Source organism: Ipomoea nil, unplaced genomic scaffold, assembly GCF_001879475.1.
Source record: "Ipomoea nil cultivar Tokyo-kokei standard unplaced genomic scaffold, Asagao_1.1 scaffold1612, whole genome shotgun sequence".
NCBI classification, from domain to species: domain Eukaryota; kingdom Viridiplantae; phylum Streptophyta; class Magnoliopsida; order Solanales; family Convolvulaceae; genus Ipomoea; species Ipomoea nil.
The window spans coordinates 74179-146267 of record NW_017618040.1 but is presented as its reverse complement, the minus strand read 5'-3'; the positions used below and the strand labels follow the sequence as shown (position 1 = coordinate 146267).

Sequence of the window (72089 nt, the reverse complement as noted above, 5' to 3'; positions counted from 1 at the left end):
ACCAAAAAAAAAAAAAAAAAAAACATGTACTGAAGATGAAAACAATAACAATGCTACCTAAATGAGAAATAGAAAAATTTTAACCAAAATAGTATTTATTTAGACTATCGCTTTTAGACTTAGTACTTAGATTAACGTTATTACAAAGTTGCAAACATTTATTTTTGTGACAGTTATATATAATCAATCTCTCATATATTATCTTGCATTTATATACTTTAAATTACCGATTTAAATAAACAAATTCAACATTTATTTACCTATGCATGAACATCTTCTATATAATATTGCATTGATATACTTTGAAATACTTATTTAAAAATAAGTATTGGGCATTATCCTATTCGCGCAAAGCGCGTATAAAAACTAGTATACGTAATATATGTAGTGATTAACGTAATATATATTTTTTATTTTAGGAGATTATGGTAATAAAAAAAATAATGTAACAGATGTTGTTACCAAAAATAATCTCTCAAAATAATCTCTCAAAAGAGGTGGTAGGAACCATTATAAAAGGGTGGTATTGCCCACACTCAATTGTCTATCTATTTTCCATATACCATAAGGATGCAATCTACTGGTGCTTCTTGGTGACCCTCGGCAAGGAAGGAGTAATGTGTTAAAGATTAACTAGTATTTTCACCCGTGTCTTTCTCTGTCTATTTAACGGTCCAAGTCCACCCGATTTACTTCGAGAGGCACAGAAGCTGGTCCAAAGGGGATCGTCACTTGTGGGAATCAAACTCGGGTTACCCCGGAGTTCTCCCCCACAAAAAGAGCTCATTTGCCACTTGAGCTACCCTGTTGGGTTGCACGGAATGGAATTGTTGTAATATATTAAGAATATTTAAATCGATATATAATTATTATTTAAGAGTTAATTTCACCAGGGGTTGCATATCTTTCCTGACAATTCCAAATTTAATCCTAGACTATAGTTATTAATTATTACAATTTATGCTATGTTATAATTCTTACGTTAATATTCTTACTATTATTATTAACACTTAATTATTTTAAGATATTATTTTTACCACTTATATTATTATTATTATTATTATTATTATTATTATTATTATTATTATTATTATTAGTTTCTTTTCAAGTTTTGTTAGTATATAATGGCCGTGAGGCAAACAACAACAATATAACCATAATTAAATATTCTAGTATTGTATTTCGTGAGTCACAATAATTAAATATTCTTCAATTCTATATTCTTCTATGATTTCTATTACCATCATTAATTATTCCCTAATTTACCAAAATTAAATAATTTGACCAATTATAAAGAGAGATTATTAAATAACGCACGGGGCCATTTTTTAATTAAAAAATTTAAAAATTCATTAAAAAACATAAGGTTCTCATGGTTTTTTCTTAGAAAATATTTAATAAAGCATTTTTTTTTTTGAAATTGGTGGGCCAAACCGCCTACGGCAGTTTGCAGTGGATAGATCTTGAAAAAATACGCGATTTCAAAAAAATATTTGTCCAAAAACGGACAATCGAGTCAAAAGTTATGCCTTTCCGAACTTTTGACACTTCACAACTTTAACCCAGAATTATTGTACGAATGGGAAAGTAAAAATCAATATATTTTATTGGGAAGAGAGATTTTTTAAGAATTGGGCGGGAAGTTAAAATTTCATGATTTTGTTATTATATATAGTATAGATGTACAAAGGGAATTGTATGACATTATTTTATAATTTTTGAATAGAATTTTAATCCAGAATTATTGTACGAATGGGAAAGTAGAAATCAATATATTTTATTGGGAAGAGAGATTTTTTTAGGAAAATATATTGGGAAGAGAGATTTTTTTAGGAATTGGGCGGGCAGTTAAAATTTTAGGATTTTGTTATTATATATAGTATAGATAGATGTACAAAGGAAATTGTATGACATTATTTTATAATTTTAGAATAGAATTTTAATCCAGAATTATTGTACGTATGAGAAAGTAGAAATCAATATATTTTATTGGGAATAGAGATTTTTTAGGAATTGGTGGGAAGTTAAAATTTCAGGATTTTGTTATTATATATAGTATAGATGTACAAAGGGAATTGTATGACATTATTTTATAATTTTAGAATAGGATTTTAATCCAAAATTATTGTACGAATGGGAAAGTAGAAATCAATATATTTTATTGGGAAGAGAGATTTCTTAGGAATTGGGCGGGAAGTTAAAATTTCAGGATTTTGTTATTATATATAGAATAAATGTACAAAGGGGATTGTATGACATTATTTTATAATTTTAGAATAGAATTTTAACCCAGAATTATTGTATGAATGGGAAAGTAGAAATCAATATATTTTATTGGGAAGAGAGATTTTTTAGAAATAGGGCGGGAAGTTAAAATTTCAGGATTTTGTTATTATATATAGTATAGATGTACAAAGGGAATTGTATGACATTATTTTATAATTTTAGAATAGGATTTTAATCCAGAATTATTGTACGAATGAGAAAGTAGAAATCAATATATTTTATTGGGAAAAGAGATTTTTTAAGAATTGGGCGGGAAGTTAAAATTTCAGGATTTTGTTATTATATATAGTATAGATTTGGGCACAGGAAGCTCGTAGTAATCTCCGATGAAAATAATTATATATATATATATACTCAGATCAATGAATGTTAACAAGGTGAAAGTAGGTGCACCTATAGTTATAAGTAGTTGCACCTATAGTTATAAATAGTTGCACATATAGTTATAAGCACACCCAGGTGCATGAATGGTTGCGGAAAGTGAATGCCAACAAGGCAAAATTACATGCAGTTATAGGTGAAAATAGGTGCACTTATAAGAGATTTTACTTGCACTTCGATGTTCGATTATTTACGAAAATACCACCGCGTTTTTTTTAAGTTATTAGATCTGGACACGTGTCGCACGCTGATTCGTGCGCATTTCCTATATATATATATATATATATATATATATATATATATATATATATATATATAGGGACGCACTCAGGTGCGAATAAGTGTCCAGGAAGGAAATGCGAACGAATCAGCGCGTGACACGTGTCCAGATCTAATAACTTAAAAAAAACGCGGTGGCATTTTCGTAAATAATTGAACATCGAAGTGCAAGTAAAATCTCTTATAAGTGCACCTATTTTCACCTATAAGTGCATGTAATTTTGCCTTGTTGGCATTCACTTTCCGCAACCATTCATGCACCTGGGTGTGCTTATAACTATATGTGCAACTATTTATAACTATAGGTGCAACTACTTATAACTATATGTGCACCTTCTTTCACCTATAAGTGCATGTAATTTTGTCTTGTTAACATTCATTGATCTGAATTCAGCGGGTAGTAATACTCCTGAAAACCACTCGCAAACATTCATACACCTAGATGCAACTACTTATACCTATGTGTGCAACTACTTAGAACTATAGGTGCAACTACTTAGAACTATAAGTGCAACTAAGTATTGATGCTCAGTGTAAATTTTTACTTGCACCTATAATACATTTTACATGCACTTGTAATACATTTTACTTGCACTTCGATGTTCAACTATTTACAAAAATACCACCGCGTTTTTTTAAAAAATCAGTGTTTCTCATCCATTAGATCTGGACACGTGGACGAACAAAATCCATTCTTATTTCGCGCCTGGGCAAGCCATTCGCACCCGAGTGCAACTCTATATATATATATATATATATATATATATATATATATATATATATATATAATTCAAAATCATAAAGAAGGATGTTCTCATTTTTCCATCTAAGAATACACGAAGCTCGTAGTAATCATACATAGACAGCGTAATCTATACCTAGCCTATCTGTTCTATACTTTCTCAAACAATTTTAACCCAAAAAATCTAAGCCCCAACACCACCAGGGTTCTAATCTATAACCACTCATTTAAAATAGTAACCAAGATGCTATCACACTACATGATAGTTGACTTTATAAACCCCACCTTACTTTAGCTTAGAATGATTATAATTTTTTAAACATAAAATAATTAAAAAAAAAAAAACTTAACTCATGAAGTTTTTTTTTTTATTTTTAGTTAATACTCAATTTGGTTCCTCAACTATTAGAGTGTCACAATTTTAGTCATCGACTTCCAAATATGCTCACCTTCATTCCTAATTATATGATATATTATTTTTTTTAACCTAAAATAGTCCTTTGTGCAAACCAAAATAGTCTTGGTTAAGACCAAAAAGTTGTTATGAACATCAGCATGTTGTTCGGCAACTAAGTCCACCATAAAAATTAACAATTAATAATACTTCCTAGCAGTTAATTGACTCACTACTCACCAACCACACAAGACAATTAGTAAAAATAAAATAAAGAAATATTTTTATTGGTTATACTATCATTTAGTGAAAATTGATTATATTTTCTTTAAGTATAATACACTCTATTTTTGTGACATCTAATATTTATTATTATTTTTGTAATGCATTAATTTATTTATGATTTATAAAAAAATATATTATATATTATAAACGTTTTTTAAGAAAATTATAAATAATATATTAATAGAAGTTATGGAATGTTTGTAAGGGTTATTCAATTTAGAGTTTTAATTACTTTTGTAGATTTTTTAATATGAAAAGGCTTTTAAAAGTCTATAAATGTTTGTCCTACGATTTTTTATAAACTCGTACAAAGTTGATAAAAATTTAAAAGATGCTATGAAAGTCTAGAAAGATTCTACATACAAAAGTCATTTAAAATCCTTCATTTTAAAAGTTTTTGAAAGTTTATAAAAGTCTTAATTGAATACACCCCCTAATATTCTTGATTACCAAACAGTTCAGGATACAATACAAATATATATCTATAGATATGCATTAAAGCTTAGTGATTTTTGCCCATGACATTTTCAGACGACTTTTTTTTGTACTTTGAGCATTGAGAGTTGTTCCTTGAAATTTCTTTGCCTATTTGCCCTTTCCGATTGCCGCCGGTGAAACTCTAGCTATATAAAATACAAGAGTGACACTATTTAGGTGGGCCCATCTTATATGTTGCATCCTGTGCTGCACACTTCCCTTTGTACTTGTTCTAATTTTTTTTATCATTTCATATCCATCATTTTGAGGATTTATCAAAGAAGTATGGATTCATTCAACTACTTTGCTTTTCTATTTTTAGTGTCGTGTTCGTAGGAACACTGCCTTAAAAGTTATTCCCGACTTCTCGCGGGTGCTTTCGACCGGTAGCACAGGCACGCTAGCTTGCGCTTGGCAAAGCTGCTAACAGAGCTCAAACGGACGTAAATGGCAACAAAGGAAGATTTTGGCCAGTGATTATTAATGCATATGGACAGAGTTTATATATTGTAGAAGTGCAACAAACTTCCATATGCAATTGGCATTAATGGTGGGCAAAGTGGCGCAAACCCAGGATCATAACTGTGAAAGCTAGAGGAACAGTCTACGAACAAGAAAGTGGGGTTTGACCACAAAAATAGGAATAAAGAAAAATCCATGTATAAAAATGACTTTTCTATTAATGTTTGCCAACAATCCCCTACACATTTATAGAAAAAGCTAACACAACTCCGTCCGAGCAACACACAAAGTTGATCTTAATGTCAGTGATTTAAAATCTTGAAATGACACGTAGTGACACTGAGTAATTTTCCTCCCGAAAGTGAAACAAGTCTTGAACTCTTCGTTTGGACAAATTTTGAACTCAAATGCACTCACCAACTTTATTTTAACACATGTGGGTCAACGCTTTGACCACTGAACCTTACTCTGTCAGGTCTACCTCAACATATACCACTCTTCTATAGAGCTACAGAGTTATTAGGACTAATATCATTTCACTTACGTGAGTCTTTCCACGACCTTGTCATGAATTCCTCACCTCACCAAACTCAAGCCCATTTCCCTTGACGTCTCAAGGATGGCTTTTCGGTTTAATCCTTTTGTAAGAGGATCTGCAATATTTCTCTCAGACTTCACATATTCCATCGTAATTACTCCGATCGTAATTATCTGTCGTACAGACTCATGTCTGACTCTTATATACCTTCTTTTCCCATTATAGGCACTATTTTTTCGCAACACAAATAGCCATTTGTGAATCACAATGTAACGGCATAGAAAGTGTTGGACACCCCCACAATGGTATGTCTACCAAGAAGTTCCGTAGTCATTCTACTTCTTGGCTTGCTAGATCAAGAGCTATGAATTCAGCTTTCATAGTTGATCTAGCTATGCACGACTGTTTAGTTGATTTCCATGATACCGCTGCTCTACAGATAGTGAACACGTATCCGCTAGTGGAGCTAGCATCGTCACCTTCATTTACCCAGTTCGCATCACAGAATCCTTCCATCACTGTTGGGAATCCTACATAATCAAGACACAAGTCCAGAGAGCCTTTGAGGTACCGCAGTACCTTATTGAGTGCATCCCAATGTGCACTACCTAGGTTATGAGTATAACGACTGAGTCTATTAACTGCAAAGGCAATATCAGGCCTAGTATAATTCATTAGGAACATTAAACTTCCAATAATTTTGGCATATTTTCCTTGAGATATACTTTCCTCCTTGTTTTTAAATAGTTTGATACTTGAATCATAAGGGGTTTTAGCCGGGTCACATCAAAACTATTAAACTTCTTTAATAGTTTTTCAGTATAATGGCTTTGAGCCAAATGATAACCCTTAGTGGTTTTCGTAACTTTTACCCCAAGAATCACGTCGGCTTTCCCTAGATCCTTCATATCAAACTTGGTACTCAAGATCCTTTTAGTTTCATTAATTGCATCAATATTTGAACTAAATATCAACATATCATCTACATAGAAGCATATAATCACAATTGTAGACTCAATCTCTTTTGAATATAAACAAGCATCTGACCGTTTAGCAAAGTAACCTAGGTCTAATAAGGTATTGTGGAACTTTTCGTACCACTGTTTAGGGGCTTGCTTCAAGCCATATAAAGACTTTTTGAGTCTACATACCTTTTCTTCTTGACCAGGTTCGGCACACCCAGGAGGTTGCTCCATGTAGATTTTTTCTTCCAAGTCACCATTAAGGAACACAGTTTTTACGTCCATCTGGTGGAGTAACAAACTGTGCATTGAGGCTAACGTAAACAAAACACGAATGGGTTGCTATTTTTGTTACTGGTGAATAGGTATCAAAGTAATCTTCACCAAACCTCTGAGTATAGCCTTTGGCTACAAGTCTGGCTTTAAATATTTCAATAGACCCATCTAGTCTTAATTTTCTTTTAAAGATCCACTTGCAACCCATTGGTTTACACCCTTTTGGGAGATCTACTAACTCCCAACTGAGATTTGACTTAACTGAGTCTAACTCACTTTTGATAGCTTCTTTCCACAATGCGCAATCAACAGACCGCATGGCCTCGTCAACAGTTTTCGGTTCTTCTTCTAAAACTAACTAACAAATGAAATGATCATATATTTATATCTTGCAACTCAGTCATGTAAGTAATGAAATCTGAACCAAAACTTTTCTCAGTTCTTGACCTTTTACTTCTGCTAGGTTCACAAGAATCATCTAAACAACTAGTAAAAGGAAGACATGCAGGTTCACCAAATTGATGGCTATTATCACTTAGGTTGTGAGCATTTTTCAACGGAAATATGTTTTCGAAGAACACAACATCTCGTGACTCACATATAGAACGATCCTTTAAGCACATAAATATGTAGGCTGCGTTGTTTTCAGCATAGCCCACAAGTATGGCATCTAAAATTTTAGACCCTATGTTGGGTCTTTTGAATGATGCAAATCCCACATTGGTTAGGCACCCCCACACTTTCATTCAACTACTTTGCTTTTCTATTTTTAGTGTCGTGTTCGTAGGAACACTGCCTTAAAAGCTATTCCCGACTTCTCGCGGGTGCTTTCAACCGGTAACATAGGCACGCTAGATTGCGCTTGGCAAAGCTGCTAACAGAGCTCAGACGGACATAAATGGTAGCAAAGGAAGATTTTGGCCAGTGATTATTAATGCATATGGATAGAGTGTATATATTGTAGAAGTGCAACAAACTTCCATCTGCAATTGGCGTTAATGGTAGGCAAAGTGGCGCAAACCCAGGATCATGATCGTGAAAACTAGAGAAACATTCTACAGACAAGAAATTGGGGTTTGACCACAAAAATAGGAATAAGGAAAAAGCCATGTATAAAAAAATGGCTTTTCTATTAATGTTTTCCAACACAGAGGTGGCTGCTAAGAAATCTCATGCAGGCGACATGAGGACAGCACCCATCGACACCCTCCCCGAGCTGGCATCCCAAGTTGCATCAAAATAACATTGCAGCAAATCAGCATGGTCTGGCTGTTGCGGCTGAGGTTGTGCCATAATGGAAGAACCGTTGCCGGTAGGCCTGCTTGGGACCAACCAACTCGCAACCGCCTAGAAGGCTTATCATCAAAATAACATTGCGTACTTCTTGATTGGTAAAAAAAAAAAAGAAAGTTAAAGAAGAAAAAAAATTTCCTTCCATATTATTTTGTTTTTTTTTCCCTTATGGTTTCTCTTTCATTTTATATGTAGCCTTCCATAATTCCTTATGTTTATGGTTTACAAGTTCCTCTATTATCATAATCTTAGTTGAATAAATCAAAGGGGAAAAAGACAAGCGGCTAGATCAGTTAGGAAGGAAAAGATTAGAGCGAAAGCAAATCTATTGCATTGTGAACACGCAACATTCGAAAGGAACAAACCGAAACGCAAGCAAATCTACCGCATTATGAACATACACCGTTTACAAGTTCCTTTATTATCATAATCTCAGTCGAATAAGTCAAGGGAAAAAAGACAAGCGGCTAGATCAGTTAGTGTTGGGAAAAATCCCACTACCTGTGACCAAATAAAATCACAGGACCGACAAGAGCACAAATACGAGATGGTGCAAAATAGCCAAAATAAATAACAGATACAAGGGACACAAGATTTACGTGGAAAAGCCCAAATCAGGGAAAAACCACGGGACCACCACCAACAAAGTATTCCACTATAATAAATCTTGGGTACAAAGCTTCTGGCTACCACATGAGCTAAACATCCAAAATCATCAAATACACCAACACTAAGCCAAATACATATATTCTAATTCACAGGCTAAAATGAATAATATCTCGTACTAAAATATTCAACCACCACGAGCAAGGTGAACAGAATACAAATATTACGAGATTACCCAAAAGATGCCTGAAATAAATACAAGCTGACCTCAAAATATTTGATGAAGATAATACCCAAGAGATCGGCAAACCCACGACAAAGAAACGCCACAGATGAAGAAGAAATTGATAGTGCTCCTTCTGTTGTTGATGTGTACGCCGTGAAGTAAGAAGATGATGAAAATTGAATTTTCTTTTCTTTCTTGATGCTTCTGCCGAAATGAAGAAAGAAGAAGACAAAATTTATTTTTCTTCTTTCTTGATTACTGCCTAAGAAGTGTGTAGAATAATGTGGTTGTTTCTCTCACTTCAGAAAACAATAAGCCCATCCCCTTTTATAGATGCTATTGTCGACATGGGAAAAGAGGAGGGGAAATTAGTTTCAACTTCATCCCATCAACTTTCCCTTCAACTTCAGCCCAATAATCTTTGCTCCAACTTCCACCCACTTCACATTCTCCCATGACAATTAAATAATTGTCAGACAAAACTTTCTCAGGAAGATAACAAATATTATAGTGAATATAAATTAGCTTGGTCCAAAATGAGTTATTTACCACATAGGAGGGAAGCTCAATCCCAACAAATCTCCCCCTCCCGACTATGTCGAGGATATCGCCATCCCGGCGATAGAACAACACACTTCAAACTTTCCTCTTGGCAACGATTTGGTCATCATGTCCAACCCATTATCATCTGTATGAATCTTTTCAAGTTCAAGCATCTTGCACTCCAAGATATCTCTAATCCAATGATATCTTGTGTCAATATGTTTTGACCTGTAATGGAACTCCCTGTAATGGAACGTGGAGTTCTTTGCAAGATGAATTGCACTCTGACTATCACAATAGAGCACATACTTGTCTTGAACAAACCCGAGCTCCTGAACAAACTTCTTCATCCATTGCATTTCTTTACTGGCCTCAACAGATGCTATGAACTCAGCTTCAGTGGTATACAAAGCAACGCACTTTTGCAATCTTGATTGCCACGAAACTGCACCCCCTGCATAGGTAATCAGATAGCCTGAAGTAGATTTCCTTGTATCAATGTCTCTAGCCATATCTGGATCAGTGTACCTAGTAAGAATAGGTTTCCCTGTACCAAAACACAAACTCATACTTGAAGTACCCCGAAGATATCTCAGAATCCACTTAACAGTATCCCAATGTTCTTTCCCTGGATTTGAAAGAAATATGCTAACAACACCCACTGCATGAGCAATATCTGGTCTCGTGCATACCATCGCATACATCAAACTACCAACAGCTGAAGAATAAGGAACTCTTTGCATTTCTTCCTTCTCTTTCTCACTAGAAGCACATTGCTTCTTGCTCAACTTGAAATGCATACCAAGAGGTGTATTCACTGGCTTAGCTTCATCCATATTGAATCTCTCAGGTACTTTCTCTATATACTTCTCTTGAGATAACCACAACTTCTTATTCCACCTGTCACGGATGATCTTCATCCCAAGAATCTGCTTTGCTGATCCCATGTCCTTCATAAAAAAGGACTTACTCAACTCTTGTTTCAACTGTTGAATTCTTGAAACATTGCGACCAACAATCAACATATCATCAACATAAAGCAACAATATAACAAAGTCATCATTAGAGAATCTGTTAACAAAAACACAGTGGTCTGAAGAAGTCTTCTTGTACCCATGCTTACTCATAATGGAAGTAAACTTTTTATGCCACTGCCTCGGAGCTTGCTTTAAACCATACAAACTCTTCTTCAACCTGCAAACATAATCCTCTTTCCCTTTGACTTTGAAACCCTCAGGCTGCTCCATATATATCTCCTCATCCAAAACATCATGGAGAAAAGCTGTCTTCACATCCATCTGCTCAATTTCTAAATCCAAACGGGCTGCTAGACCCAACACAACTCTAATGGATGAAAATTTCACAACAGGAGAGAAAATTTCATCAAAATCAATACCTTTCTTTTGGCTAAAACCTTTCACTATCAGTCGAGCTTTGAATCGTGGAACTGAAGTGCCCTCTTCATGTTTCAATCTGTAGACCCACCTGTTCTTCAAAGCTTTCCTGTTCTTTAGTGCCCTTACCAACTCAAAGGTATCACTTGCATATAAGAAGTTCATCTCATCCTGCATAGCCTCAAGCCATTGTCTCTTTTGCTCACTCTCCATAGCTTCTTCATAGAACTCAGGTTCTCCCCCATCAGTCAAGAGCACATACTGACTGGAAGAGTAACGAGTAGATGGTTTCCGTTCCCTGTTAGACCTTCTAGGAAGATCAACTGGAACCTACGAAGGAACTTCTTGTTCCTGGTGCACAACATCATCAACATGACGATCCACATCAGCTGTATCACCCTGATTGTCTGGTACAGGATCACCATTCTGGCCATTCTCTTGAACCTCATCAATATCATGTGTATCTCTGCTGGAAACTGGCTCATAGTCAACCAAACTTTCACTTTCTTGAGATTCTGGCTTTCTCACTTTGTCAACATCTTCAATGGTTTGATCTTCAAAGAACACTACATCACGGCTTCTCACAAGCTTCTTCTCAAGTGGATCATACAGCTTGTAGCCAAATTCATCAAGACCATAACCAATGAAAATGCATTGTCTAGTCTTCGAGTCCAACTTAGATCTCTCATCTCTTGGGACATTCACAAATGCCTTACAACCGAAGACTCTGAGGTGATCATAAGAAACTTCCTTTCTACACCAAACCTTATCAGGAACTTCATTATTTAAAGCAATAACGAGAGATAAGTTGATAACATGAACAGCTGTGGAAACTGCCTCTGCCCAAAAAGAACTAGGCAACTTTGCGTCATCAAGCATGCATCTAACTCTCTCCATAATTGTCTGGTTCATCCTCTCTGCTAAGCCATTTAACTGAGGAGTTTTCTGATGCCTAATACCGTGCAATCTGCAATACTCATCAAATGGGCCACGGTATTCACCGCCATTATCAGTACGGATGCACTTCAATTTCTTCCATGTCTGTCTCTCAACAAGGGCATGAAACTCTTTAAACACACCAAGCACATCACTTTTGTGCTTCAAAGTGTAAACCCAGAGTTTCCTAGAATAATCATCAATGAAGGTCACAAAGTAAGATGCACCTCCAAGTGATCTAACCTTCATTGGTCCACACACATCAGAATGTATCAACTCAAGTGGCTCCGGCTTCTTCGAAGGAGAATTGCTCATAAAAGAAACTCTTTTCTGTTTCCCCGCCAGGCAATGAACACATTTGTCCAATCTAGCTTCCTTTACCCCTGAAAGCTTATTCTTCTTGGCAAGGTAATCAATCCCCTTCACGCTCATGTGGCCAAGTCGTTTATGCCACAATTCTGTTGCACATTCTTTTGCTGCCACATTCACTGAATCACCAGAAATAGAACTTTGCAAAGAGTACAAGTTAGAAGACTTGTTACCTCGTGCAATAACCAGCGAGCCTTTAGTGATTTTCCAATGTCCATCACCAAAGAAACAACAGAAACCATCGTCATCGAGTTTTCCTGTAGAAATGAGATTCAGTCTGATACCCGGTGCATGCTATACATTTTTAAGTTCCAGCTTTGTGCCATTGCTGGTCTCAAGACAAACTATACCGGTACCAATCACCTTCACCTGACCATCATCACCCATTCTTAGCTCTCCAAAGTCGCCTGGAGTATATGAAGTAAAGAATTTGTAATTTTGCAATCTCTCAAATGAATGATATTAATTAAAAGACTGACGGATTCGGCGATGATATCAGTCAAATAGCTGAAACACTAATTAACTTGCGGAAAGATAAAACTAAGGAAGACAGCGAAAGGAACAATACACAAGATGTTTACCTAGTTCGATACAGTGTGTATCTACATCTGGGGGAAGATCACATAGGCGTCCAATCCACTAACAGTTCATCAAATGTACAAAGGTAGAGAATAGTAATCTCACCCAAGTGCCCCACACAAGGTAAGTACCCAGTCTACACTGACTTAGTGGATTGTTGAAGGTGGAGAGCCGTGCATACAGAAGTCCAATGAAATCCCTTCACTTGGAGAGCTAACTCCGATGCAGTCCACTTCACTGACGCAGTCCGACGTTGTTCCCACAACTGTGTGATCTTAGCGTCCTTTTCGTTTAAGCAACGATATTTCTTCTCAAGTTCTTCATCATAATCAACAAGAACAAATTGTCTTGAGAAGAGTCATGATAATCACATATGTAATCTCTTAGTATATGTCTGAGTGTTTCTTTCTTCTCAAAAGCGTAACCCTAATTCTCGATCGAATAAGAGTACTTATAGTTCCAATATAAGAACACTCTCCATAAATATCTCTGATTATAGATGGTAGGACGATATAAGAAGAATGTAATCTTAAAGATCCGGTCCATACCTTTCCAAAGCAGATACGCTGATCTTCTTTCCAAAACAGACTTTTAAAACCGCGTTCTGCAATGACGAAACATCTTCGTAAAACAGATCTTCAGTGTCAGTCCTTCTGTTGTTGAATCTGATCAATCAGTCTTCTGTAGAACAAACAGACCCAAGCTAACCCTATCTTAGTTTGCCATAATAATATTGCCAATTATATGTTGGGGTTTTTTGAGCAATTAAAACACTAACAAACTCCCCCTTTGGCTATTAAGTGGCAAAACAACTCGACTACTTATAAAAAACACAAACTAGATAAGTCATGCTGGAACAAAGATCTGATTACAAAACCTAATTAAAAAACATAGCATACAAGTCATGCTGGAACAAAACAACATTCTTCGTAGTGGTGCCATCACAATCAGTCCCCCAGACAGGGCCAGAAGGTACAAAAACTTCAAAAGCAAATACTCCCCCTGAGTTCCACATTCACTCCCCCTTTTTGCCAATGATAGTCAAAGCACGGTCAAGCATCGGAATGGTTCTCACTGTCAGACTTAGCAGCATCAGCAGCAGTAGATTCAGTCAAGCTTAAGCGGAGAAGAACGGTAGCCAACTCAGTACGGGCTCCTGTTAGCTGCTTGGAAATGATTCCATGAACAGTCTCAAGTTCAGATACACGGGCCTTTAGACAAAGAGAGAGTTGGACATCTTTCGCATGTGGTGAATCATCAGCCAGTATATCAGCATCAGTCGTGGAGGGAGCAATCACCGGCGTAACATCTCGGATGTGACCTTCAGTCAGAAGACGAGGATCAACAGTATATAGGAGAGTCGGACTGATCACCTCACTAGGCATTGGCTCAAGGCCCTCTGTTGTTAGAACTCCAAATATCATATTAGGGAAGGGAAACCTTACCTTCTGCTCTCGAGGATGGATCAAGGTGAGAATATGATAATAAATCCAGGCCCCCAAATCAATAGCCATCTTTGTTCCAATCCGAAACAAGAGACCTGCCAATTGCTTGCCGACCATATGAAAATGAGCCGATGGAAGCCAGTTGTGAAGAGCAAGACGATGCAAGATGACATATTTGGAGATGAGCTGTGAGCTAGGTAAATAATCTTTTTCACCAGTAGGCCATGTATCAGTTTGTCCACCTGTGAGGGTCTTTGCCACCAAATCCCAGTCCGTGATTGCTTCTTCGTGCACTGCTTTCAAACCATAATATTTATTTATCATGTCAGGGCCGAAGACGTACCATTTACCTCGAATAAAGATTTGCATTGGCCGTGGCCCAGTCAGGATGTCAATCTCCTCATTAAGATTGCAGTAGAATTCATAAGTCAGGAGCTTTGAATAAGGGCAAATGGAGGTAACAGTCTTCAACAGGCCCACTTCACTGAGCAATGGCAAGATGTCGCAAACAGAATTCATCTGGTGTTCATCAACAGATCTCTGAACAATAAGATCTCTCTGGATCATCGTGGACCATTTTCCTTGAGCAGCATAGGAGACAAACTGAGGTCTATAGATGGATGTATCAGGATTTGCATCAGTAGGTTGAACCTCAGGTGTAACACTTCGTCCTCTGGAGCGAGTAATCGGTTTCCCCTTCCGGGTAGCAGATGTAGGAACCACAGCAGGAGCTTTTTGCTTGACAGATGATCGCAGGGTCTTGAAGACTTGTTGGACAGGAGGATTAGATTCAGTATGGACAGACTCATCAGACTTTCTCTTCCTCTCAGGTTGAACCACATCAAGATTGTCATCACCAGATTCCACAACCACTCTCACAGGGATACTCTTCCGTTTGGATTTTCTTGTCTCTTTGGATGGGGAAAGAGCAGAAGGGCTTGGAGACACAGAGTGGCTGGAATCAGAAACATGAGCAGAGGAACTTCTGAGCAGATTTGTAATTTCACGAATCTTGAAGGTGGTTGAATCAGGGTGTGCAGTAGCTTCAATAGTTGGGGGCTTAGACACATGAGCTTGCGAGCCATAGACTTCAGCAAGGATTTTATCGTCTTCACTAGACGACTCAGAAGGATGAATCACACGATATGGTTCTTTTTGAACAACACCCTCAACTTGTGACCTTGAGGGATCAGCAGCCTCAATTTCTGTGGGTAAACCGGTGGGATTTTCAGATGGACAGAGTTCTTTTGGAGATGCAGCAATTTTAGAAGGGGGCAGAGCAATTTGATCAGCAGAGTAAACCACCAAACTCAGATTGTTGGACTGCTCAGACGGTTTATCTTTCTCATCAGACACTACATCAACAACTTCCTTCAAAGGTTCAGGCTTCGTAGAGGGGATGCATGGGGGATCATCAGACACAGAGGATTTCATAGATATTAACGAATTCACATTATCATAAACAGTAGGCACAGCAGACGGAATAGCAGCAGAGACTAAATCATCAGGCTTATCAGGAGAGATTTCAATAGGGGAATCAGAAGTATTTGACCTGTTACGGAGAATCTCAAGCCGGTGTCTGGTTTCATCCTCGGCAGCTTGTAGGTATAGTGGTTGTGCAGCTGCTCGATGACGGGAGATCTCTTCTGACTCAAGGGCCCTTTGTGCAAAGTAGTGAAGGGACGCCCCAGTACGATTCCCATTTGAGGGCTCTGGAATAGATGCTAGACTAACCTCATCACTCGCTTCGGAGGCCAGCAACAAGAGCTCACTAGTGTCATCATCGGACCAGTCAGCGTAGAACTCTGGATAATCGGATAGCACGGTGACCATGATTTCATCGCGTAGAAGGGGATCAAGCTTCAACTTCTTCTTCATAGCTAACTGGAGCAGTGTTTTAACATGTTTGGTGGCTGTTTCTGGTGAATGGATCTTTCTCCCAAGCTTGATGATGATGTTACGAACAGCATCCGCCATTGGTATGAACTGTGAGAGAGCGGAGGAAGAAACCCTAGGTAGAAGAGTAGAAAGAACCTAATCGGTGAGCAGAGATATTTTGAACTTCTTCTTCCTTACAAGCCTGACCCGATAACCAAATATAGACCCAAGGGCGAAGTACCCTAATAAATGCAGCTTGTCAGAGTACATGCAGAGCCGATGTGATTGATGCAACGGTATACCTCCTTTTTAGGCAAGAAACGGATGCGAGGAGGATTTGAATTTTGAAAAAAGGATAATTACTTTATGGTAATTTATGTTAAGATATTCTCTTAACAAAACAGAAGAGAGTTTTAAAAGGAAGTCAAAGCTGGAAATTGACCCGTAAACTTAATACCATATACTCTCCTTCTGTATAGCTTACTGCCTTATTAATCAATCCTGCAGATTCCCAGAGCAGGCCTGAGAATCTCAAACCGATTTGCATCTAGGGGCTTAGTCAGAATGTCAGCCAACTGCTTATCTGTTTGAATGTATTCCAACTCAATCTCCTTAGACTCTACCAAGTCTCTGATGTAGTGATGCCTTATATCAATATGCTTCGTTCTGGAATGTTGAACTGGATTCTTCGAGATATTGATTGCATTGACATTATCATAGTAGAGTGTCATAATTCCTTGAGTAAGACCATAGTTTAAAAGCATCTTTTTCATCCATACTAATTGAGTACAGCATCCACCAGCGGCTATGTATTCTGCCTCCGCAGTACTTAAGGAAATTGAATTCTGTTTTTTACTCAACCATGATACCAAGTTCTTACCAACAAAGAAGCATCCTCCAGAAGTACTCTTTCGGTCATCAATATTTCCTGCCCAGTCAGCATCACAGTATGCAATCAGACTCAGTTCACTGTCCTTGGAGTACCAAAGACCGTATTGAATTGTTCCTTTTATATATTTCAAAATCCGTTTAGCATCTATCAGGTGTGATTCTTTTGGATCAGATTGATACCTTGCACATATTCCAACACTGAACATTATGTCTGGCCGGCTAGCAGTTAGATACAGCAGACTCCCTATCAGACTCCGGTAGACTGTGTTATCCACTGATACACCAGTATCATCTTTTGATACTTTCGTGGAGGTAGAAATAAGTGTCCTGGATGGTTTACATGAATCCAGATCAAACTTCTTGACCAAATTCTTAACATATTTTTCCTGTGAGATAAAGTACCCTTCTGAGCTTTGTTTGACTTGCAGCCCTAGGAAATAAGTCAGCTGGCCAACCATGGACATTTCAAATTCTTCCTTCATCACCTTTACAAGATCATAAGTATACTTCTGTAAAGTAGAGCCAAAGACAATGTCATCCACATAGATCTGAGCAATGGTAACATGACTCCCAGTGGTTTTTACGAACAGAGTTTTGTCAACATTTCCTCGCTTATACCCATGATGTAGCAGATACTGTGTCAGACGTTCATACCATGCCCTTGGTGTTTGCTTGAGACCATAGAGGGCTTTTCTAAGCTTGTAGACATGAGATGGATGATCTGGATCTTCAAATCCTTTCGGTTGAGCTACATAGATATCCTCATGCAGATACCCATTCAAAAACGTTGTCTTAACATCCATCTGAAACAGTGTGAATCCCAGAATACATGCCACCGCCAACAAAATTCTTATTGACTCTAGCCTTGCCACAGGAGCAAACGTCTCATCATAGTCAATTCCCTCAATCTGAGTATATCCTTGAGAAACTAATTGAGCTTTGTTCCTTGCAATATTTCCAGCTTCATAAGTTTTATTTTTGAAGATCCACTTTGTTCCGATGACATTGACACGATCAGGTCTTGGAACCAGATCCCAGACATGATTCCGGTCAAACTGGTGCAGTTCCTCCTGCATAGCCTTGATCCACAGATCATCCTGTAACGCTTCTTTTACATTCTTTGGTTCTATTTTTGAGGTATAGCAGGCTGATCCGGATATTTCAATCAGATTGTTTCTCATTCGGCTTTTGGTATTCATCCATCCGTTGGATCGCCAATAATGTTATCGGAAGGGTGATTTTTCTGAGTTCTGGTGGGCTTGTTCTTCCCCACATTATCGACAATAGATGTCTCTTGTCCTGAACCGTGTTGATCTTCATCATCTGAATCTTGAGTTTTAGATCTGGTGTCATCTGCTGTGTCTAACTCACTCAGAGGAAATTCTGTCTCTGGTTCAGTCACTGATGCTTCTACATATTCGTCTGGGTAGTAATCTATAACAACATTTACTGATTCCATTACAGATTGAGTTCTCTTGTTATAGACTCGATAGGCTCGACTGTTTAGAGAGTACCCTAGGAAGATGCACTCATCACTCTTAGGTTCAAACTTCCCCCATTGTTCCCTATCGATCAGCACGTAACACTTTGTCCCAAACACATGAAAATACTTCAAGTTCGGCTTCTTCTCCTTCCAGATCTCATATGGCGTTTTGGACGTACCTGGTCTCAGATAGACTATATTCATTGTATGACATGCAGTGTGTACTGCCTCAGCCTAGAAACGCTGTGGTAGATGGGATGCATGTAACATAACTCTAGCCATTCCTGCAAGGTTCGATTCTTTCTTATCACCACACCATTCTGTTGAGCTGTTCTGGGGGCTGAGAATTCATGGGCTATACCATTCTCAGAGCATAATCTGAATATAAAGAGTTTTCAAACTCTTTACCATGATCACTTCTTAGTCTCTGAATTTTTATTATAAGCTCGTTCTTTTCTCTTTGAACCCTTATGTGGCACCCCAAAATCCAAATTCAATTAATGTATTAATTGAGTAATTAATCCTATTTCAATTGAGGATTTAATTCCTAAAATCCTGAAATTCAATACTTGAGGACTAGTATTTGACTAGTCAACTCCAAAGTCAAGTTGTACCTTGAGCTTTGAAGGGAGTTCCCTTGTTCCTTACATTTCCTAATGTTAGTAAGGGCATTCTTGACCTTACACATGGTGTTAGTATTGTAACCTAACCTAGTAGACATCTTCATTCTATACCTTACACTTACTAAAAATCTAGCTCTACCTTCTCTCTAAAAAGGTGAGTAGCTTTTCTTCCAAGCCAAGTTGAGACCTTGCCAAGACTTCAAGAGTTGCTTCCAAGATTCAACCTTTCACCTATTTGGGCATCTAGGAGGCTAAGATCTAAGTCCATCTTGTGTTTTTGGTTTCATCTTAGGTGTCTTTTCTTAAAGGTAGGATCTTTATGATCTTTTGGTTTGTTCTTGAAGTGGGTTTGGAAGGTGAGCCTTGAGAAGAGCTTGTTAAGGTGTAAAGTGAAGTCTTTTAGTCTACAAGAGGTAACCCATGCTCTACAAAATCTATTTTGCTTACCTATATGTGATTTCTTGGATTCTACATCTGTTTTGCTAAGAAATGTGAATGTTGATGCATGATCTTGTGAAAATGCATATCTAGAGCTTGTGTTTAGGGTTCTTTTGTGCCATTGCTTGGAATTTTCTTTGATTCAAGTCATTTTGTTGTATTTGGTGAGATTTGGCATGTTTTGGACTTGAATTTGAGTTTGGAGATGAAAATCCGCGAAGTGTGTTGTTGTGGTACAGGATTGTACCCGCGGGCGGAACGGCGGGCGGGGCACCACCCGTCGCCCCACCCTCGGGTACGGGCCTTGTGGGAATGTGTTCCCGCGGGCGGAACCACGGGTGGGGCACTACCCGTGGGTCTACCCGCGGGTACACAAGTGGAGTTGTTTGGGGGATTTGTTCCCCGTGATTCATTTGACTCGGTATTTGGTCTTTGGACTTCACGGTGTTCTTTTGTGGAACTATTTGAGTGTCTTCTTGATGTTTCGTATGTCTAGAACTATGTGGTAGGTATCCATGTAGGACTTTGGTGTCTTGAATCATGCTAAGTGTTCAACATTGTGTTTCGTTGAACCGTGATTTGTCTTGTGTGTTCCTCGGAACTACCTTTGGTTTATCCGTTTGATAAGCATGCTAGTTCGGTGTCTAAATGCTAGCTTGTGTGTTGTTTGTACCTTCCGATGGGTTGATGATAACTTGTGTTATTCATCGTTGTTGTTGCTGGGCCGTGACCCATTCCTTGACTGAGTATGTTTCATACCTTCGTTGTAATCCGTTGATTGATTCCTATTGAGGTGTGATGTGTGCGTGGCTTTACCTGGATTGCACGATTAGTGGTATGGGACACTAGTCACCAAGGTATTGCAGCGGTCCTCGTGGTGGTTGTGACGTGATTATGGAGTTGTGGCCCGAGTGATGGGTCCACGTGATTCTCGGGTGGCATGTGTTGCCGTGTGTGTGTATAGTACCTTTTGTACTATGAAATTGGTGGTCTCGTTGGTGGTCGTTGGTGGGGGACGATGGTCCAGGAGGGAAAAAGTTGGACTAAGAAGTACAGGGGTGCTGGAGGTAATGGTTGGAAAGAAGAAACAAGGTTGGGGGTAGCCATAAGGTTGGAACCGGGCATAAGGCAGGCATATCAACTCGTGATGGGTGATGTCACGAGGGCTATTGTAGCCATTGTGGTGAGTTCTTCTCTTGTGACGTGTGTAGTCACAAAGGCATGTGTTGCCTTGGCATGTGTTGCCGGTTGTGTGAGTCTTATTCCTTTGCGTTGTGCTTGTCGGGTTTTGATCTATTGAGTGATGATAGATCATGCCTTGACTCTTTTGTGAGTCGTGTTGTTCTTGTGGTCTTGGGATGTGTTCCCGAGTGTCGTTGTTGAGAGTGTTGAGTCGTGTGTTGACTATTGCTCTTGGTTTTGTACTTATATACTTATGTATTCCGTTCCAAAAATGGTTTTATAGCTTATATCTATCTATATATGGTATTTCACATGTATTGGTGGGTTACCAGCATTATTCACTGACCGGGCGTCGTCCCATGTTTATTTGTGTTCTTTCAAGTGATGTCTAGGCGTTAGCATAGCTTTCCCCGTTGGTTTTATGGCCTGTGTGCCGATCTAGTATAGACTTGTGGAACTTTGGGATAGTGTAACAATGCAGATATTTGCCATAGCGTTCATCTTTGTTGGTGAACGTGGCATAACACCCCAAGACTTGGATTTATATTTATCCAGTTATCTTTTAGTCTTCCGCTGTGCTAGTTGTTTGTTATGTTATCTGCATGTGTTAAGGCTTTTTATATAGCTTGTTTTTAAGGGGTGTTACAGTTGGTATCAGAGCCTAGGTTTGAACCTAGAAAGAGTTAAGTCTAGACTTTTTAAGTGGCTAAGTGTGGTTTGGGACCCTTAAGCGACCTTAAGAAGCTAAGTGTTAGGCTTAGGATTCTAGGTTGCGCGGTGAGCTGTGTGTTGCTTTCTGTTCTTTGCTTGTTTGCTATCTTTTGGTAACCGTGTTGTTGTAGTAGAAGTTTGCGATGCCTCCCCGTCAGCGTGCTGCAACGTCTGAAGACGTGAGTGAAGTGGTTAAGAAATCTCGGTTGGCCGAATTTAGTAACGCTTCTGGGGTGATTGAGCGGTTGATTCGGAATGGCACGTCCACCAGGGTAAGTCCTAGTGCAGCTACCTTGCTGACATTCCGGGGTGTAAGAGAGAATGGAAGAATAGAGGTTCATCATCCGATGGAAGGGTCACCCCAAGAGAGAATGCTTACCTTAAGTGAAGTTCGAACAAGTGACAGTGATGTAGTAGTTGGAACCTTTCTCGTGTAATCCGTCCCGGCAACGATCTTGTTCAATTCAGGAGCATCTAACTCGTTCGTGTCACCCGGACTCGTGAAGAAGTTGGGTTTGTCTGGGGGCACTGGGTGAAGTTTAACGTGAAGGTAGCATCGGGAGAAGTTAGGACGTGTGACCGTCTCTTCGAAGGTATCAAGATCAACATCAAGGGAGAAGAGTTTCCTAGCGATCTAATCCTGTACGACTTGGACGGGATAGACGTGGTCTTAGGTATGGATTGGTTGTGGCAGTTTAGAGCCCAAATCCTGTGCAAGGATCAGAAGGTGGTGTTACGGGGACCCAGTGGGAAAAGGGTATCATATCGGGGAACGACGGAAGAACCCGGGATTAAGCTAGTATCTATGATGAAGATGAAGAGGTACTTGGAGAAAGGCAATGATTTATACTTGTGCTCGGTCGAGAACTTGAAGGCAAAAGGGGAGGTAGCTCAGACCATACCCGTCGTCCGCGAGTTCCTTGATGTTTTTCCCGAGGAAATACCGGGTATGCCCCCTACGAGAGAAGTGGAATTCTCGGTGGATCTTATGTTGGCAACAATGGAAATGCAAGAGCTGAAGACCCAATTACAAGAGCTTCTAGACAAAGGTTACATCCGGCCAAGTACATCGCCGTGGGGAGCTCCGGTGTTGTTTGTAAAGAAGAAGGATGGTAGTATGAGGTTGTGTATCGACTACCGGGAACTGAATCAAGTCACCATCAAGAACAAGTACCCTCTTCCAAGAATCGATGACTTGTTTGATCAACTCCGTGGCGCAGGAGTGTTTTCCAAAGTTGACTTAAGGTCGGGGTATCATCAGATAAAGGTGGCAAACAAGGATATTCCTAAGACCGCGTTTTGGACTCGGTACGGTCAGTACGAGTTTACGGTTATGCCATTTGGTTTGACTAACGCCCCTGCAGTATTTATGGACTTAATGAATAGGGTGTTCAAACCCCACCTCGATGATTTCGTGATCGTATTCATCGACGACATCTTGGTGTATTCAAAGGATAAGGAGGAACATGTTGGACATCTTCGGACGGTACTTCAGATCTTGAGGGAAAAGCAGTTGTACGCCAAGCTTTCAAAGTGCAAGTTTTGGAAGGACAGTGTAGCGTTTCTAGGCCACGTGATTGATAGTAGGGGAATTTCTGTGGACCCGGACAAGATACGGGCAGTGAAGGATTGGACTGTACCTACATCAGTGACGGAAGTAAAAAGTTTCCTTGGTTTGGCGGGTTATTATAGAAGGTTTGTTTTGGATTTTGCCAAGGTGGCTCAACCGTTGACTAAGTTATTAAGGAAAGAAGTGCCTTTCGTTTGGGATCAAGCTTGTGAGTTAGCATTTGGAGATTTGAAGGAGAGGCTCAAGACTGCACCAGTCTTAATTTTGCCATCAGGAACGGAAGGGTTTGAGGTATACAGTGATGCGTCCAAGAAGGGACTAGGTTGTGTATTGATGCAAAATGGGAGGGTAATTGCTTACGCCTCGCGCCAGCTTAAGATTCACGAAGAGAATTACCCTACGCATGATTTGGAATTGGCCGCCGTGGTGTTTGCTTTGAAGATTTGGAGCCATTACTTGTATGGGGTGCGTTGCAAGATCTTCACGGATCACAAGAGTCTCAAATATATCTTCACCCAAAAGGATCTCAACATGCAACAACGAAGGTGGTTGGAACTCATCAAGGACTATGAATTGGATATTCAGTATCATGAAGGAAAAGCTAATGTAGTGGCGGACGCCTGATGTTATCACATATGTGCTTGTTTTTATAGTTATTTTGAATCATCTCTGTAATTAAGTTCATTAATTTTGCTTATTTAATACATGTTTTCCTTGCTATTATCATTTAATTATGGTTCACACTTGTTTTGAATGTTTTACGGTGTTTGTTAGTGTTTTTGAACCATTGTAGGTCAAAGTTATGAGCAAGGGAAGTCCTAGGACAAAATTGGAGTCAAAAGTGAATCAAAAGACCGAAGAGTTGTAATTCCCGTTGAATTCGGCGACAGCTTAGTATTTTGATCATATCTCATGCTAGGAATGTCCGATTGAGGTGATTCTTGTGTCATTGGAAAGAAGACTCGAAGGGCTACAACTCTTATGCAGACATCAAAGTCTAGATAATAATAGAAAATGGTCAAAATAAGCTTGCAAACCGTACTTATTGCACTGGGCGCGATTTTAGAAACTTCCTAATTTAAAGTGGCATTCTCCAAAGCTAAAGAAAGGATAGTAATTTCCTAATCATATGATGGCAGAAATATCAAATGGTTAAAGACGGCAATTTCTTATTTATTAAATAGGAATATTCCTAATTTCTCAAGGGTTGATCCCAACTTTGTACCTATTATAAAATCCCACCTTCCTCAACCCTAAGAAGAATGAGTTTTAGTTTAGAGTAAATAATTAGAATAGACAATTGTATAGTCCAGAATTCAGAATTCAGAGATTCTTGGAGACAAGAAGGAGAGAAATCAAGAGCCACAAGTTGTCTTGGAAAGCAAGAAGAAGACTAGGGAGATTTGGGAAAATCGTCTGGTTAATTCTTGTACTCTTTTGATGATTTGTAATTCTTTATTTATATTTGCTATGTATAATTTAGTCATGCTTGCCTAAATTCTTTAGAGATTCTTGGGTAAAAGTGTTTATGAACCTATGTGCCTGAGCTCTCAGTTTCTTTAATATATTATTATTTGGGTTTAATACTTGTGTTGCAATCGTGATAATATTGTTTGATGCTTGTAATTAATGACCATAGTTACTAGCTTCATAGCCATGTTTGTGTCACCAATGGGAGTTGGGGCATAAATTAGGGTACACACAATTGCACCTAATAGTTGGACCTTGGGAAAGGGGAACTTATTAGGGGAAGTTTATTCTAGATTGTTGCCAATCGGGAGATGGTAGTAATTAGGAATAATTGAATGCCGATCTTCGATCTTATTGGGTGTTTAAGCCACGGGAGTGGAAATTCACTAGGAATAGAGATTACGGGAGTAATTCGATTCCACTTTGCATTCCCACACAAATCTTAATTCCAACTAAATATTGCAAACGATAATTGGCACTAGGTGATTAAATACTTGAATCCCATGAATCTCAACTTCTCTCTAATTGTTTTCAAAATCCTAAACCTCTGTTTTATTTTATTTATTTTATGCCAATCAATCATCTAAGTAATTGTTAGGATTAGCTCTAATGAATAAGTTAGTAACTAGTGCTTGATACAACCACTTCCCTGTGGATCGATAACTCGTACTCCGAGAATTATTTGTTTGCAAATATACTACGCATCAACGCCTTAAGCCGAAAATCGAAGCACAGCGCTAATTCCATTTGGGTAGTAGCTGATGAACTTTGCAAAGAGTTCCAACGGATGAACTTGGAAGTGGTGGAACAGGGTGATGTTGAGGCAGAAGTCCGTTTTTACAACTTAAGGATTGTACCTACATTTCTGGGAGAAATTAAGGAAGAGCAACAAAAGGATGCATACTTGATGAAGGCAAGGGATGATCTAACTAAAGGGAAAGGGGGACCGTTTGAGTTGTCTACGGATGGAGTGTTGAGGTATAAGGGCCGTTTGTGCGTACCCGCGTGATGTGATCAGTTGAAGCGACAGATTTTGGAAGAGGGTCATAACACACCATATTCGGTCCACCCCGGAGGTGACAAGCTATACAAAGATGTAAAGGGCTACTTTTGGTGGCCTAACATGAAGAAGGAAGTTGCAGAGTTTGTTGGGAAATGCCTCAATTGCCAAAAGGTTAAAGCGGAGCGTTGTAAGGTCAAGGGGTTGGTACAGCCTTTGGAAATTACACAAGGAAAGTGGGACTCTATATCTATGGATTTTGTGGGAGGACTGCCGACAACCCGTTCGGGTAAGGACAAAATCTGGGTGATAGTTGATCGTTTGACTAAGACTGCTCGCCTTATCGCAATGAAGGAGACTTGGACAATGACGCAGTTGGCTCAAGCTTATGTTAATCAAGTGGTAAAGTATCATGGAGTTCCGAGGGATATTGCCTCCGATAGGGATCCAAGGTTTTTGTCTCAATTTTGGAAGTACTTACAAGCGGCTCTTGGAACCAAACTTAACCTCAGTACTGCTTTCCACCCGGCCACCGATGGACAAACAGAGAGAACCATACAGACTACCGAGGATATGTTGAGGGCCTGTATGCTAGATTTTCAAGGGTCATGAGAAGACCATTTGGATTTGATCGAGTTCTCTTACAACAACAGCTATCATACTAGCATACGCATGGCTCCCTATGAAGCCCTCTATGGTCAGAAGTGTCGCAGTCCGCTATGTTGGGAGGATCTTGTCAATCCGATAGTGTTGGGACCGCAATATTTTCTTGACACATCCGAGAAGATTAAACAGATACAAGAAAGGATGAAAGCGGCTCAAAATCGTCAAAAGTCCTACGCCGATTTGGCTAGAAGACAAGTGGAATTCTCGGTTGGGGATAAAGTTTGGTTGAAAGTGTCTCCCACCCGGGGAGTAATGCGGTTTGGAAGAAAAGGGAAGTTGAGCCCTAGGTTTATAGGTCCGTATGAAATCCTGGAGAGGGTTGGAAGTTTGGCCTACCGTTTGGCGTTGCCCATGGAATTAGAAAGAGTGCACAACGTGTTCCACGTATCACAGCTCAAGAGATATGTTCACGACCCAGCTCATGTTTTACCACCGGAAGTAATACCGTTAGATGAAGATTTGTCTTATGAGGAGAGGCCGCTTAGAATTTTGGACTTCAAGACCCGTGACACACGTAGGAAGTCCGTAAAAATGGTGAAAGTTTGATGGACACATCATGGGGTTGAGGAAGCTACTTGGGAGCTGGAGTCAACCATGCGGGAGCGGTATCCAGAGTTGTTCGTAGCAGGTACCTCGTTTTCATCGTTTGTTGCTTGTTTTGTGTGCTTGTTTTTGCTTGTTGCTTGTGGCTTAGTTAGCTTAGTAATAGTAGCGGGTGTTTTGTGTTGGTTGTCTTGTCCTTAGTGTTTGGCTAGAAGTTGATGTTGGTGTTAAGACTAGAGTTCGTGATGCTCAATCCAACCCTTTGTTAAACTCTTGCCAATTCTAGATTTGTTATGCCTTCTTTCTTGTTTGGAATTCTTGTGAAATCTTTTGAGTTTTGACCAAAAGAATTCGTTCTTGAGCCTCATGTCACAATGTTGTTTCCTATCACCGTTTGCTTTTAATTCATCGTACCCAAGCTTCGGGGACGAAGCTTCTATGAAGGGGGAGAGGATGTGACACCCCAAAATCCAAATTCAATTAATGTATTAATTGAGTAATTAATCATATTTCAATTGAGGATTTAATTCCTAAAATCCTGAAATTCAATACTTGAGGACTAGTATTTGACTAGTCAACTCCAAAGTCAAGTTGTACCTTGAGCTTTGAAGGGAGTTCCCTTGTTCCTTACATTTCCTAATGTTAGTAAGGGCATTCTTGACCTTACACATGGTGTTAGTATTGTAACCTAACCTAGTAGACATCTTCATTCTATCCCTTACACTTTCTAAAAATCTAGCTCTACCTTCTCTCTAAAAAGGTGAGTAGCTTTTCTTCCAAGCCAAGTTGAGACCTTGCCAAGACTTCAAGAGTTGCTTCCAAGATTCAACCTTTCACCTATTTGGGCATCTAGGAGGCTAAGATCTAAGTCCATCTTGTGTTTTTGGTTTCATCTTAGGTGTCTTTTCTTAAAGGTAGGATCTTTATGATCTTTTGGATTGTTCTTGAAGTGGGTTTGGAAGGTGAGCCTTGAGAAGAGCTTGTTAATGTGTAAAGTGAATTCTTTTAGTCTACAAGAGGTAACCCATGCTCTACAAAATCTATTTTTCTTACCTATATGTGATTTCTTGGATTCTACATGTGTTTTGCTATGAAATGTGAGTGTTGATGCATGATCTTGTGAAAATGCATATCTAGAGCTTGTGTTTAGGGTTCTTTTGTGCCATTGCTTGGCATTTCCTTTGATTCAAGTCATTTTGTTGTATTTGGTGAGATTTGGCATGTTTTGGACTTGAATTTGAGTTTGGAGATGAAAATCTGCGAAGTGTGTTGTTGTGGTACAGGATTGTACCCGCGGGCGGAACGGCGGGCGGGGCACCACCCGTCGCCCCACCCTCGGGTACGGGCCTTGTGGGAATGTGTTCCCGCGGGCGGAACCACGGGTGGGGCACTACCCGTGGGTCCACCCGCGGGTACACAAGTGGAGTTATTTGGGAGATTTGTTCCCCGTGATTCTTTTGACTCGGTATTTGGTCTTTGGACTTCACGGTGTTCTTTTGTGGAACTATTTGAGTGTCTTCTTGATGTTTCGTATGTCTAGAACTATGTGGTAGGTATCCATGTAGGACTTTGGTGTCTTGAATCGTGTTAAGTGTTCAACATTGTGTTTCGTTGAACCGTGATGTATCTTGTGTGTTCCTCGGAACTACCTTTGGTTTATCCGTTTGATAAGCATGCTAGTTCGGTGTCTAAATGCTAGCGTGTGTGTTGTTTGTACCTTCCGATGGGTTGATGATAACTTGTGTTATTCATCGTTGTTGTTGCTGGGCCGTGACCCATTCCTTGACTGAGTATGTTTCATACCTTCGTTGTAATCCGTTGATTGATTCCGATTGAGGTGTGATGTGTGCGTGACTTTACCTGGATTGCACGATTAGTGGTATGGGACACTAGTCACCAAGGTATTGCAGCGGTCCTCGTGGTGGCCGTGACGTGATTATGGAGTTGTGGCCTGAGTGATGGGTCCACGTGATTCTTGGGTGGCATGTGTTGCCATGTGTGTGTACCGTACCTTGTGTACTATGAAATTGGTGGTCTCGTTGGTGGTCGTTGGTGGGGACGACGGTCCCAGGAGGGAAAAGGTTGGACTAAGAAGTACAGGGGTGCTGGAGGTAATGGTTGGAAAGAAGAAACAAGGTTGGGGGTAGCCATAAGGTTGGAACCGGGCAAAAGGCAGGCATATCAACTCGTGATGGGTGATGTCACGAGGGCTATTGTAGCCATTGTGGTGAGTTCTTCTCTTGTGACGTGTGTAGTCACAAAGGCATGTGTTGCCTTGGCATGTGTTGCCGGTTGTGTGAGTCTTATTCCTTTGCGTTGTGCTTGTCGGGTTTTGATCTATTGAGTGATGATAGATCATGCCTTGACTCTTTTGTGAGTTGTGTTGTTCTTGTGGTCTTGGGATGTGTTCCCGAGTGTCGTTGTTGAGAGTGTTGAGTCTTGTGTTGACTATTGCTCTTGGTTTTGTACTTATATACTTATGTATTCCGTTTCGAAAATGGCTTTATAGCTTATTTCTATCTATGTATGGTATTTCATATGTATTGGTGGGTTACCAGCATTATTCGCTGACCAGGCGTCGTCCCATGTTTATTTGTGTTCTTTCAGGTGATGTCTAGGCGAGAGCGCTGTTAGTGCCGTTAGCATAGCTTTCCCCGTTGGTTTTATGGCTTGTGTGTCGATCTAGTATAGACTTGTGGAACTTTGGGATAGTGTAACAATGCAATTATTTGCCGTAGCGTTCATCTTTGTTGGTGAACGTGGCATAACACCCCATGACTTGGATTTATATTTATCCAGTTATCTTTTAGTCTTCCACTGTGCTAGTTGTTTGTTATGTTATCTGCATGTGTTAAGGCTTTTTATATAGCTTGTTTTTAGGGGGTGTTACACCTTATGCACAAGGTTCTAAAGGCATTGAAGGCTTCAGATTTTTCTCTTAGGAAATATACCCAGCTGAACCGAGAGAAGTCATCTACACACACAAATATGTATTTCTTTCCACCAATGCTTTCAGTCTGTGTTGGTCCCATAAGGTGTATATGAACCAGTTCTAGACATCTCTCTGTAGTAATAACTTTTACTGCTTTGTGAGGAGTTCTTATTTGTTTCCCTATGGTACATGCACCACAAACCCCTTCTTGTTCTATTTTGATCTTAGGTATCCCTCTCACAGCATCCAATTTGATCATTTTGTCCATGTCTCTGTAGTTTATGTGACACAGTCGTCTATGCCAGAGTTTTGACTCATCTGATTTTGATAGGTGACACGTATTTTCATTAGTCAGCACATAACAGTTGTCAGAAAATCGTGTTCCTTCCATTACCAGTTGATCTGCTTTATCCCTGACTCTGCAACAGTTACGATTGAAGCACACATTCCAGTTTTGATCGCACAACTGACTGATGCTAATAAGATTTGCCTTCAGACCACTGACTAACAAAACTTCTTCTAGATGAGGTAAGCCTTGAACATTTAGAGTACCTTTGCCAACTATTTTCCCTTTTTGTCTGTCTCCATATGTAACTGATCCACTGCTCGATTGAACAGCCATAAGACACTTGACATTGCCTGTCATATGTCTGGAACACCCACTGTCGAAATACCATCTTGCTTCAGTTGTAGATGCAGCCAGACCTATAGTGGGGTAATATATTACTTCTGACTTCCTGACCCAGACTTCTCTTGTGAAAGGTGTAATAGTCTTGTTCTGATATTTTTCCTTCCTTTGGTCGAGTGTGACCTTTTGATCTGCAGTAGTGACAAATGGGTATATATTGTCTGATTTTAGCAAATTTAGCTTTGAACTTTGAGTACTGAGATTGAGACGCCACTCTGCCAAAGTCAGTTTTTGCATGTGTCTTCCCTTTTTCCTTTATCTGGACATACCTGGATGACTGTCCTGTTTCATACCTGCGAGCTGATGTGTCATTTGACGTACCTTCTTTGACGAACACATGAATATTTTTCGAAGATTCTCTTCGGTTATAACCTAGACCCTTTTTGTCATTTGGATTTCGTCCAGAGTCCAGAATTTTGTCTAGAGTTGATGTAGTGTCCATCATCTTTATGTTTTTCTTCAGATCCTCCAACTCTTTTATCAGTTTTCCTTCTCGAGATCTTATCTGAGTTATAAGATCTTCTTTTGTAACAAGTTCTGTTTTCAGTTTCTTCAGAATATCATCTCGTTGTTTTAGCTCTTCATTCAGATTTTTATTAACTTTCACCAGTTGCTCCCAGCTTGCAACAAGTTTAGCAAATTCCATCTCTAGTTGGGTATGCCTCTCTTCAAAGTCATCTGTCGAAATATAAGACTCTTCATCAGATTCTTTTCCCTCAGACTGGTTTTCTGTAGCTGAGAAAAAAGCCACAAAGTTTTCCATGTTGTCATCTGACTGACTATTAGATGCTTCTTCCTCATCATCACTTAGAGTAGCCACAGACATAGCTTTCTTCCTTTTGAGATACGTTGCACATTCAGCCTGTATGTGTCCAAATCCTTCACACTCTCGACACTGTACTGACCGGTTGAGGGACCTGCCTGTGTCAGTCGAACTGCTTCGGGGTTGTCTTGGTCGACCATTTTGAGCCAGATTGTTCTGTGTGAAAGACGGTGTGTCTGTTTTCTGATATGAGGAATTATTGCCTTTATGTTGAGTCTTGTTAGATTGTCCTTTACTCCTTCTATTAAATCCTTTCAAGATCTTCTTAAAGTTCTTGGTCAAAAGAGTCAAGGCTTCATCATCTATGTCATCAGTGTCTGATTCTCGATCAGCATCAGCAACAAAAGCCACTGATTTGCCTTTTCTGTTGGCAGCAAGGTCATCATCAGCCAGCACTTCAAGTTCATATGTGTGTAAGCTTCCCATAAGCTCACTCACACTCTTCTTTTCCCAGCTTGTGTGTTCTTGAATTGCGGTTACTTTCATTCGGAATCGCTTTGGCAAAGATCGAAGGATCTTTTTGACTACTCTTTCATCAGTGAATGGTTCGCCGAGTATTGAGGCTCTGTTCATTAGATTCTGAACACGACTGTGAAAGACTGAGATTGTTTCCTCTTCGTTCATTCTAAGTGCTTCAAACTCAGATAGAACCATTTGAAGCTTTGATTGCTTCACATCACTTGTACCCTCATACCTGGTTTCAAGAATTTCCCATACTCGTTTTGTTTCCTTTACTCCAGTGACTAAGGTAAACACAGATTCATGCAACAATCCTACAATAGAGTTCAGTGCTTTGTTGTTCAGGCCAGAGGTCGCCATCTCATTTTCTGTCCACGTCTCCATAGGTTTTGCCGTAGTGGTTCCATCAGGGTTCTGAATAGTTGGATGGCTCCACCCAGAAAGAACAGTACGATAAACCCTGGTACCTTGTGCCTGGAGATAGATCTCCATACGAGCCTTCCAGAATGAATAGTTGTGACCATCCAATTCTGGTGGTTTCATACTTGCATCCATCCTGAATAAAAACAACCAGCCAAAAACACACAAGCAGGCAGACTGCCAACCGACAACCAGAGATATTTCCAAAACAAAGAGAGCAATGCAAAAACAACTTCCTTTACGGATCAAGTCACTATGTAGACTTAAAAGCCCTGATACCACATGTAATTTTGCAATCTCTCAAATTAATGATATTAATTAAAAGACTGACAGATTAGACTGACGGATTCAGCGATGATATCAGTCAGATAGCTGAAACACTAATTAACTTGCAGAAAGATAAAACTAAGGAAGACAGCGAAATGAACAACATCTGTGTATCTACATCTGGGGGACGATCACATAGGCGTCCAACCCACTAACAGTTCATCAAATGTACAAAGGTAGAGAATAGTAATCTCACCCAAGTGCCCCACACAAGGTAAGTACCCAGTCTACACTGACTTAGTGGATTGTTGAAGGTGGAGAGCCGTGCATACAGAAGTCCAATGAAATCCCTTCACTTGGAGAGCTAACTCTGATGCAGTCCACTTCACTGACGTAGTCCGACGTTGTTCCCACAACTGTGTGATCTTAGCGTCCTTTTCGTTTAAGCAACGATATTTCTTCTCAAGTTCTTCATCATAATCAACAAGAACAAATTGTCTTGAGAAGAGTCATGATAATCACAGATGTTATCTCTTAGTATATGTCTGAGTGTTTCTTTCTTCTCAAAAGCGTAACCCTAATTCTCGGTCGAATAAGAGTACTTATAGTTCCAATATAAGAACACTCTCCATAGATATCTCTGATTGTAGATGGTAGGACGATATAAGAAGAATGTAATTTTAAAGATCCGGTCCATACCTTTCCAAAGTAGATACGCTGATCTTCTTTCCAAAACATACTTTTAAAACCGCGTTCTGCAATGACGAAACATCTTCATAAAACAGATCTTCAGTGTCAGTCATTCTGTTGTTGAATCTGATCAATCAGTCTTCTGTAGAACAAACAGACCCAAGCTAACCCTATCTTAGTTTGCCATAATAATATTGACAATTATATGTTGGGGTTTTTTGAGCAATTAAAACACTAACAGAATTCCTTCCGTGGTGTAACATGGTAAGATGCGCCTGAATCCACAATCCAAGTTGTCTCATGGCATGCAACGTTGATGGAGTTCTCATCACAAGCAAGAAGTAAATCTGCTCTAACCGTTGCAACCTGGTTCTCTGTGTGATCATCTTTCTTGTCTTGCTTCAGGTCCCTTTTCAACTTGAAGCAATTTTTCTTGATGTGACCATTTTTGCCACAATGATAACATTCTTTATCTTTGTGCCTTGACCTTGACTTGTTTCTGCTTTTATATCTACCCTTCTGACCCCTTTGCTTGCTTCTCCCCCTATCGTCTGTAACCAAAATATCTGACTGAGAAGTGAAGGTGTCTTGAGATCTTCTTCTTGATTCTTCATTCAAGATACCACTCTTGACATTCTCCATGGTCACAACACCGTTGGGAGCAGAGTTGGTCAAAGAAACCCGAAATGTTTCCCAAGAATCAGGTAGAGTATTAAGCAACCAGAGACCAAGTACCTCATCATCAAATTTGATGCCCATGCTAGACAACTGATCAAGGACACCCTGAAAATCATTGACATGATCATTAATCAATGTACATTCCCTGTATCTTAGATTCATCAGCTGCTTTAGAAAGAACAGCTTGTTGTTGCCTGTCTTGGAAGCATACAGGGTCTCAAGTTTATCACATAGGGTCCTGGCATGTGTCTCATTGACAATGTGATTCAGAACATTGTCTTCGACCCATTGTCGAATATAACCACAAACTTGTTGGTGCTCAAAGTCCCATTCCTCATCTGACATATTTTCTGGCCTTGCAGTTGCAAACACAGGTAGATGTAATTTCTTCACAAACAGGAGATCCTTCATCTTGGTCTTCCAGATGTGATAATTTCTACCATTCAATCGCACCATATTAATCGTATTTACCTCCATGTCAAATATACCCGATCAACAACCAGAGCTCTGATACCACTTTGTTGGGAAAAATCCCACTACCTGTGACCAAATAAAATCACAGGACCGACAAGAGCACAAATACGAGATGGTGGAAAATAGCCAAAATAAATAACAGATACAAGGGACACAAGATTTACGTGAAAAAACCCCAAATCAGGGAAAAACCACGGGACCACCACCAACAAAGTATTCCACTATAATAAATCTTGGGTACAAAGCTTCTGGCTACCACACGAGCCAAACATCCAAAATCATCAAATACACCAACACTATGCCAAATACATATATTCTAATTCACATGCTAAAAGGAATAATATCTCGTACTCAAAATATTCAACCACCATGAGCAAGGTGAACAGAATACAAATATTACGAGATTACCCAAAAGATGCCTGGAATAAATACAAGTTGACCTCAAAATATTTAATGAAGATAATACCCAAGAGATCGGCAAACCCACGACAAAGAAACGCCACAGATGAAGAATAAATTAATAGTGCTCCTTCCGCTGTTGATGCGTACGCCATGAAGAAAGAAGATGATGAAAATTGAATTTTCTTTTCTTTCTTGATGCTTCTGCCGAAATGAAGAAAGAAGAAGACAAAATTTATTTTTCTTCTTTCTTAATTACTGCCTAAGAAGTGTGTAGAATAATATGGTTGTTTCTCTCACTTTAGAAAACAATGAGCCCATCCCCTTTTATAGATGTTATTGCCGACATGGGAAAATAGGAGGGGAAATTAGTTTCAACTTCATCCCATCAACTTTCCCTTCAACTTCAGCCCAAAAACATTTGCTCCAACTTCCACCCACTTCACATTCTCCCATGACAATTAAATAATTGTTAGACAAAACTTTCCCAGGAAGATAACAAATATTATAGTGAATATAAATTGGCTTGGTCCAAAATGAGCTATTTACCACATAGGAGGGAAGCTCAATCCCAATAGTTAGGAAGGAATAGATCGGAGCGAAAGCAAATCTACTGCATTTTGAATATGCACATTCCGGAAGGATTGTGAACAGACCAGAGTGATGATTTGCATTTGTTCAGCGAAGCAGCGACGAAATTTCCTCCCGGTGAACATTCTCCATCGCTTACCCCCTCTCTCTTCTTTATTTTTCTTTGGATTGTTAGTTCCTCATGAGAAGTTTTCCTGAAACGATCACATGAAACCAATCCAACTTATTTACGAAATCTTCCTTATTTTCTTTCTTGTTATCTGCACTAAAGATAAAAAAAAATAGCCACACATTGAATAGAATTACTTAAAATGATTTTTCTAAACTTCAAATTATCTGATTTCATTTTTGCTTTGGCTGAAATAGGCTGATCGTGGAAGTTCATTGTTACAAGAAAACTCATGTAAATTGCCGTCGTCGACGTCGGCTTCCGCTTTTGCTGGCTCATTGTCAACCGGTATAACAAGACCCATGAAGATCCGGAAACGAGAGGATTGCAAAAAAGGCCGGTTTGTATAAATTCGCCGCCGGAAAGATGGGATGATCAGTTTGGATTTTAATTTTGTTCAATTATTTTATTTTTGAAAATTGATTTTCATAATTTTGTTAGAGCCGCATGCATGGCCATCGGTTAACATATTAACAATTGCAAATTAATATGTTTAATCTTATCAGAGTCTTTGTAACACCCCGTGTTACGGCCCCTAAAACCATTTAATTAATTAATCAATAGCCCAAGAGAAAGAATAAATCATAATGATTAATTAGGGAAAAAGGTCCACCATAGTCCATGGGCCTTCATATATAAACCCAACCCCTAAACCCAATCCTTAGTTCCAAAAGGAATAGAATTAGCGAGCCTATAATATTAGTTCCTAATTAGGACTCCTAAATATATAAATAGGGGACTTAGGAGACACCTAGAACTTCCCACAAAAATAACGCCCCACCACCCCAAAAGAGCTCCAAGAATCCCCTTAGGAGAAATCAAGAAAGCAAGGAAGCTTAAAGAAAGATCCTTCATAGCCAAGGAATTAATTAAGGCTAAGAGGTAACCCATGTCTCAACAAAACCTATTTTCATAGTTATGATTCCCCCTTAGGGTTTCCCCATATTATTGTGTATTAATGATTGGTGATGATTATTATTAATGATTGATATGATGATTCCATGAGGAATCTTGATAATCTTAATATTGGGAGATTCGTGATGATTATGGAATTCTTGATGATTATATAGATTTCTTGATGATTATGTGTCGTTCTTGATAATTGTGTGATGCTCTTAATGTTTATGTGTTATTCTTACCAAATCTTGCAATTAGAAGACGAACCGTATTCTTGTTGATATAAAAGTGATTAGAACCCTAGGTTGTATCGTATGATCTTATTCTTGGATTATCGGGTGGGGAAATCGCATGTTTGGGTGTTGATTATATCTAGAAAAGCATGATAGGTTATGTGCCGTTCGTTTCTTGTATTCGATTCGTTAATTGTCTACGTGTTGTCGTTAATTGCGTTATAAAGTGTCTAAGCATGGTTTCGGGTTCCACAACGGTTCCCGGGGCGCAATTGATGAAAAAGAGTCAGTGGGGGGTAGGTGGGGGGTAGGGGACCCGCCACCTACCCGGTGCCGAGAATTACCGCCTGGCAGCGGGTGGCCGGCGGGCGGGCAGTTGCCCGCCGGCGACTCGCTGCCCGGAACAGTGAGTCCGGCGGGCAACCGGCGGGTGGCCCCCACCCACCGGCTACCCGCTGGAAATTCCCCCAACCCGGGATCCCGGCTTCCCCGTTTGATGTTCCCCGTTCCCCGTGGTGTCCCAACGGACTCCGTTTATCGTGCCTATGTCTAGTTTGATATTTCGGGTACCGTTCGTAGGTTTATGAGTCTATTATATTGCATGCTAGTTGAATTGGTATCCCGTTGACCTAGGTGGAAGAAGTATGAACCCCTTAGGACTATTCTTAGTAAGTGATGGATCACGCATAGGTTTTGTTATACGTTTTCTCCCCCTTCCTAATGTGTAATGTGGGTTGCATGTGCTTGCTATGTGTTATGTGTGTGTTACCCCAATCCGGTTGCGATCGGATTGGTTATCCTGAGCTGCGGTCAGATTGATACTCTTGGGCTGCGGTCCACCGTTTGGTTGCGATCAAACGTTTCTATACGAGCTGCGGTTCGTCTTCTTTCCTGGCTGCGGTCAGATGACATTCTCTTGGGCTGCGGTCCACTGTTTGGTTGCGATCAAACACTATGATGAGCTGCGGTTCATCGGTCGGTTGCGATCGACCCCTCTGTGTTGCGATACGGGGCAAGGTGCTGCGGGGCCGTGTCAGAGCTATATGCGCTGACCCTCATGTATGGGCATGCGATTGGTCCTGTGGCGCCAACAAAGTGTGCTATGTGTTGTGATATGGATGAGTGGTGATCATGAGTGCCTTGGGGGATGTGACTATGGGATTTATGTTGGGGATTGTTTATGTTGGGTTGTGACTATTGTTTATGCCTTGCCTTATCTACCTTATCTGTTGTGAATTGCATATGCTCGTTATAACTGTTGCTTGTGTCTGGCCTTATCTGTCGAGTCATTCCCAGTTTTAAAGCTAGAGTTCGTAGGATATATCTTCTTGCTCAAAATGGTTTTCGTATATCTATATATATCTCTATATGTATTGTATTTCAACGCGTTGGAGTGGGTTACCAGCATCTCTCGCTGAACAGATATATTTGGCTTTCAGGCACAGAGGACTAGAGCACTGGAGCGCGCTAGAACTGGAGCGTAGAAGTAGAGTAGTTTCCCTTTCGGCCTGCGTGCCATATTATGCTTCGTGTTTCAATGGATATTAGTTAGACAGCCTGTGCACCTGGGTTCTCTAGCCCAGGTGTGGCATAGCACCCCGTACACTTATGATATACTTTGGGATGTAATGAGATATTACCTTTATTATATAAGCTTAAAATGTCTTGAAAATCTGGGGTGTTACAGTCTTCCAATTGACCGCAGCTGCAGCAGTTCACCGCCTATTTATTAAATCTCAGAGTACATAGATCGGAAGAAGGCAGCCAGCAGTTCACTGCCTTCTTCCGGAATAAGGCAGCACTCCTTGTCACGGGCATCCAATTCACATTTATGTATCTGCCAAATTTCAATTTTCCCTTGGTAGGTTCATCAATTGGGAAAATGAACTTAGACAATCAAAACCACCCACTCCCTAGACATACATACATACATACATGCGTCTCTATTTCAAATTTAATCTGCAATGGCCAGAAAACGTGCCGCCCGAGTTTCTCACCGACAATGACATGCTAATGGATCCTTATTACTTCGAGAGCACCGTTGCCAAGTTTGTGCGCCGCTCGAATCCGTTGTTTCCGTCCGAGTTCTCCCGTGATTTGTGGTTCTCCCCGGTGGATTCCGCCGAGAATGAGAGCGCCTCTTATTCTTCTTCTTATTATGGTTATTACGGAGTATTATTATTATTATTATTATTATTATTATTATTATTATTATTATTATTATTATTATTATTATTATTATTGCAGATTGACGTTTTTTAAGTGTGAGAAATATGGAAGAAAATCTGGGTAGGGATCGAAGTTACGTTGCAGGTGGCTTTTGGTGACAGTGGATGATGTTCAATAGCCTCCAGTTGTGTTCAGTGATGTGCGAGGTGGTGAGTTCTTCCGCCGCTGGCTGCGTTTTAACGTTATGGGTGGCAACACCCATATCTTGCAAGCACGCAATCGCTTGCGTTTCATTTGGCAAGAAAGAACAGGTAGCGGAAGATATTTGGAACCAGAAGAAGCGGGGCAATCGGCAAGATAGAAAAGTATCTTTTTTTAATAATGCATAAATTTCTCGCGCAGGTGGAGACCTGGACCGGTCTTGCGTTTCATTTAGCAGGAAAGAACAAGTCGAGAAACGACGGTGGAAACGAAAGAAACGGGCTATCAGCAAAAGTATAGTCATCCGGTTGAAGCCTCCACATGCAACGATTTACTTTACTGCATCAACCATTTATCAACCGGAGAGCCATGGAGGCCATTTCATTCATTACTTTACTGCATGAATAAAAGCCTCCACATGTGTCGTTGTCTTCTTCTGGAACAGAAGAGGCAATGTTTGCCATTGCACTCTTCCGGTGGAAGAAGGCAACCATTGCCGTTACCTTCTTCCGGACTAGAAGAAGGCAACGACAAACGTGGCCTCTTTTCGAAACGGAAGAATCGTTGCCTTCTTCTATTCTGGACGAAGGTAACAATTCCGGAAAAGATGAATTGAAGGCAACGGAAGAAGGCAACTTCTTCTGGAGTCGGAAGAGATTTTTTTAAAAAAATTACATTCTTAAATAACAATTGGAGCCTTGCCGATCTCAAGCGAGTACCGGACGTGTGATGCTGGCGAGGTGATATAAGAGGAGTCTATACGGTTAGTAATGGCTAGCGGCTATTAGACGAAAATAACTTGCAGGTTAATGCACCCTTCACTGCATGGAAGTAGCTATGGCGCCTAAGGATCCCACTAATGGAGCAGCCTTAAATCTTCAGGCTAGCTGTCCCACCCAAAAGATGTGCCTACAATTTAGCGAAGGGATTGGTCATTGTGTTCGACGGTAGAAACCTGGGTATACCAAAAAAAAATGGTGTGTTGTAACATGCCCCTGCTGAGCGGGTGTTTTTTGCTTCGACAGCCAACTCAAAATTGTTTTATATTTTATGGTTTTTTTTTAAATAACAGAAATTTTTTGGCTTATGCAAATCAAATGTTTTTTCCTTTATTTGAATTTTTTCTTTTTTTTATTTAATTTTGTTATTTAGTCTTTTATAATACTATGCAATAATTTTTTATGTAATAAATCTATACTATATATAAAAACAAAATCCTAAACTTTAACTTCCCACCCAAAATCCTCAAATTTTAATATATTATTTTTCTACATTCCTATTCGTACTATAATTATACATTAAAATTCTTATTCTAATATAATATTTTAAAATAGTTTAATACAATTCTTAATAGAATATATTCTTTCTTGTTTTCTACTTTCCTATTTGTACATTAATTCTACGTTAAAATTCTTATTCTAATATTGTAAAATAGTGTAATACAATTTATAATAGAATATATTGTTTCATACTTTCCTATTCGTACTATAATTCTATATTAAAATTCCTATTCTAATATTATAAAGCCTAATTCCATACAACACTGATAAACCCAGTTAAAATCAAACTCAATATCCCAACTCCATATTGTACTCAAACACTCCTAAATCTCCATATTGTACTCAAACACTCCTAAATCACCTATAAATATAGGTCAAAACTCAGCACTCCATCACCAAGAATGAAACAGAAGATTGATGAAGAGCAATTTGGAGCTTGGCTTTTCAATCAGGTAAAATTTATATTCTCACGTTTTTCTTTTTGTTTGACGGAGATTTTAAAATTTTGGATTGTTATAATTATTTTGTTTTTGTGCTGATAAATTCTTAAGCAAGCAATTTTCATGCATTCTAATTAGTATTGTGAAATGTGCTCTCAGCTCGATATGATCTAGAAAACACAACATGCCCTTAATCCAAAGAGAGCTTTCTTCAAGTCGCAAGAAGATTAAATTAAATTAGATGATTCAAGTTTGACATTTTGTAAATGGTAGTTAACTTTTAATTTATTATATTGTTGCCAGTTTCTTGTATCAAATCTCTTTTTGGTATAAACCCTTTTACGTTTAAAGGTTTAATATGTTCAATTTGTATGAAATTGTTTTTTTGTTTTTAGTTTTTTACATCTAAGTTATGTAAGATATGTTGCATTTGTTTTCTCTATTATATAAATGAAGAAATTGGGTACTTCCCGCCCAAAACAATAATAATAATCTAATGGAATATATTGTTTTCTACTTTCCTATTCGTACTATAATTCTACATTAAAATTCTTATTCTAATCTATACACTTTTATATAATATTAATAAAAGTAAAACTTTCCTCTTCAACTTTCCCGCTCAAAGTTTTCTTAACATTAATTATTAGGACTATGTATTTGAGTTAGATTATGATTCACTATCCTAGAGACTCTCTCTTTATATATACTTGTAATTTTTACATTTGCGAATCCATCTGTGGCAATCTTGTAACATTGCAATAATTAGCATACTATCTCTGCGCTCACGACGTCATCACAGATGGAGATTTGGATGCAGTTCTAGACGATCGGCCACATTTAATGCGAATGCAATGCAAATTATAGATTACTACTTAAGTGCAAATTATGTAAACAGCAGCAACTTTGGCACGCAAAACAAAACAAAACAAGAACACAATTAATTAATTTATTCGTAAAATATAATTAATAATGTTTAATTGGTAACAAAATGTTACAAAGAAATTAACTAATATCTATTAATTAGTAATATTTTTTAGAAATTCTGCCTAATAACGTAAATTTATAACGAAATAATGATTTATTAATTTTTATTTACACCAATACTAATAATTCGAATACTGATTTTACACCAATCTATACTATTAATTAAAATAAAATCTTCCTCTTCAACTTTCCCGCTAAAACTTTTCTTAATATTAATTAATTGATTTATTAGTAAAAGAATTAATAAAGTTACGTTATTACAAAATATTATATGGAAATTAACTAATATTTATTAATTGGTAATATTCTTTGTAAATTTTCGCGTAATAACGTAAATTTATATTATAAGGAAATAATGATTAATTAATTTTTATTTACGCCAATAATATTAATTCGAATACTGATCGTACACCAATATATATATATATATATATATATATATATATATATATATATATATATATATATATATATATATATATATATATATATATATATATATATATACTTCTATACTATTAATAAAAGTAAAATCCTCTACTTCAACTTTTTCGCCCAATATAATTCCTATTTGTAAAATATGGTAATACAATTCCTATTTGTACTATAATTATACATTAAAATATGATAATATAATTCCTAATACAATATATTCTTTCGTACTTTCATATTCGTAATACAATTCTAGATTAAAATTACTAATCGTAATAATGAAATACATATACTTCCCTACTACGTAATCTATCTATACTACTAATAATATAAACAAAAATCATACTTTTGCAACTTCCCGTCTAAACACGTAATAATAATAATAATAATAATAATAATAATAATAATAATAATAATAATAATAATAATAATAATAACAATAACAATAACAATAACAATAACAATAACAATAACAATAACAATAACAACAATAACAATAACAATAACAATAATAATAATAATAATAATAATAATAATAATAATAATAATAATAATAATAATAATATAATCTACAATTCTAATAAGAGCCAATAATGTTAGGCCCTTAACTGGAAAAAACATGTCGGTATAGTTGTTTCTTAAAATGAATTGTTCATATTATTTTGATTTTAGTATTTGTTTAATGATTTTCCTTATTTACCCTCTATTATATTATTTTCTTCCCTTAAATAATCATAAATTCTGTTAGTATAAACTTTAGTAATGGAATATTCCGTTAACTATTTATTATTCTTAACATAATCATTAATTTATATAAGAAAGGTCTTAAGTTCGAACCCTATCCCAATTAGAGTTGGCATAATTGTTAAACATATATTATGAATATGTTAAAATGTATATATATATATATATATATATATATATATATATATATATATATATATATATATATATATATATATATATATATATATATATATATATATATATATATACTATCTACTATCTACTATACTAATAAGAGCCCAAGAGAGTTAGGCCTACAATGGGTAGAAAAAATGGCGGTCACAGATTTTAATCAAATTAATGGCTCAGATTGATTAAAAGATTGATCAGATTTAAATTTTACACTAAAATTTCCTAAAATACCCACACATCGTTACTAATTCCGTTAAAATTTTAAGATTTGCCGTTAGTTCACCATTAACTTACTCATTGATTTCAATAAAATAAAAAAAGGTCTTAGGTTCGAACCTCATCCCAATCAAAGTTGACATAATTAGTACTCTATTTTACTCTTATTAAATTATATAATATAAATAATAATTTAGTAGTTACAACAAAAAGTAATACATATGCATTTCTTTAATTTAGAATTATGTGTTCACAATGTCTTTATTCAAAAAAAAAATATTCATTATCAATAAATTAAATAAGATAAATAATTTTATTAGTTATATTGTCTTTATTTTTCTTCAATATAAAAATTCTTTATATTCAAATTTATTAATTGATTATATTCGCTACATTGTCCTTACATTGTCTTTATTCAGTGAAAAACAAATTATTAATTATCAATAAATTAATTAAAAGAAATATTTTCATTAGTTATATTGTCTTTATTTTTCTCAAATGTAAAAATTTTTACATTCAAATTCATCAATTGATTATATTCACTACATTATCAATTATCTTTTTTGTGCACTATTTTTCTAATTAAATATCAAAGTTATAACATAAAATAATGTTATATATTTATTTACCAAGTATTTTATTAATACCATAAAAAATTAAAAAAAAATATAATTAATAAAGCCAACCATATTAACTACTTGAGAGATTTTGTGACAAAGAGAGTATTCGAATCACACAACAAATTGAAGTGAGAACTACCTCGCAATATCCTTGTTTGACAATCAGCAGTTAGCGGTTAACGTTAGCGGATTATACAAGCGGATTTGACCAGCGAATTTATTTAATTATTAACATTGGGTAGAAAAAATGACCGCCAAATTATTAAATCAAATGAATGGTTCATATTGTTCAGGTTTTAATTTTTTTCTTTTAAGATTTTCTAATTTATCCTTAATTATATGATTATCCATTTAACTTTTCCATTAATTCACCGTTAGTCTAATTCTAATATTAAAGTCTAATATTGAATTATAATTACACCATTAATCTAATTCTAATATTAAAGTCTTAATAGAACTTAACCACAAATCCTAATGTAGGAATCTCCTCAAACAATATTAGTATATATTTCATATTTTATGCCCTAATTTTTATTTGTTCTCCCTTATGTCCCGTATTTGGTTTCAACCATACCTATACAATTATTTTATTGACAATTATAATCAATATTGACTATATTATCTTGCATTTGTAAACTTAGAATTACCTATTTAACCCGCACGGGCTTAGCCCAATGGTTTAGTGGGTAGAGGTTGGGAGAAGAGACCAAGGTTTGAACCTCGGCGCCGGCAATGCGAGAATTATGTCCAAAGTGGGGAGATTCCTTGTGCGTACCAGCATTTGGCCCTGTCTGCTGAACCATTGAGTCACCGTGATATACAACTTCCCACAATGCTGTGTCGGGTCGGAGTGTGGGGGGGCCCTTGGAGTTGGGGACTCAAACTTTGGGAGAAGAATTACCTATTTAAATACGCAAATTTAACCTTCAATTATCTATGCATGAACAATTTCAATATAATCTTGCCTTAATATACTTTAAAGTACTTATTTAAAAAAAAAACAAAAAAACAAAAAAACAAAAAAAAAAAACATTAGGCATTATCTCAATCTCGCAATGCGCGTAAAAAAACTAGTATATATATATATATATATATATATATATATATATATATATATATATATATATATATATATAATCTAACATAAACATTGTTCAAATAATTTGCCCGACTAAATACATAGCATTCAAAGTTGAGCATCAAATAGTATAAATCAGAACTTTAAAAATCATTTGATTTTCTTAAATTTTTTTTAAACAAAAAAAAATACATATGCATTTAATTAATTTAGAATTGGATGTCGATAATGATTTATTTAAAAAATAAAATAAAGAAAATATAATTTCATTAGCTATATTATCTTTATTTCTACAATTCAACGATTCCTTACCATCAAATTTATTAATTTACTAGTTTTTTTATGCGCATTGCGCGATTGAGATAATGCCCAATGTTTTTTTTTTTTTAAATAAGTACTATAAAATATATCAATGCAAGATTATATTGGAATTGTTCATGCATAGATAATTGAATGTTGAATATGCATATTTAAATAGGTAATTTTAAGTTTACAAATGCAAGATAATATAGTCAAGATTGATTATAATTGTCAATAAAATAATTGTATGGGTATGGTTGAAACCAAATACGGGAAATAATGGAGAGCAAATAAAAATTAGGGCATAAAATATTAAATATACACTAATATTGAAGAGCTAACTGCTGGTTGCCAAACAAGGACATTGCGAGATAGTTTCCCTCTTCAATTTGTTGTGTGATTTGAATACTCTTTTTTGTCAATAAATCTCTCAATTAAGTAGTTAATATGATTGGCTTAATTATATATTTTTTTATTTTTTATAACAATTATTATAATAATAATAATAATAATAATAATAATAATTATTATTATTATTATTATTATTATTATTATTATTATTATTATTATTATTATTATTATTATTATGAAATATATGAATACCCTTAAGTCATTTTACATGTTAATCTAAATGGCTATTTTTTTTAAATATCTTTTTTCCAACCGTTGATATAATTCGCTGGTCAAATCCGCTAACACTAACTGCTGATTATCAAACAAGGACATTGCTATGTAGTTCTCACTTCAATTTGTCGTGTGATTTGAATATTCTCTTTGTTAACAAATCCCTCAAGTAGTTAATATGACTGACTTTATTAATATGATTTTTTTAAATTTTTAATTTTTTCATGCTATTAATAAAATACTTGGTAAATAAATATATAGCATTATTTTGTATTATAACTTTGATATTTAATTAAAAAATAGTGCACAAAAAAAGATAATAGACAATGTAGTGAATATAATTAATTGATTTATTTGAATGTAAAGAATTTTTACATTTGAGAAAAATAAAGACAATATAACTAAAGAAATTATTTCTCTTATTTAATTTATTGATAATGAATAATTTTTTTTTGAATAAAGACATTGTACACACATAATTCTAAATTAAAGAAATGCATATGTATTTTTTTTTTGTAGCTACTAAATTATTAATTAATTAATTTAATAAGAGTAAAATAGAGTACTAATTATGCCAACTTTAATTTGATTGGGATGAGGTTCGAACCTGAGACCTTTCTTATTAAAATCAATGAGTAAGTTAACGGTGAACTAACAAAAACTAACGGAAAAGATATTTAACGGAAAAGTTAACGGATAATCATATTCATTAAGGATAAATTAGGAAATCTCAAGGAAAAATTAAAATATGGTCAATCTGAGCCATTCATTTGATTAAAAAAATTGACCGCCATTTTTTCTACCCATTATAGCCCTAACTCTCTTGGGCTCTTATTAGTATAGTAGATTATATTCACTACATTGTCTATTGTCTTCTTTTTACATTATCTTGTAATTAAATATTAAAGTTATAATACAAAACATGTATTATAAAAATATATAATATAAAATTTAACATAAACTTTATTCAAATAATTAGCCCGACTAAATACATAGCATTCAAAGTTGAACATCAAAGATTATTAACCAGAAACTTTAAAACATTTGATTTTTCTTGAATTTTTTTTAAACAAAAAAAATGCATATGCATTTAATTAATTTAGAATTGGATGTCTATAATGCTTTATTTTTAAAAAAAAAATTTAAAGAAATATAATTTCATTAATTTTTTTTTTGAAAAATAATTTCATTAGTTATATTATCTTTATTCCTACAATTCAAAGATTCCTTACCTTCAAATTTATTAATTTATTATATTCACTACATTGTCTATTGTCTTCTTTTTACATTATCTTGTAATCAAATATCAAAGTTATAATACAAAACATGTTATATATATTTATTTACCAAGTATTTTATACAAATATAATAAATATTAATATTTGACACACATCTCACAACACATGAAACATGTAGGGGAAAACTATCACTACTAAATATCAATAGGTGTTTGTAAGATAAAGAGTTCATATTACAACTAAAATCTCAGTCATATACACAGTAAGGCAAATATAAATTGCATGATGAATCCTTCAATTTTACACCAGTAATCTAATTGCACATGACACACTACCAATGTCGTCTACAAAGAGATTTTTAATAATTTGTGATTCAAACCAGTAATATTATGTTCTTTTAATAAAAAGATGAAAAAATTGCTATATCTCTACATCATGGTTGCAGTAGGCGCTAGTCGGGCGCCAAAAAAAACAGTGGTAGACTTGCAGTTTGACAATTTTAATGAGGTTGTTTTCAACATTTAATCAAATAACACATCCAAATAAATGAATTAATGATAATTCATAAGTCATGACATCAAATGAATTTTAAAATAATATTAAAAATTAAAAATACTCAAATACTTCAATCATCCAAAGATTCAAAGTATCAAACTAGTCTACGAGTGTATATATGTCATATTATATATATGTATGCGCGCGGGCACACACACACATATATATATTATAATAAAAAAATAGGTCGAGCCGATCGGGTTAACTCGACCGAAATGGAAGAGTTAACTTGAATAACTTAGACGCTAGGCGGCCAAATCGGCCATGTTAGGTGCTAGGCGGACGCCTAGGCAGCCGGTAACCTATGCGGGCGCCTGGGGGGGGGGGGGGGAATCGCCACAGTCTAGAGGCGTCTAGCGCCTAGGCGGGCGCCTAGACCGATTTTTACAACCCTGCTCTACATAGAAAATATATATCTTCTGTACAAAATAATCTCTACAACTAAGTTGCTAGACAACGAGCTAATTAGCCCAATTAATACAAATCTTAAACACTGATATATAAACTCTCTAAAGTTTCAGCACCGGATGCGTATATCTACACGTTAGCTATTAATTGGATAATTATTTGCTCGAATTCAAGCAATGATAACATCAGAAAACATAATCAATCCAACTCAATTCTTCAATTGCACTATATAATATTTGATGTTATAATTTATACAATTATATATTGATCCAAATATTCTTAAAATATTAACAAATCTATTTCATGCAACGCATGGGTGAAAATACTAGTACTTTTAATAACATATTATAATAATTAAACTTTTAGAATTATCAATTAATTTAAATGTTGACATGTTTAATTTAAACTTGTAAAGTTAATTAAATTAAACTTTTACCAGTTGTTGTTACTTTAATAATAATAATAATAATAATAATAATAATGATATGACATCGGTTAAATCCAACAAACTGACGTCGTATATAAATGAAACACAGGACCAGTTTCATCGATCCCGCTTCTCAGCGATGAGGCCTTTTGCTGATCAAAAAAAAAAATCTCATGGGTGGCTATTTGAGGTTTTGTCCGTTAGAGTTATATCCGCCTTACCTGCATGATCTTGCCCGATGGAGTGTTACATCTATCCCGCTTTTTAGTGATCAGGCCTCTTGCAGGTCGTTAAATAAAAATTGGATGTAGAATTGTTTGCCATGTTTTTCTCCCTACAAGATGATTTTTTTTTTGGAAGAACAACAAAAAAAAAAAAAAAAAAAAAATGGCGTGTTGTAACATGGCAATGCAGAGCGGGTGTTTTTTTGCTTCGACAGTCAATTCAAAATTATTTTATATTTATATATATATTTTTAAATAACACAAATTTGTTGGCTTGTGCAAATCAAATACTTTTTCTTTTATTTGAAATTTTCCTTTTTTTTTTATTTAATTTCGTTATTTAATCTTTTATATGTTATGCAATAGTTTAATATTTTATATAATAAAAACTTTTAATAACATATTATAATAATTAAATTTTTTGAATAATCAATTAATTTAAATGTTGGCATGTTTAATTTAAACTTGTAAAGTTAATTAATTTGGTGGTGGTGGTGGTGGTGGTGGTGGTGGTGGTGGTGGTGGTGGTGATGATGATGATGATGATGATGATGATGCGACATCGGTTATTCCTAAAAACTAACGTCGTATATAAATGAAATGCATGACCAGTCCCAGCTATCCCGCTTCTCAACGATGAGACTCTTTGCTGATAAAAAAGAAAAAGAAAAAGAAAAAAAAAACTCATAGGCGTTTGTTAAAGGTTCTGTCTATTAGAGTTATATCCGCCTTACCTGCACGATCTTGTCCGGTCGAGTGTTACATCTATCCCGCTTCTTAGTGATGAGGCCTCTTGTAGGTCGTTAAATATCAATTGCAGGTAAATTTGTGTTCCATGTTTTTCTCCCTACAAGATGGTTTTTTGGGAAGAAAAAAAAAACGGTGTGTTGTAACATGCCCATGCTGAGCGGATGTTTTTTGCTACGACAGTCAACTCAAAATTTTTAACTATTTGTTAATTAACCTTGATTTTTTTTTATTACATGTCCCTCCACAATGGAAGAAAAAAAAAACATAGTCATAACATTTGTAATCCAGCCGTTATTTTGTCAATCGTTTGCAGTCGTGTTTGTCACTAAATTTTTGTCGTCAATATTTTGTCATTAAGATCGATCAAAATATTCAAATATTTACACTATGTCTCGCTAAAAAAAATAGCCTCCTACCTGTCTAATTTGATTTGTAATTTCAGACGTAACCATCTTACTGCTATAGTTGACAAACATTGCCCTAACAACAGATACTACATGTGTTTCCACCTCAGATTGTCCAAAAAATTATGTCAAATTTCTTTTTCTTTAACAAGATCCGGCTAACTGTTTGTACATCAAAATTAAATCTATTCAAATAAAAGAGACGAAACTCCATCAATTTAAATTTTTTTTCCCTCAACCTATTCAACAATAAATCTCGTACATACAATATTTCTTGTTTATTAGATTGTTATCCACAAATACGAGCAAGACCTAAATAACATACATTTCATGGATAATTGTATATTAACTACTCTTACTTAAGATATATCCGTAAATGTCTCTATACCTACATTCCTAAATCACTAGAATCTTTAAACTTAGGGCTGTTTCCAGTAAGTGTAGCATAATTGTCAATAATCTAAACCAATAACTATCAATGTTAAACTACAATTCTAATTGTTTTTTTACAACTTATTTTCGTTCAAACATTACTCATTGTTCAACAATTCGGAACCATAGAGAACGACAATTTTGCCCAACAATTTACTTTTATCTCTATTGGGCATCAATTAAAGCCATTGCACAACGCGTAACGCGCATGTCTCCGCTAGTATACAAAGAAGTGTTGCACTACAACTAGGAGTACAAGAGTCATAACACTCCCACTCAAGCTCAGGTTTGGCCAGACAACCTAAAGCTTGTCTCTCAGAAATGTAAATCATGGCGTAGGAAGAGGCTTTGTAAAAATGTCTGTCAATTGATCTTTAGTTGAAATAAAATTCACATGAAGCTCACTTGAAGCCACCTTATCCCGAACAAAGTGATAATCAATCTCCACGTGTTTGGTGTGCCCATGAAAGACAGGGTTAGCACACATATCCCTAAGATTGTCACACCACAACTTAGACACCAGTACTTGAGCAACACCCAGTTCATGTAACAACGAAAAAATCTATGTGACCTCCACACAAACATCAACTAGGGCCTTATACTCCGCCTCAGTAGAAAATCTGGCCACCTTTCACTGCTTTTTACACACCCACGAAATTAGAATAGAGCCCAAAAACACTACGAAACCACTCGTTGACTTGCGATCAATAGGACATCCAGCCCAATCAGAATTAGAGAAAATATGAAGATTAGTTTAAGAAGACTTACGTAAACGAAGACCATAATTGTAACACCCCGTGTTACGGCCTCTAACCCAAACTAATTATTTAATTACTTACCCTAAAAAGAGAATTAAATTCCATTAATTAACTAGGAAGGGTCCACCATAGACCGAGGACCTTTATCCCTAAAACCAATCCCTTAATCCTATAAGAAATAGAATTACCAAACCCATACCATTCATACCCTAATTAGGACTCTTAGATATATAAATAGGGGCATAGAAGGCACCTAGAATTCGCACCACAATAGATATCACCACACAAGAATTCCCAAGAATTCTCTTATCACCAACGTAGGAGAAATCAAGAAGAAAAGATCTTAGAGAAAAAACCTTAATAGCCAAGGAATCTAATTAAGGCTAAGAGGTAACCCATGTCTCAACAAAACCTATTTTCTTTGCTATAATCTTCTTCTTTGGCTCCTTCTCTATGCTTGTGTCTTGATAAATCTTTTATGACAATGATGATATGATCTTGATGATTGATGAGATGATCTTATGTGTTGTTCTTGATAATCTTGATGATTATAAGAGGATCTTGGTAATTTGTGTGATGTTCTTGATAAATCTTGATGTTCTTGACTTCAAAGATAAACCATGATTTTGATGATTTGAATATGATTAGAGCCCTAGGTTAAATTGGGGATTTCGTATTGTGATATTCTTGATATAAATGGGTGGGATTTCGCATGTTCGGGTGTTAATTATGTTTAGAAGTCATGTTAGGATGTGTTCAATATGATTCTTAGTTTTGATCCGTTATTTGGCTACGTGGTGTCGTCGTTTGTGTTTAAAAGTGTCTAATCATGGTTTCGGGTTCCACGAAAGATCCCGGGACCCAAGTATTGAACAAGAGTCAGTGGGGGGTAGGTGGGGGTAGGGGAACCCGCCACCTACCCGGTGCCCATTTTTGGCGTCGCCGGCAGCGGGCAGGCGACTGCCCGCCGGGCACCCGCTGCCCGGTTTCTCGCCGCCGGCGGGTGGTCCTCCACCCGCTGGTTCTTCCCCACCTCGGGATGTTGGCTTCCCTGTTTGATGTTTCCCCGACCCTCGTGGTTTCCCAACGGACTCCGTTTATCGTGCCTAAGTCTAGTTTGATGTTTCGGGTACCGTTCGTAGGATAAAAGAGTCTTGTGTATTGTATGCTAGTTGAATTGGTACCTCGTTAACCTAGGTGAAAGAACCCCTTAGGATTATTCCTAGTATGTGGATGACCATGCATAGGTTTCGTTATACGTTTTCTCCCCCTTCCCAGTGTGTTAATGTGGGTTGCATGTGCTTACTATGTGTTATATGTGCATGACTCCCAAATATTGGGTGCGGTCAAATTGGTTTTACATGGGCTGCGGTCCACTGATTGGGCTCGCCAACGGTGTGTAGGGCTGTAGTCCACCGTTGGGCTCGTCAACGGTTTTACATGAGCTGCGGTTCATAATCCTGGCTGCGGTCAGTGACACACTTTTTAGGCCACAGTCCACCAATTGGGCTCGCTAACGGTGTGTAGGGCTGTGGTCCACCGTTGGGCTCGTCAACGGTTTTACATGAGCTGCGGTTCATAATCCTGGCTGCGGTCAGTGACACACTTTTTTTAGGCCACAGTCCATCGATTGGGCTCGCCAATGATGCGTAGGGCTGTGGTCCACCGTTGGGCTCGCCAACGGTTTGATGAGCTACGGTTCATCGGTTGGCTGCGGTCAACCCCTTCATGCTGCGACATGAGGCAGGGTGCTATGGGGCCGTGTTAGCGCTATATGCGCTGACCCTCATGTATGGGCATGCGATTGGTCCTGTGGTGCCACCAAAGTGTGCTTATGTGATAAAGATGTTGATTGAGAGATGACGTGAATGATGTGAAATTAACTTGTGACCTTAAGATATGTGATAATATCTTTATATGCTTGATTAATTCTGTTGAAAGTGCTTATCCCTATTTGTCGAGTCTATTCCTGGTTTTAAAGCTAGAGTCTCCTAAGTATATATCTTCCTGCTTCAAAATGGTTTTCCTATATATATATATATATATATATATATATATATATATATATATATATATATATATATATATATATATATATATATATATATATACCTATATTTTATTTTAACGCGTTGGAGTGGGTTACCAGCATTATTCGCTGAATAGATATATTTGGCTTTCAAGCACAGATGATTAGCTACCAGAGCGCGCTAGAGGACCTCGGCTTATATAGTTAGTCTTTCCTTTCAGCCTGCGTGCCTTGATGATGTAATGACATTGTTTGAGGATAATTAGTTAGCGTAGCCTGTGCATCTGAGTTCTCCAGCTCAGATGTGGCATAACACCCCAGACCCTTATGTTTAGAATGCTCTGTTTGGGATTTATTAATAGAATTGCTTTCATACTATAAGATTAAAAAGTTTTAAAAATTTCGGGGTGTTACAGATGGTATCAGAGCCTACGCTTGACCCTAGGATAAGACTCTTAAGACCGGACTTTAGGACACTGGGCTTGAACTCTGGGTATTTAGGAACATAGGATTCAGGAATCTTAGGACGCGCGGTGAGATTGTGAGCCTACCTATCATCACATAACCTTCCCTCACTTTATCTTTCATTAATTTTTTAAAAAAGAAAAAAGAAAAAAACTTCCCCCCCCCCCCCCCCCCTTCGCTTATCGCATCAAGGTAAGGGTGCAACACTCTAACTCATCGTTACAATAAACATTGGCCCTGTAGACCAACGACATGGCACCAAACAGAAGACAGTCAAGGACCCCGGAGCCCACCCACCACACATGATCCTCTGGCTCAGACTCTACCGCAACTGACACAGGTCGCCCAAACACTAAGCGACGTAGCACTCCGCAACAACAACCGACCACCACCACCGCCAAACACAAACTCAGAAATCACCCGGAAAGTTTCAAATCATCGGGCACCCATCTTCTCGGGGGAAGAAAACCCCGCAATCCTCGAAGAATGGATTCGAACGTTCAACAAAATCCTTGGATTGGTAGAATGCCCAGAAGAACGACATGTAGAGATAGCATCGTTCTACTTCGGACACGAGGCTGATCTTGGTGGATCCACGAGGGACCCACTTACAGACAGGAACCAGGGTTCAACTGGGAGAACCTAAAGACACGACCACGAGAACGGTTCTACCCAGCACACGTGAGAGCATCCATGTACGAAGAGTTCCTCCACTTGAAACAAGGAATGACCACCGTCATGGAGTACCACAAACGGTTCCTCAAACTAGCCCGTTTCGCACCAGAATTGGTCCCTACAGAGACAACCAAGATAGAAAATTTTATATCGGGCCTCAACTTCGAAGCCCGGAAGGCACTAATCGTGAGCAGACCCCGGACCCTCAACGAGGCTTACTCCAGTGCCGCCAACCTCTATCGAATCCAACTACTACAACGTGGGGTCCAGGAACATATTCGTAAGAGGAACACGGGAGGTGGAGCGCCACCTGTGAAAAGAACAAGAAACGACACTAACACAAGGCCAGACAACCCAGCTGGCCAAGGGCCGCCTCTAAGAAACAGCGAATCTAATACAAGGCCCTCTCTTTGCCAGAGATGCAACAAAGATCACAGAGGCAAAGACTGCATGGGAAACCCCTAGCGATGTTTCAACTGCGGGGAAGAAGGACATAGGTCCTTCCACTGCACTCAACCCCCGAACTCGCGCCCTACAATCATGGGCCAACGCGGGGGCACGAACAATTAAGGAAATCACGGTGCTCCCGGGAAGGTGTTCGTCATGAGCCGCACCCAGGCCGGACTTGAAAACGAGGGCAACCTCTACGAAGAAAACGTAGCCCCAGGAGACGAGGACCCCGCAAATCAATCAGGAGAAAACCAGGGAGACGAATTCTGTTTAGGATGATCAGTAAACCCCCTGTAAACCACCCTCGTAGTAAAGTCACTTGTTTAGTTTAGTTACTTTAGAATTATTATAAATAAAAGACGAAGTCAAAATAAATTAGCATGGAAAGAAGGACTAAACAGCCCCGAGAACCCATGAGTCGCCAAAGGTCAACATCCACCAAAGGCAAATAGTCCAACAAGGAAATGGTCAAACCTCTTACCACTAGAAGACAAAGGAAAAAATAATAATAAGAAGAAGAAAAGATCCAAAGGGTGCACAACAAAAAAGACTAATGCTACCAATGGGGATTGAACCCTAAACCTCTCTTTTACAAAACCAAGTCCCTAACCACTAGACTAAAACTATTTCTTAAAACCTTAAGGGAACACTCCCTTCTTAAACCCCTCCAAACCCCTAAAACCCACAAAATCCCTAAATCAAAAACCCTTCTTCTTCCTCCTCACACACACACACACTCTCTCTCCTCCTCTCTCCCCTCCCCACGCCGCCGTCAGCCACCCGAAACATCTCGGCAGCTCACCCCACCAGCGACCGCTACCAACAGCCGTCGTCCGCCACCCGGTCAGCACCACCACCCCGTGCGCTTGCCGTCGACGCCCCGGGAACCGCCGACGCCTCACCCGACCACACCCCGCTGCCACGTAGCACCCGTAGCTCGCCCGGCCGCGCCCACTGCCGTACGCCGCCGCACGTCACCCTCGAACGCCGCCTAAGCCTGCCGCTCCACTGCCGTCGCCCCAAGTCGCCTATAGAACCGAGCTCCGCCGCCACCCGCCGGAAAACACCGCCGGAAAAACATCGCCAGAAAAATACCTCCCCAAAATATATAGTTACAATAGATATTGTTATAATGATATAATAAAAATTAACTTACAAATTTCTTTAGAAGTTTTTATGCATTGATAAAATTCTAATGTGTAAACTTGTTCAATTAAAGCCAATGGGATGTCAAAATTGTCAATTCTTTGGAAACTGGTCTTACCGTTTTAGATTCCAGGTGTAATTATATTTATAATCAACAACTTTGTAGTTAGATTGCACAAGTCTGACAATGATGTAAGAACAATTTTGTCCGATAAAAAAATAATAGTTTAAAATTTATAAAGTAATGTACAATTCTACTATTATAAAAGTACATACAAAAAATATTAATACCATAACGACCTAAATCATACTAATAATGCAAAGTATAATTGAAATATTAAGTGTTGTTCTGATCTAAATAATCAAAAGAACATTAATTAAACAAAAAAAAAAACTTAAATTAATTTTTTTTAAATGCATAAAAATCAAATGATTTTTAAAGTTCTTGATTTATAATATTTGATGCTTAACTTTGAATGTTATTAATTTAGTCGGATTATTTGACCAAAGTTCATGTTAAAATTATATATATATATATATATATATATATATATATATATATATATATATATATATATATATATATATATATATATATATATATATATATATATATATATTAATACATTTTAAAATATTCGTAGTATATGTTTAACAATTATGTCAACTCTAATTGGGTTGAGGTTTGAACCTAAGATCTTTCTTATATAAATTAATAATTTAAAAATAATAAATAGTTAACGGAATATTTCGTTACTAAAATTTATACTAACGGAATTTAAGTTATTTAAGGGAAGAAAATAATATAATAGATGGTAAATAAGGAAAATTATTAAAAAGAATATTAAAATCAAAATAATATGAACCATTCATTTTAAGAAACAATAGGACCGACGGTTTTTTGTTCCAGTTAAGGGCCTAACATTATTGGCTCTTATTAGAATTGTAGGTTGTAGATAGAAATATTTGAAAGTATATCAATGCAAGATTATATATGAAAAGTTCAACATAAGTAATTTAATGTCTAATTTGTTTATTTAAATATGTAATTCATACTATATGAATACAATGTAATATAGGAGATTCCTTATAATTGTTACTAAACTTTTTTTAAATAGTAAGTTAGTAACCAAATATTTTTTTGTTACAAAGGGTTCTAATATATTTAATGAATGCACATATATACAAGATCAATGAATGAATCAACGGTACCAGTCCTTTAGGTGTTTTGTTCAGTGTTCATTTAGTTCAACCATTATTGTTGAATAAATTATTATGGATATAGAAATTCCTAATTTAAGGAATTTCGATGTAGTAAAAATTTAATTTTTTAATTACAATGTAACCCAAAGATATTGGACGATTGGTAAATATGATGTAACCCAAAGATCAAAATGTTAAAGAAAGTGTTTTGGTTATTCAACAGTTTGAAGGGACAATGTAGCGAATATAATCAATTAATGAATTTGAACTTTGAATGTAAAGAATTTTTATATTGGAAAAAAATAAATATAATATAACTAATGAAATTATTTCTGTTATTTAATTTATTGATAATGAATAATTTTTTTTTGAATAAAGGCATTGTAGACACATAATTCTAAATTAAAGAAATGCATATGTATTTTTTTTAATAAGAGTAAAATAGAGTACTAATTATGCCAACTTTGATTAAGATGTGGTTCGAACCTAAGACATTTCTTATTGAAATCAATGAGTAAGTTAACAGTGAACTAACAGAAATTAACGAAAAAATTAACGGATAATCATATTCATTAAGGATAAATTAAGAAATCTCAAGGAAAAATAAAAATCTGATCAATCTGAGCAATTCATTTGATTAAAATATATTACCACCATTTTTTCTACCCATTATAGACCTAACGATTCTGGGCTCTTATTAGTGTACTAGTTTTTTACGCGCATTGCGCGATTAGGATAATGCCCAATATTTTTTTAAATAAGTACTCTAAAGTATATAAATGCAATATTATATTGGAATTGTTTGTGCATAGATATTTGAATGTTGAATTTGCGTATTTAAATAGGTAATTCTAAGTTTACAAATGCAAGATACTATACTCAAGATTGATTATAATTGTATAGGTATGGTTGAAACCAAATACGGGACATAAGGGAGAGCAAATAAAAATTAAGGCATAAAATATTAAATATATACTAATATTGAAGAGCTAACTGCTGATTGCCAAACAAGGACATTGCAAGGTAGTTTCCCACTTCAATTTGTTGTGTAAATGATTTAAATACTCTTTTTGTCAATAAATCCCCAAGGTAGTTAATATGATTGGTTTAATTTTATATATATATATATATATATATATATATATATATATATATATATATATATATATATATATATATATATATATATATATATATATATTAAACAATTATTATTATTATTATTATTATTATTATTATTATTATTATTATTATGTATACCCTTAGGCCATTTTATATGGTAATTTACATAGCTAATTTTTTCAAATATCTTTTTACCAACCGTTGATATAATTCGCTGGTCAAATCCGCTAATATAATCCGTTAACTGTTGATTGTCAAACAAAGACATTGCGAGGTAGTTCTCACTTTTTGTTGTGTGATTTGAATACTCTCATTGTCAACAAATCTCTCAAGTAGTTAATATGATTGACTTTATTAATTATATTTTTTTAATTTTTTCATGGTATTAATAAAATACTTGGTAAATAAATATATAACATTATTTTGTATTATAATTTTGATATTTAATTAAAAAATAGTGCACAAAAAAGATAATAGACAATGTAGTGAATATAATCAATTGATGAATTTGAATGTAAATAATTTTTACATTGGAGAAATATAAAGACAATATAACTAATAAAAATATTTTTCTTAATTAATTTATTAATAATGAATAATTTTTTTTTAATAAAGACATTGTAGGGATAATGTAGCGAATATAATCAATTGATGAAATTGAATGTAAAGAATTTTTATAATGGAGAAAAATAAAGACAATATAACTAATTAAATTATTTATCTTATTTAATTTATTGATAATGAATAAATTTTTTTTGAATAAAGACACTGTAGACACATAATTCTAAATTAAAGAAATGCATATGCATGTATTATTTTTTGTTGGAGCTACTAAATTATTATTTAATTTAATAAGAGTAAAATAGAGTACTAATTATGTCAACTTTGATTGAGATGAGGTTCGAACCTAAGACCTTTCTTATTGAAATCAATGAGTAAGTTAACAGTGAACTAACCGAAATTAACGGAAAAGATAATATTTAACGGAAAAGTTAACGGAAAATCATATTCATTAAGGATAAATTAGGAAATCTTAAGGAAAAATTAAAATCTGATCAATCTGAGCCATTCATTTGATTAAAATATTTGATCGCTATTTTTTCTACCCATTATAGACCTAATTCTCTTGGGCACTTATTAGTATATTAGTTTTTTACGCGCATTGCGCGATTGGGATAATGCCCAATGTTTTTTTAAAATAATTACTTTAAAGTATATCTGTTGGTCCCAAAAGATGTAAGGTGAAAGTCTAGAGGGGGGGTGAATAGACTTTCAAACTTTTTCGCACAGCACAACAATTGCTAAGCCAGAGATAAACCAAAACTCTTAACTGGATTGTTAGAGTATGGTGCACAGCGGAAATAAATAAACATAAAGTGTGTGTGAGATTGTGTGAGCAGTATATCTCGTGTAGAGCAAATATGTAAAGAGCGGTAAGTAAAGAAAGCAGTAAAGAACACAAGACAATTATAGTGGTTCGCGAGGTGGTGTAATCCTCCTACTCCACTTGCTCTTATCTCCAAGAGCCAATTCACTATATCCACCACTTCTTGGTTCCAAGATACAATGAATTTCCGTGATCTAGTGCTTTGATCACAAAGCCCGCACTAATCACGCCCAGTGACACCACACTGCTGCTTCGGGTTTCACGTCGCCGCGCTACTATCCCAGGATTTCACGACTCCGCGTTACTTTCCCCCCGTCTTTCACACTCCGGTAGAAACGTATCCCGTGATCTGGTGCTTTGATCACCAAGCCCACACCAATCACGCCTAGTGCCTCCGACACTGCTGCTTCGGATCTCACAGCTCCGTGTGACAATCCAGGATTTCACAGCTCCGTGCTACTTTCCTCCCTTCTCTTGTTTTGCTCCAAAACAAGTGTTGTCTTGCTTCCAACTTCTGAGACTCTGTAGATGATCTTCAATGATGCGCATGTCTCTTTGATGAAGATAAACACTCTGGAATGATTTCTCTTGATAGCTCTGAGTGTTTTCTCTCTTTGAATATATCAAGTAAAGCACTTGATATTTTTGCTCTGCTTTGCTCTGTTTAAGAACTCTCAGAATATTTCTCTTTTGAAGCTCTCTGAGTTCTTTTTCTTTTCTCATTTCTCACTTGAAAATTTTTGGTATGCTCTGTACCAAAATGAGATTTTTGCTCTATGCTCTTTTAAGCTTAATTGCTCTATTCGATCTCCTTGATGATTTCAGATTTTCTGCTCTCTTGTTCGTGAGTTCCCCATCTTCAAGTCTTCATATCTTCATCATTTTATAGCTGGTAATGGGAATCTGTCCATTGGAAAGAGACGCTCTCATTTTTGAAATCTTGTATCTTTTTGTCAGAGATTTTATCTTATCTTCTGCAAAAATGTCAGAAAGAGATAAGCTAGCCGTTGATGGAGTTTCATCTCCATGTAAATGAGCTCCCAAACTTCATCTGATATTCCTCTGGTTTTACGTTGAGTGGAAATATCTGGGTCTCAGTTTTGGTGTAGAATGGCTTCTCTGATTAGCTCTGAAGTGGTCCTTGTATCTTTGGGATTTAAAAAATATTCTTCAATTTAATCCCATACTAGTTAAACTAGTATTTTTCCTTGTGAGAATATTTTCACTGTAAGTTCATCTTCATCTTCTTCATTCTCATGTCTAGGTGTTCTCAGACTTCAAACTGGTTGTGAACTTCCACCCAATTTGAATTTCTCCTTTGTAATTGACACCCAAATTGAATTTCTCCATTGTAATTGGCTCCCAATTGACTTTGACTTGCAATTGGCTCCCAAACTGCTCCTGGTGCTTTCAATTGCTTCCCAATTTGAATTGTTGACTTTAACTTTGAAATTGGCTCCCAGACTTCTCCTGGTATTGAATTTCATCTCAAAATTGCATCCCATACTACAACCTCAATTGGCTCCCAACTTTAATTGATTCCCATGTGAAACTTGCTCCCAATTTCAATTGATTTCAATTTCTCTGAAACTGGCTCCCAATTTCATTTCAATTTTCTCCCAATTCCTTTGAATTGGCTCCTCCCAATTCCTTTGAATTGGCTCCTCTGAAACTGGCTCCCAATTTCATTTCAATTTTCTCCCAATTCCTTTGAATTGGCTCCCAAGTGAAATTGCTTGCTTCCCAATTTCCACTTGTAATTGGCACCCAAAGCTTAATTTGCAATTGCATCTCAATTGCCATTTAATTTGACTTCTCAAATTTTACCTTGTAAAATTATTGATGGTGAGTTTCAAACTTGAGCCATTTTGGATAATATATCAAACATCATCCACTTCATCCATACAGCTTTTGATTAAATCTACAATCACATTTGATGTACTTCTTTCTTTCCATAGATGCTTGATCTCCAAGTCAATTTCATGCATTCTTCCAATATTAATTTTCTTCACGAAAATTCTTCTGGGATATCTTCTTTGAGTAGCATTGACGTGATTTCATATCATTCATCTTTTTCTTCAATTTGTCATTTTCTCCAGACAAATTCTTGATTTTCGGCTTGATATCTTCTTCTACTATTTTCATGCATCTTCCTCTGTTTTACTCTTTTCAAATTAAATAATTTCCCTATCACGGTCTAAGACTCTACTAGACCTATAAATAAAATTGGGGGATCTACAAATACAAATTTGGCATATCAAAACCATTACACTTTATTCCTAACAATATCAAGGCAAGATTATATGAAAATTGTTCATGCATATATAATTGAATGCTGAATTTGTGTATTTAAATAGATAATTCTAAATTTACAAATGAAAGATAATATAGTCAAGATTGATTATAATTGTCAATAAAATAATTATATAGGTATGATTGAAACAAAAAACGGGACATAATGGAGATCATATAAAAATTAGGGCATAAAATATTAAATATATACTAATATTGAAGAGCTAACTGCTGATTGCAAAACAAGGACATTGCGAGATAGTTTCCCACTTCAATTTGTTGTGTGATTTGAATAATAAATCTCCCAAGTAGTTAATATGATTGACTTAGTTATATATTTTTAATTTTTTAAAACAATTATTATTATTATTATTATTATTATTATTATTATTATTATTATTATTATTATTATTATTATTATTATTATTATTATTATTATTATATGTATACCCTTAGGTAATTTTACATGTTAATCTAAACTGCTAATTTTTTTAAATATCTTTTTACCAATCGTTGATATAATTTATTTGTGAAATTCGCTAATATAATCCGCTAACTGCTGATTGTCAAACAAGGACATTGCGAGGTAGTTCTCACTTCAATTTGTTGTGTGATTTGAATACTCTCTTTGTCAACAAATTCCTCAAGTAGTTAATATGATTGACTTTATTAATTATATTTTTTTAATTTTTTCATGGTATTTATAAAATACTTGGTATATATATATATATATATATATATATATATATATATATATATATATATATATATATATATATATATATATATATATATATATATATATATATATATATATATACTAGTTTTTTACGCGCATTGCGCGATTGAGATAATGCCCAATATTTTTTTTAAAATAAGTACTTTAAAATATATCAAGGCAATGCAAGATTATATTGGAATTGTTCATGCATAGATAAATGAATGTTAAATTTGCGTATTTAAATAGGCAATTCTAAGTTTACAACTGCAAGATAATATAGTTCAGATTGATTATAATTGTCAATAAATAATTGTATAGGTATGGTTGAAACCAAATACGGAACATAAGGGAGAGCAAATAAAAATTAGGGCATAAAATATTAAATATATACTAATATTGAATAGCTAACTGCTGATTGCCAAACAAGGACATTGCAAGATAGTTTCACACTTCAATTTGTTGTGTGATTTGAATACTCTTTTTGTCAATAAATCCCCCAAGTAGTTAATATGATTGGCTTAATTATATATTTTTATTTTTTTAAAACAATTATTATTATTATTATTATTAATTATTATTATTATTATTATTATTATTAAATATATATACTCTTAGGTCATTTTACATGTTAACCTAAACCCCTCAAGTAGTTAATATGTTAGCTTTATTAATTATATTTTTTTAATTTTTTCATGGTATTAATAAAATACTTGGTAAATAAATATATAACATTATTTTGTATTATAACTTTGATATTTAATTAAAAAATAGTGCCCAAAAAAAGATAATAGACAATGTGGTGAATATAATCAATTGATTAATTTGAATGTAAAGAATTTTTACATTTTCTTTATATTGGAAAAATATAAAGACAATATAACTAATAATTTTTTTTTTCTTAATTAATTTATTGATAATGAATAATTTTTTTTAATAAAGACATTGTAGGGACAATAATCGAATATAATCAATTGATGAATTTGAATGTAAAGAATTTTTATATTGGAGAAAAATAAATACAATATAACTAATGAAATTATTTCTTTTATTTAATTTATAATTGATAATGAATAATTTTTTTTTTGAATAAAGACATTGTAGACACATAATTCTAAATTAAAGAAATGCATATATATTTTTTTGTTGTACGTAGCTACTAAATTATTATTTAATTTAATAAGAGTAAAATAGAGTACTAATTATGCCAACTTTGATTGGGATGAGGTTCGAACATAAGACCTTTTCTTATTGAAATCAATGAATAAGTTAATGGTGAAGTAACAGAAATTAACGGAAAAGATAATATTTAACGGAAAAGTTAACGGATAATCATATTTATTAAGGATAAATCAGGAAATCTTAAGGAAAAATTAAAATCTGATCAATCTGAGCCATTCATTTGATTAAAAAATTTGACCGCCATTTTTTCTACCCATTATAGGCCTAACTCTCTTGGGCTCTTATTAGTATATATATAGTAGAAGTAACAGAAATTAACAGAAAAGATAATATTTAACGGAAAAGTTAACGGATAATCATATTTATTAAGGATAAATCAGGAAATCTTAAGGAAAAATTAAAATCTGATCAATCTGAGCCATTCATTTGATTAAAAAATTTGACCGCCGTTTTTTCTACCCATTATAGGCCTAACTCTCTTGGGCTCTTATTAGTATAGTAGATAGATAGTAGATATAGCATTATTTTGTATTATAACTTTGATATTTAATTAAAAAATAGTGCACAAAAAAGATATAGACAACGTAGTGAATATAATCAATTGATGAATTTGAATGTAAAGAATTTTTAAATTGGAGAAATATAAAGACAATATAACTAATAAAATTATTTCTCTTAATTAATTTATTGATAATGAATAATTTTTTTTATAAAGACATTATAGGACAATGTAGCGAATATAATCAATTGATGAATTTTTTTTTTTTTTTGAAATATGGCGTACCAGTATATTAATTCAAAAATTGAATGATAGAGTCAGGAGGGATTAAATCCCAGTACATAGAATGATCTTGATCATGGGCTAATCTAGCAAGAGTATGCGCATGTAAATTTAGAGTTCTTGGAATAAAACTAAGCGAACAAAAAACGAAACTATTAATAGCTATCCTGCACTGCTCAATCACAATTCCAACATAAGATAAGTTCGGTGTAGTTACTGCATGAACCGCATTCCTGAAGACAAGACAATCTGTAAGAATATCGACCTCGTTCTCGTTTCGGTCTTTAAGCCAGGACAAGGCTTCCTTGCATGCTAGTGCTTCTGCCATAAGAGGAGTTAAACACCCCGGGAGTTTTCCGTTTGCCGCTGCTTTGAACAAACCATTCGGATCGAGTAAGACCGCTCCATAGGTTGCATCTCCCGTCCCCGGATCGTATCCGGCGTCGACGTAGCACGTCGTCCGCCCGGCTGCCACTGTCTGCACCTCGCCGGCCGGTGCCGCTTCTGGACGAGAATGAAGTGACGTGTAGCTCGCCTCCCCCGCAGCTGCACGGCGCCACACCACCTTCGGCCTCCGTACCGCATGTTGCCAGACCGCCTCGTTTCTGGCCATCCATAAAAAATAGAGGACCCCCACAACGCGTCTGACCTGTTCTCCTGTGAGCATATCCATAACAGTCATAAGCCAGTTCGGGAAAGATGTTGAAGAAATATTCATAATAGGCAATCCCGAAATATTCCACACGGCTCTAGAATAATCACATAAAACTAATGAGTGCATAACATTCTCATTTGTAAGACCACACAACATGCATGTTGGGTTCACATCTACCCTCTTTATAATCAAATTTGCTGTGGTTGGGAGTATATCACACACTGCTCTCCATAAAAAAGTTTTCCACTTAGGGGGGACTTTCAACTTCCACAATGTAATCCATCTATCAAATTCTCCCAAGGTGTGATTAAATTCTCCCATTAGACACCTATAAGCATCTTTTACAGTGTAGCAACCATTCGCATCATTATGCCAATACCATGTGTCTTTATAGTCTGGGCTCACAGGTATTCTCAAAATACGATCCACATCCTCAGGCTCAAATAAATCTGTTAAAATATGAGGATCCCATGTTTTTGTTTGCTGATCTATTAAACCTGCAACAACTGCATCCCTTAATGGTTCAGGCATTACTGTTTGAACCAGTGGACTAGGATTATCCTGCAACCACGGATGACCCCATATCAAAGTCTCCTGGCCATTTCCAATTCTCCTGCGGACGTGGGCAACAACAAAATCATGAGCAGCCATAATACTTCGCCAACAAAAACTGGGATTATTTCCCATCGTTGCATCAACAAAAGAAGTTTTAGGGAAATATCTTGCTTTATATATTCGTGCTGGCAGAGATCCTGGATTTGTTAAGAAACGCCATGCCTGTTTACCCAACATTGCCAGATTAAAATTCCTCAGATCTTTAAACCCCAATCCACCAAACTTTTTAGGGATACACAATTTGTTCCATGCTTTCCAGTGGATTCCTCTGTCTGGCTCTTTCCCCCACCAATACCTATTCATGGCCCTTTGTACCGACTCGCAAACTGATTCAGGGAGCAAAAAAACACTCATTGAAAATGTGGGCATAGACTGAGCCACACTTTTCAAAAGCATTTTCAAAAGCACCTCTTTGCCAGCCTGTGATAACAATTTCTTGTTCCACGAGAAAACTCTTTGTCTGATTTTATCTTCTATATAAGAGAAAACAGCCCTTTTATTTCTCCCTATAAAAGAGGGTAACCCCAGATATTTTCCAAAGTTCCTTGCCTGTTCCACGCCCAAACATTCGGCCACCTCTTCTTTCATCTGTTCCGCAGTATTCTTACTATAGCATATATTAGATTTACTATAGTTTACCAACTGACCAGATAATTCCCCATACCTCTCCAAACACCGCTTTACCACCATAGCTTCCTGGACATTTGCTTTAAAAAATAATAAACTATCATCAGCAAAAAATAGGTGTGATATTGGGGGGCTCCCCTAGCCACTCTACAACCGTGAATAGATCCTACTGCCTGCTCTTTCTGCAAAAGCATGGATAAACCTTCAGCACAAATAATAAATAAGAAAGGTGAAAGTGGATCTCCCTGTCTGAGACCCCTTGTTGGTTGCACCTGGCCTCCACTCACGCCATTGACCATCACAGTGTATGATACAGTGGTAACACATGTCATTATCAGCTTAATCCACCTTCCATCAAAACCCATTACTTCCAGCATTCTTTTCAAGAATGGCCACTCCATTCTATCATAGGCTTTCGCCATATCCAGTTTAAGCGCTCCCCTCCCAGCCACTCCACACTGTTTACGATTCAAAAAGTGGCCCACCTCTGCCGGCACAAGTATATTATCCGTTATAAGCCTACCTGGGATGAAGGCACTCTGAGATTCTGAAATCAGATCCCCCAGCATAGGTTTCAATCTGTTGGCGATCATTTTTGCCATAATCCTGTACAATACATTACTCAGGGCAATAGGCCTCAAATCCGCCACAGTTGTAGGATCATTCTTTTTCGGGATCAAAACAATATTAGTTGCATTTAAATCACCCGGGATTTCACCTGAATTCAAACAATTAACAGCAAAAGCAGACACATCTTCTCCAACTATATCCCAAAACTGCTGATAAAATCCAGGATTCATCCCATCCGGTCCCGGTGCCTTGTCAGGATACATGGCAAATAAAGCAGTTTTGACCTCGGCCACATCATAGGGACACAACAATGCCTCATTCTGGTCAGTTGTCACACGGGGCCCAAACTCATCAAATAAAGAATCCTCACACACAGGATTACTAGTAGCAAAAATTGTATTGAAATAATTGATTACTACATTATTCATATCCTGTCCCTCCACCCATACCCCATTCTCATTCAACAGCTTAGAAACAGAATTCTTTTTCTTTCTAGCAGAAGCATACCTGTGATAATATTTCGTATTCGCATCTGCGCCACGAAGCCAATGCTGCTTCACTCTCTGCCTCCAAAAGACATCTTCCTGGGCTTCTAACTGGGAGATCTGGTTATTCAACAGCTAGAACTGAGCCAAAGATGCCGGATCCCTCCTACCACGGATCCGCCCCTACTCCCTGCGGAGTCGCCGGATATGCTCACCAAACTTATGAAAATGGTCACTGCCCCAGCGCATCAGCCTATCCCCACATCGTTGCTGACAATTCAACAACCCCTCTGTCCTCCCCCCTTGCCAGGCAGTTTCCACCACTTCTCTACACCCCTCATCAAGCAGCCATGCCATCTCAAACCTGAACCTCCTAGGAATCCTTCCTCCTCCCCTTTTTCGTGCATTCATATCAAGAAACAGAGCCGAATGATCTGAGTTACTAGTAATTATATTCTCCACCCCCGCCCCTCCATGCACATCACACCACTCCATCGTTGCCAGTACCTTATCTAGTCTCTCCTCAAGCCAATGATCTGTTCCACTATACTTTTCCCATGTGAACTGATACCCCCTCATAGGTAACTGACGCAATCCACAGTCATCCACAGCTTCACTGAAACCCCGGAGAAAGTTATCTGGATGTGGATTGGTTCCCCTTTTCTCATGCTGGAATAAGAGATCATTAAAATCCCCTATTACAACCCACGGAAGCGGAGATTTCCCCACCAAAGATTTAAGCAACTCCCATGATTCTCTCCTTTGACTACTTTTAGGGAAGCCATAGAAACACGTCATACGCCATGTCTCTCCTGATGACATACGGACCTCAATATCCACATGATTTTTCGAATAGCCCAGTAGTGTAGCTGTATTATTCCTCCTCCACAACAAAGCCAGTCCCCCACCATTCCTCACACTATCCACATAGAACAAACCTTCAAAACCTATCCTCACCCGCAATCTCTCTGCATGATCTCGCTTCACCATTGTTTCCATTAGAAATACAAAGTTAGGCTTCTTACCGGACACAAGGTCCACAATCTCTCGAACTGTATGTGGATTGCCCAAGCCACGACAGTTCCAACTTATCGTACTCATGATGATGGGCGGGACTGGGCTCCAGTTCCCGCCACTCGCAAGTTTTTTGACACATCGGTCATAGCCACATCCTCTCCTTCAACACCCCGGCGGCGCTTGACATTTGCCACCACTCCCTCCACCCTCTCCCCAACCCCCATACTTCCCTCCCTTATTTCCCCCTCTTCCCGCCCCCATACACCGCCACCTTCCACACCCTCCCCCGCCTCCTCCCTCACCCTTGGTTTTGGTTTCCCCCCAACCGGCACTAGCCAATTATCCCCCACCGCCCTTGGCGCCCCCCTACTCCCCCCGGCCCGCAACCCTAGAAACGGGTGCATCTCAACCGGCGTCGGCCTCTCACGTGCTTTCAGACAGAACATGTGAACATGACCCAACATCCCACAAAACGAACAATGTTTGTGCAGCCGCTCATACCGAAAAGTTATCCAACTTACCAATTTGTCCCGTTTCACCAACTTCATACCACGCCTCAACGACTTCCCAACCGCAATAGCTACACGGACTCGGTAGAATGTAAGCCATGGTGCCCCCGCAAACCTCTCATCATGTTTCACAAACTTGCCCATAAAATTCCCTGCCTGCTCAAGTACTGTATCCGACGTATATCCCATCAGCAATCCATGCAACTGAACCCACATATCAATTGTATTCAGATCCACCTCCCCCGGCACTGCTCCGGCCACCACCTCACGGCAAACCAAAGTATTATTCTCGAAACCCCATGGACCCCCATCCAAGACGTAATCTATGTCCGTCCTATGATAAAAGAAAAACAAGAAAAGTCCCGGTTGAATCTCCGTAACCTGCACCCCCCTCACCGGTTGCCATAACTTGCTTCATAAATTCCAATTTTACCAGCTTCGTAGTAAGGAACCTGCCAACAACAGCCCATGTCTCCTCATCATCAACCTGGAGTTCCCCGACTCCAACCCCCTCCGGCACGAACTCATCCTGCTCATCCTCCAAATCAAACCCCTCCCACCGTGCTGTCAACCGTTCGACGTCGCTGTTCTCCCCCGCCATGTCTGCCGCGCTTCCGTCTGCCATGCTTCACGTCAGTAACAGCCAGCACGCTCCTCGCCACTGGAAACCGACAGCTCTTGCCGTAGAAACGATCGGAAAAGTCAAAAAACTAGGTTTCCCTAGAGAGAATTCTGAAACCCTAGTTTTACCCTAGAGAGAGATATCAATTGATGAATTTGAATATAAAGAATTTTTATATTGGAGAAAGATAAATACAATATAACTAATGAAATTATTTCTCTTATTTAATTTTTTTTTTTTGAAAGTTACTAGCTCTATTACATTGTAGTATCTGTCCATATACTTTCTCAACCTACTGAAACACAAAGAACCAATAACACCTCCACTATAATCTTCCAAATGGAAGTCCAACCCGGGTACCATTAGACCACATAGTCCTGATATTATTTCTCTTATTTAATTGATTGATAATGAATAATTTTTTTGAATAAAGACATTGTAGACACATAATTCTAAATTAAAGAAATGCATATGTATTATTTTTTGTTATAGCTACTAAATTATTATTTATCTACAATTCTAATAAGAGCCAATAACGTTAGGCCCTTAATTGAAACAAAAAAATGTCGGTCCTATTATTTCTTAAAATGAATGGTTCATATTATACTATTGTTTCTTAAAATGAATGGTTCATATTATTTTTATTTTAGTATTTTTTTATTGATTTTCCTTATTTACCCTCTATTATATTATTTTCTTCCCTTAAATAACCTAAATTCCGTTAGCATAAACTTTAGTAACGGAATATTCCGTTAACTTATTATTTTAACTTACACATTAATTTCTATAAGAAAAGTCTTAGTTTCGAACCACATCCCAATTAGAGTTGGCATTATTGTTAAACATATACTACGAATATGTTAAAATATATTTAAAATATATATAATATAAAATTTCACTTAAACTTTGTTCAAATAATTAGTCTGACTAAATATATAATATTCAAAGTTAAGCATCAAAGATTATAAATCAAGAACTTTAAAAATCATTTGATTTTAATGCATTTAAAAAAAAAACATATTTAGGTTAAGTTTTTTTTTTTAAAAAAAAATTTAATTAATCTTCTTTTGATTATTTAGATCAGAAAAAAACTTAATATTTCAATTATACTTTTGCATTATTGGTATGATTTAGGTCGTTATGGTATTAATATTTTTTGTATGTATTTTTATAATGGTACAATTATTGTACATTACTTTACAAATATTATACTATTATTTTTTATCGGACAAAATTGTTCTTACATCATTGTCAGGCCTACGCGACCTAACTACAAAATTGTTGATCATAAATACAATTACACATGGACTCTAAAACAGTGGGATCATTTTCTAACGAATGACAATGCTGACATCCCGCTGGCTCTAATTGAACAAGTTTAGACATCCGAATTTTATCAATGCATGAAAACTTCTAAAGAAATTTGTAAGTTAATTTTTACTATATTATTATAACAGTATCTATTGTAACTATATATTTTGAATTATTTATTATATCCTATATTGACAGGAATTGTAACAATTGTCATTGACACACTCTCAAAACAATTTGTCTCAACAACGAATGTAAATTAAAAAAAAAAATCAATGATTGAGTTATTGTTGATGAAAAATATGTACGCCACTTTATTACTCTTATTAAACTAAATAAAGTATTAGCTACAACAAAAAATAATATATATGCATTTAATTAATTTAGAATTAGATGTCTATAATGCCTTTATTTTTTTTAAAAAAAAAAAATATTCATTATTAAAATTTTAAAAATAGATATAATTTCATTAGTTATATTATCTTTATTTTATACAATTCAAAGATTCATTACCTTCAAATTTATTAATTTATTATATTCACTGCATTGTCCATTGTCTTCTTTTTACATTATCTTTTAATTAAATATCAAAGTTATAATACAAAACGCATTATATATATATATATATATATATATATATATATATATATATATATATATATATATATTTATTTATTTATTTATTTATTTATTTATTTATTTATTTATTTACCAAGTATTTTATACAAATATAATAAATATTAATATTTTGTTCAATACGATAACCTACGACACACATCTCACAATGCATGAAACATGTAGGGGAAAACTACTACTACCAAATATCGATTAGAAAATTCAATAAATATTATATTGCATTTATATACTGTGAATTACCGATTTAAATAAAGAAATTCAATATTTATTTACATATGCATGAACATCTCCGATATAATATTGCGTTGATATACTTTGAAATACTTATTTAAAAATAATCATTGGGCATTATCCTATTCGCGCAAAGCGCGTAAAAAAACTAGTAATTTAATAAGAGTAAAATATGGTATTAATTATGCCAACTTTGATTGGGATGTGGTTCGAACCTAAGACCTTTCTTATTGAAATCAATGAGTAAGTTAACGG

The 72089-nt window shown here is 36.5% G+C and overlaps 1 protein-coding gene and 1 long non-coding RNA gene across 2 annotated transcripts; one reads left to right on the top strand and one right to left on the bottom strand.

Annotated features, from left to right (window-relative positions):
- Window positions 1–28628: 28628 nt before the first annotated feature.
- On the top strand, window positions 28629–41207 carry LOC109191034. The gene is made up of 3 exons (XR_002055849.1): window positions 28629–28641; window positions 36939–36944; window positions 41134–41207. It is a non-coding gene; the product is annotated as an uncharacterized LOC109191034 (long non-coding RNA).
- Window positions 41208–64566: 23359 nt separating this feature from the next.
- LOC109191020 lies at window positions 64567–68498 on the bottom strand. The gene is made up of 3 exons (XM_019341608.1): window positions 68016–68498; window positions 66624–67628; window positions 64567–66522 (listed from the first exon to the last, which is right to left on the bottom strand). The coding sequence occupies exons 1-3, from the start codon at window positions 68496–68498 to the stop codon at window positions 64567–64569; spliced, it is 3444 nt and encodes a 1147-aa protein (XP_019197153.1).
- Between the last annotated feature and the right edge of the window lie 3591 nt (window positions 68499–72089).

What these genes read in the sequence shown, in the direction of transcription:
- LOC109191020 (XM_019341608.1), bottom strand. Translation starts at nt 68,498, where the DNA reads ATGGTGAAGCGAGATCATGCAGAGAGATTGCGGGTGAGGATAGGTTTT. An exon ending in TTGAGGAGAGACTAGATAAG is followed by an intron (nt 67,629 to 68,015) that starts GTACTGGCAACG and finishes TTGAATAACCAG; the next exon opens with ATCTCCCAGTTAGAAGCCCA. An exon ending in TTTTGCAGAAAGAGCAGGCA is followed by an intron (nt 66,523 to 66,623) that starts GTAGGATCTATT and finishes GCAAATGTCCAG; the next exon opens with GAAGCTATGGTGGTAAAGCG.